Source organism: Typopeltis vanoorti, chromosome 5 (assembly GCF_054136105.1).
Source record: "Typopeltis vanoorti isolate ZY-2024b chromosome 5, IOZ_Tvanoo_1.0, whole genome shotgun sequence".
Lineage (NCBI taxonomy): Eukaryota > Metazoa > Arthropoda > Arachnida > Uropygi > Thelyphonidae > Typopeltis > Typopeltis vanoorti.
The window spans coordinates 141,702,711-141,774,799 of NC_143553.1; the positions used below are offsets into that span (position 1 = coordinate 141,702,711).

Genomic DNA, 72,089 nt, shown 5'->3' on the forward strand with positions numbered 1-72,089 from the left:
TATGGCATTTCCTGCAGGTTATATGACATCCATCGGACGGTAATTCTTTAAGGCACTTGTTGCACTTCATGACTCACCTTTCTTTCTTTGGAGAGCTGCAAGGATGGCGACGTCCTTTGTTCTATACTCGTTAGCAACCGCGGTATACGCTTCAATTTTTAGCACACTCAGATTTTGGATTCCACTTGGCCGATTTCGATGAATTATATGTCACTGTCTTCAGCGTGACAAGTAGAGTTATTTTGTGTCACTTTTAAATTGACAACAGGAGTTACAACCACATGAAAACTATAAAAAACGGGACCAGCGATACAACCATGCAATCGTTCGTATGCCTACACAGCGCCCTCTCTTATAATAATAATAATAAAAATCAGCTAACGCCTTTTTATTCCCGTATATACGGGAGTAGGCGAGGCCATTTAGCCCTATCTAACTTTTGGAGACTGAGTGGGCCATTCAATCTCCACTGGTACCCAATCAGAGACAGATGGCCCAAGGCTATCACTAATTAAGCGGTACGCAGTGAAGAGAGACGGCTCAAATGTGCCGCCATCTCGTGGTCTCTAACCCTAGCACAATATATTTAATGTCTGAAATAATGTGGGTTCTACGGTCGATTTTCTTGAGTTTACAGGACGAAAAACCCGAGTTTCCGGGAGGAAAAACCTGCTTGCCCGTGCCAGAGATCGACTAACTCGGGAACCGGTCGAAAAAAGGCTTAGAAAAATTTCCTCTAGTCGCCGACTAGACTCGAAACCAAGACTTCCTTTGTGCGGCCTAGCGCGGTGGTGTGCAAACGCCACATCCACTGAGCTACACAGGCTCTAATAATAATAATAATAATAATAATAATAATAATAATAATAATAATAATAATAATAATTATTATTATTATTATTATTATTATTATAATTAATAAATAATAATAATAATAATAATAATAATTATTATTATTATTATTATTATTATTATTATTATTATTATTATTATTATTATTATTATTGACATGATAAACAAACTGCCGTTCGACAACAGAAACCTAGGAACATACAGAGAGCTGAAACAGGCACTATATAAATATTATAGCGAGAATGAAAATTAGATTCCTGTTTCTCTCTCCCCGACCACACATACACACACACACACACACAAACCACGACAACCCCCCCCTCTCAATAAACTACCACTACAAGAACACAAAGAAACAAACACACCATGTCTAAATCCAACCCTATTTGCACAAAAAAAAAAAAAAAGTTAAACTGTAATAGCAGTCAAAGTCTTTCAAACACGTACCAACAAACAGTAAAATCAACACCTGGTTTGTGACCATATAGGAACACAACCAAGAAACCACCACCCTCTGTCATCTATTATCTTCCTCAGATAAGCTCTGCTAAGCTTCGAGGAAGAAAATTACTAACTTGCAAGTATCTGTTATACACACTTGTAATGCGTTATAAATATTATATACATATAATTACTACAGCAACTATGTATGCAATTCATCTGAGACAAAAAAAAAAAAATTCTATATAATCCTTATTGTAAATACAGTAAATATTATTATTGTATGTAACTTATACTGAGACATAATAAAATGTAAAAAAAAAAAAAATTATATTATTATTATTGAATTGTGTGTGTGTATGCTGCGTTACTGCATTGTATTGTGAATTGTGTGCACATTGGTGCCAATCCATATTTAGCTAGTTTAAAAAAATGTATATTCATATTTATAAAATGTACTCTGCATTTTGTATATCGAATTTTCGTACTGTACAGAAAAGATATGTTTTTCTTTGTGTGTGTGTGCAGATACTCTGTGTGATAGTAAACCTTATCATTTTCATTGTAAAAACAAATAAGTCGTTTATAAAAAAAAAAAAAAAAAAAAAAAAAAATTATTATTATTATTATTATTATATTCTAAATTCAAAAATTCTGTATAAACCTTATTGTAAATATTGTAAATATTATTATTGTATGTAATTTATACTGAGACATAAAAAAATATTATTATTATTATTATTATTATTATTATTATTATTATTATTGGTTTATTATTATTACTACTGCTTATTATTACTCCTTTCCAAATTCCAGGCTTCCAACAACATAGATCATGCCGCCAAACAAAAAGAGGGGGTGGAATACTAATATTTATGAAACAAAAATTAATAGCAAAAGAAATGGCCTATCAGTTTGAGCATGCTGAAACCCTCTGTCTCGAAATCATTAATACCACGAATACACAGCATCCCATAATACTAAATGCTATTTACAGGCCACCAAACTAAACATGATAAAATTCTTGCATGAACTCAATTGCTGGCTTTCAAGCCAAGAAATATGCTCAACCGAACACCTAATGATAATTGGAGACATAAACATAAATATTGCAAATGAAAACCAGAACAACACTGTACAATACCTAGACACACTATCCATGTACAATCTAATACCAACAATAACATCATGTACTAGGGAAGAAATATTCGGAAATACTATCACTGCCTCCTGTCTAGATCATATAAACGTCCGAGCACCACCAAACAGTTACACTGCATCAGTCATAAAGTGCAAAGTAGCAGACCATTACTTCACCGCTCTAAACCTGCACACCAAGACAATACCCATGCAATGTCCCACAGAAGAAAAACGACAGAAAACAATAATAGACGAAGAAATAGTCAACTACAAAATAAGAAAAACAGACTGGGAACACCTGGCATCAGATTCAGCAGATATCTTATACAACAACATTAAACTCACACTGGAGGAAATATATAGGAAAGCTACAAAAAAAGTCCGAATTCGATCAAAAACAACACAAAATCCTTGGATAACACAAAACGTAATCCTAGAAATACACAGAAAGGACGCTTTATGGAAAGAATTAAAGCGATATCCAAATAACACAACTTTAAAAACTGAATATAAGATAACAAGGAATCGCCTTACAACACAAATCAGAAATACAAAAAGAAGCTACTACAGAGACAAACTAACCTCTGCACAAAACAACATGAAACAAACCTGGCATCTGATTAATGAGATGCTAGATTCTGTTCCCAACACCACTGCCTCCGAAACTATAAAACACAGCTTCATGAAAGACGCAAAACCTATCCAACAACTAGCAAATGACGTTAACCAATACTTTGCAGACTCCATCCAAGAACTTCACAGAAATATTCCCCCAATCACGAGACACTCCACTTGGACCGCGATCAAAACAGACATTATGGTTCCCAACCATATAAGAAACAGAACTCCTCTCAGCAATATATGAAATCAAACCAAACAAAGGCCCAGGAATAGATGGTATCAGACCTAAAGATATTAAGCAACATGCAACTAGTTTAAGTCCTATCCTACTAAAACTAATAAATAAAATCTTTAAAACAGGATAGATACCAAGTATGCTAAAGACCGCCATAATTACACCCATATAAACAAGGAAAAAGAAATTTAATCAGCAATTACAGAACCATAGCAACATTACCAATTATCAATCAAATTATGGAGCGGATCATACTGAAGAAACTCACGTCATACACTGAGATCTTTAATATTATCCCCAAAACACAATATGGGTTTCAGAAAAATAAGGGAACAACATCTCTCTTGGAAGACTTTACAGACGTAATTAATACCGCCTTAGACAAAAACAAAATAGCCATGGTAGTCTTTATAGATCTAACCAAAGCATTCGATACACTTACACATCAAACGTTGTTCGAAAAGCTGAGGCATGTTGGAATCGACGGGTCTCTTCACAGGTGGTTTACAAACTACCTTCAAAATAGAAAGCATATCACACGTATCGGATCAAACCGAAGCAGAGAGCTACCAGTAACCTGTGGAGTGCAACAGGGAGCTGTACTCTCCCTAACTCTATTCAACATTTACACGCACGATATTAATCAGTTACCACTCAAAGGTAAGATATTCCAGTACGCAGACGATACAGCAATAATATCCATCCATAATAACGCAAGCATAGCCCACACAAATATGCAACATGATATAAATCTGATCATAGACTGGCTCACGAAAAACTCCATACACCTAAACTCAGAAAAGACGAAATTAATGATATTCAGAAATCCACTGACTCGACCAGTTGATAACAAATATATAACCATCCAACATCCACCTTCCAACACAAAAAACACACAGAACAGCAAAACCACTACAATCACTCAGGTTGAAACAATACGATACCTTGGAATTTACCTCGATGCAGATATGAACTGGAATAGCCATATAAAACATCTACACAACAAACTCCGAACAATAAGTGGCAAATTCTACAGATTAAAAGACATAGTTCCCATACGCCTAAAAACACTAATATACAAAACACTATGCTAAAATATACTAAGATACGCGATAACAACGTATGATTTCTGTGTACCCTACAAATTAAATAGATTAATGTCGCTACAGTACAAAATGATAAAACTGATCTTTTGGGAACAAAGAGAAAATCACGACCTTATAAACATTGCAATGGGAGAACACAAAACACTGACAGCAAAACATTTATGTCACTATGCAGCCTTGCTAAAACATTATTTCGATACCAACTACAGGACAGTTAGAAATACATACCGTATAACAAGACCTCAGACTACTAATTATATCACATATAAATACAATAATCACTACGGAAAGGCCACCATTCTGAATAATAATAATAATAATTATTATTATTCAGAATATCATCAGAATACACCAAAAGGACGTTAGAAATATTCTGGAAACAAAACTAAATGTATTAAACACAATTAGAGCAATGAATTCTTGGGCTATGCCAGTTATCCGATACACAGCTGGCATAATAGATTGGACAAATGAAGACCTGGACAAACTGGACCGAAAAACTAGAAAAGTAATGACTATGCATCATGTATTACATCCACGAAGTGATGTTGACCGGTTGCACCTACCTACCTAGGAGAATAGGTGGACGGGGTCTGCTGCAAGTGAGACAGACTGTGGAAGAAGAAATAGCTGAAAAAATTACATCAACAATAGCTCTGAGCAAATGCTTCAAGCAATTACACAAAAGGAGGGCCTTCTAAAAGCAACAGGAAACAAATCCGATTACAAAAAGGAACAACAAAATAACCGATATGTATGCTGGAAAAATAAACCTTTTCATGTCCAATTTCTTCGAGGTACTGTGGACAAAATTCACGTGAAAAAGACGCCAGCAGCTCAAGAACAGGCATCACGAACTAATGCAATTAAAGCAAAATATTTGAACATCAATAATAACAGCAAATGCAGATTATGCGATCAGATACCGCCATGATCAAGTGGCCAAAATAATTCATTGGCATGTATGCAAAAAAAAAATGGCTTTCATACTGCTGATAACTGGTGGCAGCATAAAACAGAGACAGTACTGGAAAACGAAACAGCAAAAATTCTCTGGGACTTTCCAATACATACTGATCAGCATTTGGAACACAATGGACCTGACAACACAATTATCGAGCATCGACAGATTTGGATTATTGATATCGCAATACCCAGTGATAACAACATTAACAACAAAGAACTGGAAAAAATTACTAAATATCGAGATCTGGCAATCGAAGTTGGCAGGCTGTGGCTTAAACACACCAAATTCACCCCAATAGTGATCGGTGCAATTGACGCAATTTCAAAGAAGCTATCCAACTATTTACAGCAATTAAACATCAACGAAGTGACCCCATATGACTTACAAAAAAAACAGCATTACTTTGAGTTTATAGTCCATATTTACGACGCTACCTGACAGACCATTCTTAGATTCTTGGGTGGAATCTGAATTGTTCTGTATCACCAGTCAAACTGTTGTTTAAATAATGTTGTTGAAATCTTGTTTTGACTGTGTATCAATTATGTGAATAAATAATAATAATAATAATAATAATAAATCGCTTTAGCTTCAATTTGTACAAACCTAGCTATCAAAAAGTGTTTAATTCTATCACACAAAATGGACGCCACACTCATCACAATAAATAAAATTATTATTATTATTATTATTATTATTATTATTATTATTATTATTATTATTATTATTATTATTATTATTATTATTATTATTATTATTATACGGATTTCCATGTTGTCAGTAGACTCATCACGGGATACCCAAACTGTTCACCCAATATCTATCATCAGGGGCCGCTCGTGCATATTCACTGCGGAATTGCAGCATCCCCAATTTTTCTCGATATACAAATATATTTATTAATTTATTTATATTTGCTTGTAATATTTAATTTTATCATCAACAATCCTATACAATTCTTTTATCTTGTATAAAAAATAATAGAAATCCATCTTGTAGCACTTAGGAGGGCGAAGGACGCTAGTAGCACTGTGTTTACCACAGTGTCATATTGCTACACGCCCAAGCATATGCACGTTACAGTGAGATGCGATCTATTAGCGTAATGCGGCACTGTCCGTCGTGCAGTTCCACTGTTGTTTATATGCAGTTTGCGCCAGTAGTAGAGTGTTCGTAGCTGCTAAATTAGTTAACAAGGAAAATTAGCTAATTTTAAGAATAATTTGCCTACAGAAGAAATAAAATTGACCACTGAAGCATATTCCATGATCAACAAAGAAAAACTTGATGCTAAACTTCGAATATTCTACAGTATACCGGACATGCATGATTATTGTAAATTAATTGACTTGTTAAATAAATAAATAAATCAGCTAACGCCTTTTATTCCCTTTTAGGGAGTAGGCGAGGCCTTTATACCCTATCTAGCTTTTGGAGATTGAGTCGGCAGTTCAATTTCCACCGGTAGCCAATCAGAGATAGCTGTCTCATGTCTATCACTAATTATAGCAACCATTTAAAATTTATAACAGAAAATAATTTAGATTGTGTTCTTAGTGAAATTACTGTATTGATAAAAATTCTCTTGACAATTCCTATGACTACATCAGAGCCTGAACGCTGTCTTTCAACATGAAAGAGAATAAAAACATTTCTGAGCAGCACTATGAATCAGGATAGGTTAAATGCACTTACGATGATTTCAACGGAAAAAATTCTTCAACAGTCACACAAACATCAAGGAAAAAGTTATTGACCTTTTCGCTCGAAACAAAACAAGAAGAATGGATTTTATTTTTAAGTAATTTTGAATAATACCAAACTGTATAATTTCATCGATAATAAACAATATTTTTTCGTGTTTAATTTTTTTAAATTTTATTTTGATATTTTATCCAAACACGTGTAAACTGTATTTACAGTGTGTATGTATACAGTATTTCGAAAGTTGCAGCACACCCACGATTTCAAGCAATGAGTCGTCACTGTCTGTCATATCTTTCTTGAACTCATTGACAGACGAAGAACTCACAACTGAGTCAGGCAACGCATTCCATTCATTCATCACTCTCCAAGCGAAAAATCTAGTCTCACACCCTTGTTAGCCACACTCTTACTTGATTTTCACGGATGACATCTTGTTTTCCAATACTATTCCACTGTTGAAATATTTTCTCTGCATCAATCTTACAAAAATCTTTTTGTAACTTAAATGTTTCTATCATATCTTCTCCGCCTATCAACAATCTTCTGTAACTCACGACTCTCCATCTATCAATGTAGGGAGTATTCTTTGCACCCGTCACTCGCCTCTGAATCTTTTCTACCACTTCCTCATCTCCAAGGAATCCAACCGACCAGACCTGAGCACAGTAATCCAGAGGTGCAAATATAAACGCCTTATAAAGAAGAATAACAGCTTCTTTATCTCTGCATGTTAGTGTGTTCTTCAATAGTCAAGTAATCCTACAGTACAGTTCCATCGATGTGGTGTGCACAGTTGTAATCTTTTTATCCCAAAAAATATAACTTTATACTTTTCCCACATTAAGCTGTTTTCTATTATGCTGATTTTTCCTATTCAAATGTTAATAAAATCATATTTGATATTAGATTTGTTGCATTTCCTTTCTCTTATTATATCTGGCAAGGGCATGTACTGTTGTTTATCTCTGTGTGCGTGTGTGCATATACTGAGGCTTGATGTGAAATGCATTTCATATTGCAGTGTGTTCAAAAAAGTTTGAAAAATATCGTCCTGAAGACCAGAATGCTAGTGCCATCTATGGACAAGAGGAGGAACTATATATATGTATATAGTTTATGGATACAATAAAGTGTGATATATGAGTTAACAAAACCGATTAAGTTGAAAATAAGAGTTGATTTTTTTAGGGTTTATAAAAACAGGAGGGGGAGAGACCTGTTATTATTCTTGTATAATGTATTTGATAAGGCAGAACTGTAAAAAAAAAAAAAGAAAAAAAAAGCGAGACCTAGATATAATGGTTTGAAACCAATTTTGTCAACTTAAAATTATGCAAAAATATGCGATAAAGATAAATCGATGCTAAAACTAATAACTGGTGAATACCAACCTTGTATTTTCGGAAAAAATAATTTAAATGATCTGATTGGAATCATTATGGACTGGAAGGAATCTTGCGAAAGATTGAACGAACTGACAGTCTATCCGTTTTGTAACCAAATACTGTACCGCGATTCAAATCCTCTGTGATATAGATGTCTGCAATGTGCTTCTACTATTTATTAATATGTAAGTGAATTAAAGAGGTTAGATGCCAGAAGTTAACTGATGGTGCAGGATATACTTAGAATGTAATTTGGATGCGTAATTTTCCTTTTCACATGATGTATATGAGCTCACATTTGTATTCCTTAGGTGTACGAATATACTTTTTTTATGTGAATATTTTAAAATATTCGTAATTTTAAAATGTTATAAACACACAATTTTAAATATTTTAAACATTTTATTTTTAAAAGATTCTCTCGTGAATATTTTAAAATATTCGTAATTTTAAAATGTTATAAACACACAATTTTAAATATTTTAAACATTTTATTTTTAAAAGATTCTCTCGTGAATATTTTAGAATTTTATTTTATGAACTACTCTAGTTCATGAATAGCATTTACTAGAATTTGGAGAATGTCTCTTTATTTGATTTTAATGCTTCAGATCGTTTTACAAAACAGAATAAATGAAATGATAAATGTAGTTGAAACTTTACTGACATTTTTATAGTGTAGCTATTTATATTTCGAAATGCATTTTATAGTATCGTCCAAGTAAGAGTTTTCCTCTTCGTTTTTTTTTTTTTTTTAAACGCAATGCATTCTTATGTTGTTGATAACCATAAACGTTCATTCACAATGCAGTTTGTTAAGAGCTACCTGTGTGGTGAAAGAAATATTACGATATTTATATCCGTAAGAAGAATATTTACCTACTTAATGTCAATGCATGACTAAATAACTGCAGACGATAGAAATGTGATATAAGTATTTTCCGAATGAAGTAATTCGTACAACAGTGCCGTATAGTGGCAGATATACGTGTAGAATAAACGAGTTAATTTGTAGTTTAAAAAGAGAGCGAGACCGATCTATATATTTTTGAATTACAATATAAATTAAATTTGAAACATTAGGTGTGAAAAAATTAAGCAAATTTATGTATTATCATAGAATAACTGTTTAAAAATCGGATAAGAATTTTCGAATGTCGTCCTCATTTTAGCTTAATTTTTATCAGTTAACCGTCTTTAACACGCCTAAACCGAATGCGCCTGTGACTTTTTTTCTCTTCTTTTTTTGTTTTTATTCTACTAGATTTTGTGGTTTAATAAATTTATTTAGTGATTTATACACTGAAACTTTTTCTGCGCTTATTACTTTCGTTATTTTCATACATTTTAAATAAATAATTAATCCATTATTTACTCTGAATTTATAGATTTCTAATAAACTTAGATATAAATATAAATATGTGATTACAGGTGAGAGAGGTATGCTGACTGAATAAATACTTGCCTGAATAACATAAAGGAAATCACTGAATTCTAAGTGGAAACCATAAGTATTTGTCCCTGACCTATGATTCATTCAATTGCCGATGAGCAAAGTACTGTAGCGAAGGTCACAATAACTCTATTATAAACAGAAACAAAGCACGCAAACAAACAATAATCATTATTGTTTTTGATCTTTTAGTTTATATTATTTTAGGTCCCGCTGATTTCATTATTTTATCAGAGTAAAGATTACTCACCGTGAACCTAACGCATTTATATAAGAAATAATATGGTCGAAGCAAGGTTATGCAAATTAAAATTTACGCAAGGAAAAAAAAAAAAAAGGAAAAAAAAAAGGAAAATCATTTTATTGTGCAAACACGCACATACAAAAAAGTGTCTATCAGAGGCACGATAAAAATATTAATTTTATTAATATTATTAATAATATAAACAATCGAGACCACTGCTTCCAAACAAAAGAGAGTAGTACTGGAAAGTGATTACGTTCACAAGGTTTGATTGATATCTTGTTATCAAAATGAGAGTTATCTAAACCATCAAAACTAAGTAACTTTTCACAAGTGTCAATGAACTAGAATGACGTCATAGCGGTATAAATTAGTGATGCCATTTGTTAGAATAACAGATGTACATGGAATAATAATAATAATAATAATAATAATGATTTTTCAAAAGATATATTTCCGTGATTACACCACATTTTTTTATTATTCAGTTATATAAAACACTGAAATAATAGTTCCCGACAAGTTTCGTAAATCGTAGGATTTACATCTTCAGGGGTTAAAGTTTAAACAAGAGAATTAATAAATACAAATCATAACCGTCTGGCTATTCATAAACTCAAATAACAGAATGCAGATATATAAAACGTTATTGACGTTGAACAATACTGGACGATGTCACGTGTTCATGTTCTCGTTCATACGGTCCGAGCTCAGATTGAGGTAGATTTTTTATTAGAGCTGACCACACTTGATGGAGAATTAAACCTTGAGTAAAGATTAAAGGTTGTTATTGTCCTGGCAATAACTTTTAAGAGGACCCTCTACTGAGTAACTGTTTGCTTGTCAATAATGAAGCGGAGCCGCCTGTCATGTAAAGGCCCTAAGCTATAGCTTGTCTAGCTTATGCGTGAAACGGCGCTGATGGCGGTAGTCAGAATTCACTGTTATATTCATTCATTTGAAAATGTAAGGAAAAATGCCCCTAATTATTGTTATTATTTTCCTTATTTACAACAATTCCTTCCCTTGGATATATAAAAATAATATTTAGAACTCTGTGAAGAAATCATTCGCAGTCTGAAAGCATGCTGGAAATTTTGTTTGTGATATAAGTGATCTGTTATTAAAGAGAGCTTCCATAGCTCATGTCCTTTGGCTCGGAAAAACCAGGGTTCTATTCCTATTTAGGACGTGAAGAATCTTTGTAAAGACATTTGAAATGTAGTTGTCATATAGTAACAAATGAGATGGCAGATTTTCCCTCCTGAAAAATTAGGATTTTCTTACTGGAAATGAACACACTCTGCTCCTCATAAATTTCACTTCACAAATAAGAATATATCTGATTGTAGCGTATCAGAATTGGTTTCGATTAGTTTAAGTTAGGAAGGAAGCATCTAAGGCTAAGGCCAGATATCTTGTCTGTTAAAAAACATATGTTCTTTCTGGTCAGTTAACTAGTTTTTGATATGAAAAATCTCGGAATGAAAAAAACCTCATCATCCTTATGAAACAGTAAACTCACTTTTATTTAAAGAGCCGTTGTAAATATTCTTCCTGCCTGGCAACCCATCAGGAGGGCTGTTCGTTAGGTAGCAAATAATCCAGCAACCAGTCACTCTGCCGGACCATACCAGGAGAGAGAGAGAGAGAGAGAGAGAGAGAGAGAGAGAGAGAGAGAGAGAGAGAGAGAGAGATCTGATATATTGGTCTGCAAGGATATGGAAATTGGGCTGTGGATAGAAAGCTGGTTTATCGCGGGTGACATAGGAGTATTCAAGACTCTTTTACCCCCGAGACAAGGAATTCCCGTTATTCTTTAATTAGTACTTCGACATTTCCAACTACAAAAGGAATAAAAACAATTACAGTAATAATAATAATATTATTATTATTAACAGAGCCCTTCAGAGAGGCCACATACTACACGCACTAGCTATCATACTTATCCTTGAATTCATTTACCCTGCTTGCACTCACAACTTCCAATGGCAATTCATTCCAATCACGCACCACCCTATGAGAGAAAAATCTAGCCCTAACCCCTTTCTTAGCGGCCTTCATTCTCAGCTTCCAAGGATGTCCTCTAGTTCTTTCCCCACTCTCCATAAATTGAAAAATTCCATCAAATGAAATCCTGTATGACCCCTTTCAGAAGTTTACGTCTCAATCATACCATCCATCTTTCTTCTGTTTGCTAGTATTTGCAGTCTACAAATTCTAAATCTGTCTTCATAATTAGTATTCCACAAATTGATACGATTTTAACACTCTTCTTTGAACTTTCTCCACTGTATTAGAATCACAACGTAAAAGAGACCAGACCTGTGCTCAGTAGTCCAAGTGAGGTCTTATCAAGGCCTTACAAAGAGACAAAATGACACATTAATTTAATGACTTATTTAATTTTATTTAATTTATTGACTAAATGTATTAACAATTACAATTATTACAGTTATTATAAACAATTAACAAAAAGACAAACAGAGATTAATAACAGCAGAAATGAAGTTTATGAGAAAAACTGCAAAGTATATTCTATTTGATCACAAAAGAAAAGAAGAAATTATGGAAGAATTAAACCAAGAATCAGTAATAGAAAAAATTAAAAAATATAACATAAATGGATGGAACAAGTTCAAAGAATGAAAACAGAAAGATTACCAAAACAAGCCTTAAAGTACAAGCCATTAGGAAAAAGAAAACCACGACGCCCTCTTAAAACGATTCAACGATGACTTCTAAGACCGGAACAGGCCACGTTAAGCCTAAATCCTTGATATGCATGATGACGATGATGATGATGATGACGACTAAATTTATTAATTTAATTTAAATAATTTATTAATGACAAAAGTCATAATAATTTAAGGCCCTCATGATCTCTGACATCAGATATCACGAAATGCTCAATTAAGAATTCATTCCCTTTTAATCTTCTCTTGTGCAAACTTTCCAAGGAGCCATTCTGATGTATTCATTTGATAACTTTATAGTCCCAAAAATTCTAATTATTATTATTATTATTATTATTACATTACACTTCGAAGGAGCGTAAGAATTCATTGTGGGAGGGCACTCTCCTCTACACATTTCACGTCTCCACTACTAAATTTTCTAACTGTACCAGTGGTGGCTGGTGAAATTTTAAGTGGTGTTGCTGCCTATACAGAATAAAAATAAAAAATTCCTTTTTTCCTAATTAGTAACCAATTTATTAATAAATAAATCTGTAGATTTATTTATTAAAAAATCGGTTACTGATTAGGAAAAAAAAATATAAATAAATATATATTTTTTTTTTGTATAGGCAGCACCTCAACTTAAAATTTCACCTGCCGCCACTGAACTGCACACAACACTACTACCATCAACACATAACGCCATATAAAGATTCCTCTCGTGACTGTGAAAATCGAACTCTGATCTTTTCCAGTCGAGGCGAGAAATATCCCATTGTTCTTCCAGTTGCGCTACGGAGGCTCTTGATTTCATGATTCATTTAAAATAAATATACAGTAGTGATCCAAAAGTGCTTCAACCTCTATCTAGTGTTAACTTTCATCAATCCAGATCTATCAAAGCAATACGTAATAAGTTTTAAAAAAGGTATACCGTAAGTAGACATATATATACAAAATTAATAACAAAAAAAAAAAACTCATGTACAAAGATTATTTAATAGTATAATTTTCGCCTGTGTCACAGGCATCTTCAGTACATTAAGCTCAAATTAAGCAATAATTGACAATTACAAAAAGCGCCACCTAAGTAGCTGGTGTAAGATAACTAAAAAGGTCGATAACTTTCCTAAAAATAAAAAAATAAATAATAAAAAAAAATTAATTAATTAATTAAAAAAAATCAATACAATAAAAAGTTAGGAAAGATTAGCAATCAATAATTTATTATTATTATTAAAAAATTATTATTACACCCAATTATAATTATTATCAGCTCATTATCATATAATAATTGTGTGTGTGTGTATGCTTTCGTGCGTGCGCGTCATTTGTCATTTACAGTAGGTGTTTCACAGAATATGATACATCTACTATACAGTATATGACATCACTAGTACACTAATTTTATGCTATTTCTAATGAAATAATAATATGATTTCACTAGTTAATATCAATGAAAATAATTATTATAAATTCCATGAAATATTGCTCATCGAATGGGAAACTTTTACAGGAATCTGCCGATATATACATTAATTTCATCCTTGCTTTCCGCATAAAATATATTGGATTTAAACCATCACATTTCAGAAATAGTTTTAATGAGCGTAATAGAGCTTGGTAATGATTCAATATAAATGACTCTTTAACGATTATTGACGGGGAAAAATATGACTATTTTTATATCTGTACACAATTTTTATCACAGAGTTGCATTCTTCGTTGTTTATATAATATTTGGAAGGTCATGTTGCTGCATATTTTTGCAAGAGTTTCCCTAGCGCCACCTACCTAACAAATAACTCTCGCTTTCATTCTGCTTCCTGAACAATTACTTTCACGTGAAAGTTGAGGTTGGAGGTGGCTTTTTGTATTCTTTGTTTACCTGGACGTTTGAATTAACAAGTTGCAATATTGTGCATTTAAGATGTTTTTATACATGTTCAACGTTTTCCTTATTATTGTTGAATTTTTACAACTCTTAGGAAAATCATTTTTAGCTGTATTTGAATCTTTTTTAAGAATTTTCATCCCACCGATAGAGAAAACAGTTGAGGGTGAAATTGTTTTAATCACTGGTGCTGGGAAAGGACTTGGACGAGTTTTATCCTTAATATTTGCAAAACTTGGAGCTCGTGTAGTGCTATTAGATATTGATCAGGTGAGTATTAAGTGCAGTACAACTTGTTTTCTCGGTTCAGGTGCCTTTCAGTACGCTTTACGGCAAACCGGGTCCATTTCATATGACCCGCGAAATGTTTTCTAAACACGCAAAAATATTTACAATTTCAGGCCATTTGATAATGGTTAGAGCTACCAGTGAATTTACCAATTGATTTTTATTAATGTTAATATTTTTGATAAATTCAATTTTTTCGCTTAATTGATTGGAAAATTCATTATATAAAGAGTTGATATTGAACTTTAAGCATATATTTTAATACATAAGCTCAATGTCATTCGGAGGGAACAAGTATTTTCATCCATAAAAAGGCAAACCGGCCAGAATACACAGTTACAGACATAATTGTACTGGCCTCATAGCCTTAGTTGCTTGGTCGATAAAAACTTGAAACTTTTTCGATTTTGACAGTTTGTAAAAGCCAAGCCCACTCCAGTTATAAATGGAAATAATCGAATTACAGATTAGTGGCACTATGACCAGCACTACTCGTCTCTTCAGAATAATAGACTTTTGAAAAAGTAAATATTTTTACTTGCAGATGAACACTTGTGCTTTATTATATATTTCTATATCTTCATCGGATTTATTTTCTAATTATAGAGATACAAGCTCTATTTTGAGGAGATTAATTTTGGAATAAGTATTAAACATTTAAAATAGGAAACTCACAGGGAACTTGGAATAAGTAAGATAAAGGGCTGACCTAGTTTTGATATTATTCCGTTTGGGGGAATAAAACAACTTGGTAGAGGATTTATGAGTCAAATAATGTTTAATAAATATTATATGCTTGTGCTCAATAAACTTACAAATGTGCCCACTCCTACAAACTAGTTTTTTCAGTCCTGTTACAAACTAAATGTAGAAATCCAATATGATAATCACCATCAGGCTTTCCAGTTTCATGTTGTAAAATATCTCGAAGTATGTCTTAAAACCAAATGAGACTAAAACAGTTTAATATTATATTAAATTCGTCAAATCCTTGCTATAGTTTATATAAATAGCATTTCTGAGTAATCTAACTGCAGACATACCAACCTAATAACAGCATAAGCTGGCTGTAATGGCAACTATATAGTGAATGATGTGTAAGATTGTTGCTTGCTCTGTGATTGTTTTTCTCACAAAGCTGACTTTGGATGTAAATCTAAACACTTTGAACATTTTAAGAGTTGTATAGATTCTAATGAAGCATTAAGGGTTTTATAGATTCCATGTAATGTTTATTAAATTTTATTAAGTACTGGTTTTATTTTTGAATATTAGCAGAATGAATGTTTCTATCATATAACGAACTAAAACATGATAAACATTGAGATTTTCATCTCCTCCTTCCCTCCATACTCCCTTAGAGAAGTATGGGGACAAATACTTACAGTATTTTTAAACAATAAATAGTATTAAAGAAATGTAGATTGCCTTTCTGCCTTGTCCATTATACTAACCATTATACTATATCTTGTATTTCAAGATACAGTATAGTATCATTTTCATCTGGAAAATTTGCTTAATATCTGTGCACTGTTTGAAGAGGACTTCATGCTATGTTGAAATGAGTTTTGGGACATTGATTTTTTGTTTGTTTGTTTAATATACTGATATGTATATTCCTTGTCATCATACCTTATCTAAGTGGCATCCTCACATTTCCGTTATTATCTGCTAATGTTACTTGGTTTGTAGGAACAGACAGGAAGATCCAGGAATACTAAGGAAACAAAGAGTGCTTAGAAAGATGGCATGGAAACTATCATCCAAGAGTGGAAAGTATACAGATCTTCAGGTTCATAATAAGATACTATGTGAAGAGTTGAACAATATCGGTTTTTGTAAGAGGTTTTTGCACATAAACCTGACATCAATTATGACAGTCATCCAATGTAAAGAACAACATGACAGGTTTTAGTGTTGGAAGTCTGATATAGTGATAAATCATGCTTAATAGTTGGAATAGGCAAGTGTGGGTGTGACATGCCTGGGAATGCCTTATGTTCACATCCTGGTTATGAAGTTTGTTGGTAGAAGTACAATGGCCTAGTGCTGTTTTTCTTAGTATGGCCATTACAACACTGCATCTTTTGGTTGTGGTCTGGTCCTAAATTTCCATCCAACTCCATACTATCACTGAAATATATTATTGTATTTTAATTATTTTTCTTTGTTTTGGCCATTTTGCATATTTAATAGGAGGAAAACCTGAGTTTTCAGTAGAAAAAAAGCCTGCTGTCTTTGTATTGGACTGGCTTCACACCCTCAGTTTTAGGGAAAAAAAAAAATTTTGAGTGTCCAGATGAGAATTGAACTCGGGTCTTTTCCAACTGAGGGATGTGTGTCTCTTTAACTATGCTAAGGAAGCATTGGCATGTGGAGAATTTGTAAATTTTAAATGAGGTATTATTGGATAATTGTGTGTGTGTGTGTGTGTGTGTAGTAAAAATCTCTACTACTTGGAATCAATTATAGTTACTCCATTCGAAAATGTGAGGATGGGATGGCAGATCAGTGTTTCCGTTAGTGATGCATGATAGTTGCACTGAACAAAGAGTAGTACAAATCTTATATTATTTTTTTTTCTTTTAAGGAGAAAAACTATGTAAATCCTTAATAAAGATGAGACTAAATCAATAGCGACATTTCCACATCTATTATGGAAATGACTCATCTGCTAAGCTTTTGTAATTTTGGTTTTTTGGTATTCATTGTTATAAATTTAATGTTAAACTGTTCTGTTCCTGATAGTGTGCTGGAAAATTATATTAGAAACTTTACTAAATTTGATCTTATATGATTAAAACAATTAAAAAAAAAAGTAACACTTCTGAGAGCAGTGTTTTTCATTCATCTGTTAGTATTTTTTTATTCAAGGCTTTGTGATATAATTTATACTGCATAATACTGCTAGTATTTTTGTTGGTATAATAAGCATTCCATTATGAACTCATTGGTAGAGGTGTGGACAGTCTGTGCCGATTGTAGCGTTTTTTTGCATGCCATCTGTCCCTGTCAGTCATTTTTGGTGGCCACCCTGGGTGTTTTCCTGCACTAGTGATGTCAGAACATCTCCATTTGTTGATCACAGTGCCAACTGTTGATTTTGGATGCTCCAGTTAAGTGGCAATGGCATGCATGGACATACCACCAGTCTGACAGCCCATGATGCCTCTCTCGAAGTCACCTGTATTCAACTGCTTTCTTATAACAGGGGTGTCCAGACAATTATTGGTATAGTGCGCACGCACGCACACACACACACACACACACAATAATATATATATATATGATGTAGAGTAGACAGAGTTGTAGAATAGGGCCCTCCCTCGATGAGTCCTTGGACTCCCTGGAGGTGTCATATAATAATATATTGATCAGCAAAAAGTCCATTTTATGCTGTCAGTAGAATGTGATCATGTGTGTTAGTAGAGACATTTTACTTTCTTATAACTAAAGCAGAAGAAAAATGCTTTTGCTCTATTTTAGAGCACTGTCAGAAAAACTGGTATTTATGAAACTGAGTATTGAAAAATGTCATTTACTCAAATGTTTTTATTCTTAGCCACTTTTTTACCCTCCAGAAAGTAACTCATTTCTAAAATATTTCATCATATGAAATATTGTGTTATAATTTTTGTTCCATCAAATATTCATACTATTCTTAATATTTTATATAAAATAGACTAGAAAACTAGAAATTTCTTTCAGTAAGAATCATTGCTGATTCTGTTATGTAGATAGTATGTAAAGCAGGATCTTATTTAATCATCTGAAATTGTGTGCCATATAATGTCTTATAAATGATCACTGGAAATTTCCTTTAATTATAGTGGAGAAATTCTACGAATCCATTTTTTTTACAATGAAATATTTCACTTCATTCTGAGTGAATTCTTGTGATAAATTCATATTTTTGTGGATGAAGTGTTTCTTTTGAAGTGATATTTCATTTCTTGGTAAATGCATAAATGTTTGTAGATGGCAGATCATCTAAAATAATAGCAGCTAATTTAAAAGCATTTTTTTTTTTTTTTTTACATACAGGAAGCTAATGAAGCAGTTCAGTATGAAATTTCTCGTCAAGGTGGTACAGGATATGCATACACATGTGATGTTAGTGATGAGAAAAGTATGGAAACTGTTGCATTGCAGATCCGTCGAGAAGTTGGAGATGTCTACGTCTTGATTAACAATGCAGGTATAATGCATTGCCAACCGTTGCTGTGCTTGAATGGTCAACAGATTAAGCGAAGTTTAGAAGTGAATACCTTGTCTCACTTTTGGGTAAGTTTTCCTCATTAAAGCTGTTATGTTGTAATGACCAATATTTCATGATTTGACAATTTTAAAGTAAGTTATTTTTATTTATTTATTTTTTGAACAAACATGGAATTTATTCTTATATTGTTTCATTTTTTATTATGATGTGATAAATAATTATCAGTTCTTTACCAAATTAAAACGCTTCTTTTTTCAAGAAAATATCTGAATTATTTATAGATACATAGAAAGGTTACAATGTTATTTTCCATTTGTGATGGTATTTTGTTTTGTATAGTGTTAACTCAATGCCATATTAGGACACAATAGCCTAAATTAAGTCAGCTTATTGAGCAGACTTAAATTTAGTTCATTAAGTTAAAACCTATATCCTTTGGATTCAAATCTGCATTCTTGAAACATAAAACACTTACCAGAAATGCTAGACACTACAAACCAAGTATATAATGTAATGTAAATTACATTACTCGGTGTAAATACAGCTGTGGGATTAGATGGGATATTGACTTTTGTGATATGGTTTTGTGAGAATGTGCAAGGGAACTGGCAATGCCTTTGACTAGGCTCTTTAATTTAAGTCTCAGCTCTGGTAGACTTTCAAGGGAGTGGAAAGACGGCAAAATAATTCCCTTGCATAAGGGAGGTTCTAAGACTTCAGTAGTAAATTATAGACCAATCAGTATCTCAGGTGTAGTGGTGAAAGTACTAGAAAAATTGGTAAAAAAAGAGAATTCAAGAATGGGTAGATAAAAATATTATTATGTGACACCTCTAGGGAGTCCAAGGGTTCATCGAGGGAGGGCACCTATTCTACAACTCCGTCTCCACCACTCAACCCACCAACTACAATTAACCGCAACTATACCAACATCATCTACTGCTCAGCTCACCTACCTTCAATAATACACAAATCATCAGACAAGGTCAGCTCTCTGCTTGGACTAACATGTATCTCCAGTCTCTCCTCGCATAACCACATCACATCAATAGCCTCCTCAGCATCCAAGAAACTTGGCATTCTCTTTTGTTCAAGAGCCTATTTTACACCACTGTTTCCACAGACAATCAAACATCCATGCCCACGTAGGAATCGAAACCCCAGCCTTTCTGCTGGAGAGCAAATATGCTAACCACCTGGCCTTGGTTGGCTACCCTGTGTAATTGGGTATCCAGATTTCTCTCTGGTCGTTCTCCACAAGTCATGGTGGAATGCTCCCTCTTTTCGAGCTTAACCACTAATGCTGGAGTGCCTCAAGGCTCTGTCGTATCATCACCTACTTTTTCTCCTGTATATAAATGACCTAGTCACAATAACTACTAATCCCATCCACAGCTTTTGCAGACAATAGTACTCTCCACTCAACCCATTCATTTGACAACCCATACAGTACTCTGACATCATAGGCTATAAGATCATTTACACCTAGTGTCTTAAACATTGAACATACCCGCAGTAATACACAAATACCAGTCAAGGTCAGCTCTCTGCTTGACTAACGTGTGCCTCCAGTCTCTTCTCGCATAAACACATCACATCAATAGCCTCCTCAGCATCCAAGAAACTTGGCATTCTCTTTTGTTCAAGAGCCTATTTTACACCCAACCAACTCTTCACTATATATAAATTCCAAATCTGTCCATGTTTAGAATACTGCTCACATGTTTGGGATGGTGCACTTAAAACTTCTCTTAAAATCCAGAGGCATGCAGTCAGCTCAGATGATCCCTCTTTTACATTCTCATTTCAACCTCTATCTCACAGGTGCAGTATTTCGGCACTGTGTCTGTTCTACAGGTACTTCTATGGTCACTGTTCCAGTGAATCAGCAACCATCATTCTTCCACTTTCTGTTGCACCTGTTAATATAAGAGCTGCAGCTGCCCAGCACCCCTTTACTCCACAACTGCAAAAAAAAAACATCGATAAACTTCAGTCTTCATCTGCACCCCACACACAACAATGATGTGCTTACAGGTGTCTCAGCCTCTTCTCAAAAAAGTACTTTTGAGAAGATAAAGTATAAATATAATATTATTATTATTACATGACACCTCCAGGGAGTCAGAGGACTCATCGTGGGAGAACACACTACTCTCTTTCACTAAATACATCTCATCCTCTCCACTACTAAATTCTCCAACTATGACACTATTATCATTAACACCTATCCTCACCAACAACAGTATTTTTTTGCCTGTAAATTGCATGTTCTGAACTGATTTGTATGTACATGGGATGAAAAGAAATCATTCTTTCCAGGAGGGGAAAACCCTCTACCACCATATGAGATCAGCTAATTCGCCTTCAACTGAAAAAGCCTATATAAAGACTCCCCTCATCATGACGAGAATCGAGCCTAGGTCTTTTCCAATCGAAGGGCACAATGTTCCGCTGTTCTTCCAATTGCACTACTGCAGCTATTCACATTGTTTTTAAACCATACAACAAACTAACATTCCTTATCTGTCAACTATGGACAGGTGCAATCACTTTCTCACAACTAGGAGGATAAAGTGACATCTGCCTGTAACTGATTGTAAAAAAGGACAGACAGAAATAAATAAAATGGTACTATCTTGAAGAACCTAACAAACACATTTACTGCCTGCATTAATGTAAGTCTGCTGTGGCAGACCTGCTTTGGATATCTTTTTCGTACACAGTCCAGTAGAAGTAACATGGCATAGAAACTGTTCTTATAAATCCAAAAATTATAACTGGGGTTGGCAGTATCAATGAAGCTCTGATCTCATTAAGTATGGTTTCTTTAATTTATCTAGAACTTCATCATCATCATCAAATTCATGCCATGTATCCTCAAGGGGTGTACAGGATATGATAGTACTACATGAAAAAATTACATCATTACTAACTTCCTATCTACAATTTTCCTCCGAATCAGTCTCTGTTACTTATCAAGACTCCAACATTATCAGATCTTGTATTTATATCATCTAAGATACTTTGTACCATATCAATCCACCTATATCTTGGTGTTCCTCTCGGTCGTTTTGCTGCCAACCTGGCAGAGAACATTTGTTTTGCTAATCTTTCCTCGCCCATTCTGTTTAAGTGACCATACCACCTGAGATTAGCTCTGCTAATGCATTCCTGGATGCTGACAATGTCAAGTTCTTTCCTAATAACCACGTTTTTAATATGATATTGCCATTGAATGATGCCATCTGTTCACGCTTATAATCTTTCTCAGGACTCTCATATCTGCTGTCTCTAGTCTTTGGTCAAGTGTTTTACTTCTGACCCAGCTCTCAGATCCATAACTTAAAACTGGTTTGAACACTGTCTTGTATACAGCTAATTTAGTGTTCCGACTAATTTCTCTCTTATTCCATATGAATTTATTCAATTGACTTCCCACCATACCAGCTTTGCTGATTCTGTTGTCTATTTCTATATTTAATTTACCATCTTCACTAAAATCGTGCCTAAGTAGCTGAAATGTTTTACTTGTTCCACAGGTTCTCCATTCACAACACAGTTGACATTTTCAATGATTCTGCCTATTTTCATTGTCTTTGTTTTTTTATTGCTGATCTTCATACCATATCTATTACAACAGTTATTCAATTTAGTCAGGGAATCTTGCAGACTTGTAGCGGATTTATTTAGAAGTATAATACTGCATAAAGCGAAGAGCTGACATTAACATCTGCAATTTTGATATCATGTTTAATACCACTTTCCTTCATAATGTGATCCATATAGATAACGAATAACAGAGGAGATAATGTACATCCTTGTCTCTCACACCAGATTTAACATTAAACCATCTTCCTGTACTTCAATTCTAACTGCCGACTTTCAACTCAAATAAAGACCAAGTATTGTTTGATATAATGCCCCATTGACACCATACAACTGTAGCGTATTGAATAGCTTCTCTCTTGGCACCTTGTCATATGCCTTTTCCAAATCGACAAAACTTAAATACATCATCATCAAATTCCTGCCATGTACCCTCAAGGGGTGTACAGGATATGACAGTACTACATGAAAAAATTACATCATTACTAACTTCCTATCTACAATTTTCCTCCAAATCAGTCTGTTACTTGTCAAGACTCCAACATTATCAGATCTTATATTTCTATCGTGTAAGGCACTTTGTACCGTATCAATCCACCTATATCTTGGTCTTCCTCTGGGTCGTTTTCCTGCCAACCTGGCAGAGAACACTTGTTTTGCTAATCTTTCCTCTCCCATTCTATTTAAGTGACCATACCATCTGAGATTAGCTCTGCTAACGCATTCCTGGATGCTGACAATGTCAAGTTCTTTCCTAATATCCTCATTTTTAATATGATATTGCCATTGATGCTATCTGTTCACGCCTCTAATCTTTCTCAGGACTCTCATATCTGCGGTCTCTAGTCTTTGGTCAAGTGTTTTACTTCTGACCCAGCTCTCAGATCCATAAGTTGAAATTGGTTTGAACACAGTCTTGTATACAGCTAATTTAGTGTTCCGACTAATTTCTTTCTTATTCCATATGAATTTATTCAATTGACTTTCCACGATACCAGCTTTGCTGATTCTGTTGTCTATTTCTATATTTAGTTTACCATCTTCAGTAAAAATTGTGCCTAAGTAGCTGAAATGTTTTACTTGTTCCACAGGTTCTCCATTCACAACACAGTTGACATTTTCAATGATTCTGCCTATTTTCATTGTCTTTGTCTTTTTATTGCTGACCTTCATACCATATCTATTACAACAGCTATTCAATTTAGTCAGAGAATCTTGCAGACTTGTAGCGGATTTATTTAGAAGTATAACATCATCCGCATAAAGCAAAGAGCTGACATTAACATCTCCAATTTTGATATTAGGTTTAATACCACATTCCTTCATAATGTGATCCATATAGATAATGAATAACAGAGGGGATAATGTACATCCTTGTCTCACACCAGATTTAACATTAAACCATCTTCCTGTACTTCCTTCAATTCTAACTGCTGACTCACAACTCAAATAAAGACTAAGTATTGCTTGATATAATGCCCCCCATTGACACCATATAACTGCAGCGTATTGAATAGCTTCTCTCTTGGCACCTTGTCATATGCCTTTTCCAAATCGACAAAACTTAAATACAGATCTTTGTTATATTCCCATGCTTTCTCGACTATTTGTCGTAAAGTGAAGATCTGATCCTGACAGCCTCTATTTGGCCTGAATCCAGCTTGTTCTTCACCAAGCTTTTCTTCCACAATTCTTCTCAACCGTTTCTCAAGTATACTTGCATAGATCTTGCCAGGAACACTCAGTAGGGAAATACCTCTGTAATTCTCACATTCAGTTTTATTTCCCTTTTTATATATGGGTACTATGAGAGCTCTACTCCAATCATCGGGAATTCGTCCCTCTGTCCAGGCTTTCTGAACTATGCAGTGCAGCCACTGTAAGACTCTTATACCACCATACTTCAGCATATCTGGTCGAATATCATCTACTCCTGCTGCCTTTCCACATTTCAAGCCTTTGATGGCTTTTTCTACTTCAAGTATGGGTATGTATTCCTGACTGCATGCCTGGTTAGTGTTTTTTATCACTGTGCTGTCATCACTGCTTGTTTCATTTAGCAATATTTCGAAGTAATTACTCCATACTTCAAGGATATCTTTTTCTCCTGTTTTCATTTCACCTTTATCATCTCTAATTCCTTTTACAGCACTCTTTCTCCATTTCTAAGCTTCTTCAACAACCTCCAGAATATTTTGCCACCTTCTTGATATTTATTTTCTATATTCTTGCCAAAGTCTTCCAATGACTTTTGTTTAGCTAGTTTTACACAGTGTTTAGCATTCTTGCATTTGTCTCTGTATTCTGTAAGAGTAAAAGCTGACTTATTTGCCAGGAACTTTTGATATGCTTTCTTCTTTTCCTTCACTGCCTCTTTAACTTCCTGTGTCCACCAGGGAGTTCTGATTTTTTTATTCTTGCACACAACCTCACCACATGCCTCTCTGGCAGAATCAATCAATGTTTCCTTCAGAGTTTGCCACTGAATCTCCAAGGTTTGATTCCTGTTCTCAAACTCTTTCATTTTCTTTTCAATAATATTTCTGTATTTTAGTCTACAGTTCACATCTGAGAGCTGCTCAACTTTTATTCGCTTTAAAACTTTCTTACATGTTATTCTTTTCAATATGAAATTCAATTTTATCCTGCTCAAGACTAAATAGTGATCACTTCCAATTTCAAATCCTCTGTACACTCTGGTGTCTTGCACCAGGGAGAAAACATCACTATCAACAATAACATAGGCAATGAGACTTTTCTTATTCCTAGCCTCTTCTCTCCATGTGAATTTGTGCACATTTTTATGTTGGAACATGGTGTTAGTAATAACCAGTCCATGTCCTGAGCAGAAATCCAACAGATATTTGCCATTATTATTATCTTTGCTCTTTTCTCCAAATTTTCCCAAAATATTTTTGTATGTCTCACAATCATTTCCTACTCTACTAATTAGATCCCCAAAAAGGACCAACTTTTCCTTTTTCATTGTGTCAGTTGCTTTTTCTAAAGCCTCAAAAAATTCCTCCACTTCTACCTTAGTAGAACCTTCTGTGGGACCATAGGCACAAATAAGTCTCATTGTCCAGTTCCCCATTCTCATATTTGCCCACATTACTCTACTTGAGACTGACTGCCATTCAAGAAGATTAGCCTCATATTTTGTGTTGAATACTAAGGCTACTCCCTCTTTTCCTTGATTGTCATTGCCTGAATATAACATTTTGTATTTATTGCTCAGAAAGATCTCACCAGTTTTGGTCTTTTTTGTTTCAGTCACCCCTATTATGTCAATCTGGTGCTTATCTAATTCCTCAGCTAGCTCCATTTCTTTGCCATTCAGGCTTCTTACGTTGATAGTACCGATCTTTAACTCTGGTGATGTTGAGTTGGGGTTTGTTTTCAGATTTGTTCCACTAGCTGCCTTTTCGCTGTTCGCCCTGGTTCCCTGGCGAAAACAACGGGGGCCTTGTTTAACCGGGCGACGCCCCAGCCGGCATGAAATTTTGTCATGTTGTACCATCATTTTTTTATTTTGGTTTAACCAGTAAGAATACAATTTGGTCGGCTAAATCCCAAATTGCCAGCCCATCCTCGTTCGTTCAGTATCAAAGTAGATACCCAACAGGGTGCACCACGAGAAGGTGAGGATTGGACATTAGGTCAGAAGCCCTGGTCGGTTCTCCGCATTCCTTTAAAGGCTATGTGGAGGTCTCCTCTCAGTTATACAGCTTTGACCCTTAAGCACCCCAACTTAAATACAGATCTTTGTTATATTCCCATGCTTTCTCGGCTATTTGTCGTAAAGTGAAGATCTGATCCTGACAGCCTCTATTTGACCTTAATCCAGCTTGTTCTTCACCAAACTTTTCTTCCACAATTCTTTTCAACCGTTTCTCAAGTATACTTGCATAGATCTTGCCAGGAACACTCAGTAGGGAAATACCTCTGTAATTCTCTCATTCAGTTTTATTTCCCTTTTTTATATATGGGTACTATGAGAGCTCTACTCCAATCATCGGGAATTCATCCCTCTGTCCAGGCTTTCTGAACTATGCAGTGCAGCCACTGTAAGACTCTTATACCACCATACTTCAGCATTTCTGGTCGAATATCATCTACTCCTACTGCCTTTCCACATTTCAAGCCTTTGATGGCTTTTTCTACTTCAAGTATGGATATGTATTCCTTACTGCATGCCTGAGCAGTGTATTTTACCACTGTGCTGTCATCATTGCTTATTTCATTTAGTAGTTTTTCAAAGTAATTACTCCATACTTCAAGGATATCTTTTTCTCCCATTTTCATGTCACCTTTATCATATCTAACTCCTTTTACAGCACTCTTTCCTCCATTCCTAAGCTTCTTCAACAACCTCTAGAATATTTTGTCACCTTCTTGATATTTATTTTCTATATTCTTGCCAAAGTCTTCCAATGACTTTTGTTTAGCTAGTTTTACAGTGTTTAGCATTCTTGCATTTGTCTCTGTATTCTGTAAGAGTAAAAGCTGACTTATTTGCCAGGAACTTTTGATATGCTTTCTTCTTTTCCCTCACTGCCTCTTTAACTTCCTGTGTCCACCATGGAGTTCTAATTTTTCTTTCCTTGGAGACAACTTCACCACCTGCCTCTCTAGCTGAATCAATCAGGGCTTTCTTCAAGGCTCGCCATTGAATCTCCAACGTTTGATTCCTGTTCTCAAACTCTTTCATTTTTACTTCAATAATCTTTGTGTATTTTAGTCTACAGTTCACATCTGAGAGCTGCTCAACTTTTATTCGCTTTAAAACCTTTTTTACATTTTATTCTTTTCAATATGAAATTCAATTTTATCCTACTCAAGACTTAATAGTGATCACTTCCGATTTCAAATCCTCTGTACACTCTGGTGTCCTGCACCAGGGAGAAACATCACTATCAACAATAACATAGTCAATGAGACTTTTCTTATTCCTTGCCTCTTCTCTCCATGTGAATTTGTGCACATTTTTATGTTGGAACATTGTGTTAGTAATAACCAGTCCATGTCCTGAGCAGAAATCCAACAGATATTTACCATTATTATTAGCTTTGCTCTTTTTCCAAATTTTCCCAAAATATTTTTGTGTGTCTTACAATCATTTCCTACTCTACTATTTAGATCCCCAAAAAGGACCAACTTTTCCTTTTTCATTGTGTCAGTTGCTTTTTCTAAAGCCTCAAAAAATTCCTCCACTTCTACCTTAGTAGAACCTTCTGTGGGACCATAGTCACAAATAAGTCTCATTGTCGAGTTCCCCATTCTCATATTTGCTCACATTACTCTACTTGAGACTGACTGCCATTCAAGAAGATTAGCCACTTGGGAGACTAATTTGAAAACCACCTTTTAACTAAGGTTTTTACTGTCTTTTATTCCAGAGGATGCTTGTGAGGCTTTAGTTGTTTTTTTTTTTCATATTTTTAGTGTGACTAGCTATGTTTTTGTAGTGCCTCATTGCTGATAAGTTTCATTCTCAACATTCTCAGAATGTTGGTTTAAATCCAGTGAGATATATCCAGACTTGATAAATTTAGAATTTATTCTATCTTAATAACACACCATGAATAATAATGAACAGGGCTCTACAAATATGCTTGTCTGTGAGAAGTAGATTTTGCAGCCTGGACAAAATAGAATATTTTTTATTTATTAAAAATAATTTTTACACAATTTTCTGTGTTTTACAGAAAAATATGCATAATATAAAGTTCCATTCTAGTAATAAAAATTAATGTAACAAATTATATTTTGAAAAAAATCAATGCAGAATGGTTCTCACTAATGAAAATGTTCTCCAAACAATGATACAGCTCCATTAATCACCTCAAGGAACTCCTATTGACTTACCAGGACATATCATTAAAAAAAAAAATAAAGATTGGGAATGTCTTGGGAAAGTATTTTTTTTTTGTGGTGAGTAGGATTTTGCATAATTTTTTGAACACTGATGATAAAAATCACATTGAATACTTTATGTTTAATGCCAGTTGTTGTTTTTTTATTATTGTTTAGAATAGTTAGCTAAAATCATCTAGTTTGAGAAAGTTTATTTTATAAGTTTGAACTGAATCTATTTCAGCGAAAGCAACCCAAAACATCTGCAGATGGCCAGAATGTGCTGTGAGAAAGAGCTGCATTTCAATTAAAGTTGAAGGTGTATAACATCTCTTGCTTACTCACCCAATCTTATTCTGGCCAGCTCTTCATATTTGATCTTTAGACACTGTAGAAGCTGATCTGGCCAAAAGTATTTAAATTATTGGTCAAATTCATTGTTGCAATTTCCTTTGGGAAAATTATGCAAATATTTTTACCAGCTAGGCCATGTCAATAGAAACTCAATTTCACACAAACTGACAACAGAACAAGCTCAGCACCATGCTGATATGACAAGTCTGAACAAATCATTGGCTGCTTTGCTCTGAGCACTTCCCATCTCAGATAGATGGATTGAAAAACATGGTCATGTGTTTTGGAATTGTGAGGACGTACTTAATATTGACCTAATTTCAAAAGAGTGGATATCAATGTTAACCTCTTGTTTTCAAATGGGTGATGTATTATACCAACACTATCCATCACTGCTTGTGTAGAAATGTGTAAAAGACAGTGGGTACTCCAAGAAAACACCATAATTTCTATGCAGCAGTTTGGGTGTAATGGGGGGGGGGGGAAGAGAAGCTGATTATAGTTTTCTCTCTCATTCAGTACATGGACCAGACCTAGCAGTTCAGTTATTACTATTGTGTTATTGATTGCTCATTTTTTATCTAGACAGTATTTTGTGCTGTCATGAGAAAATTGAATGGACTTGGTATCAGAGATTGAAATGTTTCCAGAAAGATGGAATTCAAGATAGACTACAATGGTTGATATTTTGTTAATGTTTTTCAAGTATAATTTTACAAGTGTTCAAATATGTAAAAATTCCAGAAACTTAGGTTGCTGTTGACCTGAGTGACCAAATGGATAGTATATCTATTCTCTAACAAACAACTATGGGTTTGAATTGTGAATGTCTAAGTTGGAGATGAATTTCATCATCCAGCATGACACTATTGCTTATTGGAGGCCTAAAGTGGTTTGAAAAACGTTCCATGTTCACTCTGGATTATTTAAAAAATAAATATAAAAAAAATTTAAAACTCCCATGGTATTAACATATTAAGTTTACAACCATTCTTCACATTTTTTTAAACCAAACATTTAAATCTGTTACTTTTGCTAGGTATAGTTTTGATATTTGGAATTTTCTATTTAGTCTTATCCATAAATGACTGGCTGGCATAAAAATTTCAATCTTTCTTTCTTGCCTGTACTAGATCCTGTAATGGGGGGGAGGACCCATAGCACTACCATTAATTTGTTTCTAGATTTTTTCTCCCCATGCAGAATAACTTATTAATAAACAGACTTGATTTGACAAAGTTTTCTATATATAAATTTTGTTAAATCAAGTCTGTTTAATAATAAGTGGTCTAAAAAAAACCACTTGCAACATCTAATTGCTAAAGCCCTTGAGATCACCACACAACTTATGCTCAACCCAACTACTTTGTATCCTCATTATCCTTTCAACTGAATCTGAGCTCTATCATCATCATCATCATCATCATGAACCATGGGCTCACTTGGTGTCTGATGTCTTCTTCACTATCTTCCACCTTTCTTTGTCCAGTTCAGTGTCACAGTTTCTGTACACCTATTCCACACCGGTCCTTTATATCATTATCCATTCTCTATATGGTCTACCTCTTCTATTTAAGCCGTCCAAAATACCAAACATAAATGTCTTTATCTTCCGGTCCTCACTCATTCTACAGATGTGTCCAAATAATTTCAGCTTCTGTTTTATAATCTTCTGCATTAGTTCTCTTTTGGTTGTATCTTCTGATGGAGCTCTACATTTGTGATTTTCTGTACCCATCCTATTCTTAGAATCTTCCTGTAACAAGTTCTTTCAAATGCCAAAATTCCTTTTCTTGATTCCTTATTTATTACCCATGTTTCAGATCCATACAGTACACTGCTAAATATGCATGTTTCCAGTACTTTTAGTTTTGTTTGCAGGCTGATCACTTTACTTTTCCAGATGCTATCCATGGCCTTCAGATTTGTTCTTCCCTTTGCAATCATGATCTTTATTTCTTTTTTTACAGTCCAAATCATACATCATTTTACTTCCCAAATATGTGAATTGGTCTACATTTTCTAAATCAATTCCATCCACTTGTATCTTTTGTTTAATGTTCTTCTCACCAAATACCATTGTCTTTGTTTTTTCCAAGTTCATAACGAGTCCAAATCTCTTCCCTTCCTCATTTAACAGTTTCAGTGTTTTTTTTTTTTTTTTTTTTTTTTTTTGTAGTTCTCTTTCTTCTTCAATAATAACATCATCTGCAAATCTCAGATTGTTAATTCTCATTCCGTGTACAGATATTCCTTTTGCATCTTCCTTCAGTTTGTCCATTGCTCTTTCTAAATGTGCAATGAAAATGCTTGGTGATATTGGGTCTCCCTGTCTAGTACCTCTGCTTATTCTAAACCATTTCCCCAAATCATCATTTATTCTAACTGCTGCAACTGCATTCTGATAAACATATTTTAATATAGCTATTAGTGTTTTATCAATTCCATAGGATTCCAGAACTGCTAATGTCACTTTCTGGTCAATACTGTCAAATGCTTTCTGAAAATCAACAAAGCAAGTATATATATATTTTTTTCTCCTAGCTTTCTTTGCTATTAACCTCATTGTCAAAATCTGTTGAATTTTAGTTCTGTCCTTCCTAAATCCTGCTTGTTCGTCTGCAAGGTATGCTTCCAATTGTGTTCTCAGTCTTTCCTTCAATATCATCATCACTTTACCAAGGTGACTTGTCAAGGCAATTGTTCTATAATGTCACTAATATTGATTTCACCCACTCCTCTGGCATTTTTCCTTCTTTCCATACCATATTACATAGTTGGTGCATTTCTGTAACTATACTTTCACCACCATATTTAATCATTTCTCCAGTGATGTTATTGACTGTTGCTTTTTCTACCTCTCCCCTTAAAATGTCCATATGCTCATTACCTGGTGGTGATATCTGCTTCAATTCAGTTTCCTATCATTACCTAAATCTAGTTTTTCTTCATAACTCACTACAGTATCTTGTCCACCTCAGTACAATTTTTTCTTTATTCATCAATACTTTGCCTTTTTCATCTTTAATTGTGGTCTGTTTGTTTTGGTTTCCACTTTCTATTAATGGTTCTGATCATTTTGTATTAATGGTTTTGATCATTTTTTATACCTCCTTTTGTTTTATGCTCTCCATAGTACTGTTTTATGTTGTTGCATTGGGCTTCTAACCATTTCTTTCATCTTAATCATTCTGACTGCTTTTTTCACCTCATTACATTTTCTTCTATATTGTTCCACTATTTGTTCTGATGTATCCTTTCTTATCTTCAGCATTCTTTTCTCCTGTACTAACTTCAGTGTTTCTTGTCTAATCCATTTCTTCTTGATCTTCTCTTCTGGTACTGTTTCTTCAACTGCATCTTCTATCGCCTTCATTACTCTTTTCACTCTTACTCTTTCTCTTCTAACACTGTTCTGTACATTCTTCCTATTTCTTCCTATAGTTACCATCTGTTACTTTTGCATTTTACCTAATTAAATTAAATTTAACTGTTAAATGTAGACATTATTTTTTAATTCTTCCAGTTGCTATTTCATTGTCACTTTAGAGGAGTCCTGTTTATAACAATGGCTTGTAGGTAGAATCTGAAAAACCAGAACTAACCATCCTCTAATGCAGCTGGTCAAATGGACAGATACACTCTGGATCAGTGGTGGCTGGTGAAATTTTAAGTGGGAGGGCTGCCTATACAAAATTTAAAAAAAATAATTTTTTTCTAATTAGACCAATTTATTAATAATTCATTAATAAATAAATTTATTAATTACCAATTTATTAATAAATAAATCTGTAGATTTATTTATTAATAAATTGGTTACAGATTAGGAAAAAATAAATAATTTTTTTTATTTTGTATAGGCAGCACCTCCACTTAAAATTTCACTGGCTGCCACTGTCTTGGTAAACATCTCAACCTATAATAGGCTACCTAAACAGAACTATACAGTAGATTCACTCTAGCAAACACCTTTATTAACACACTCACTCAGTCACTAAGACTATGGATTAGTCTCGACCAAAGCCCCATGGGTACAGTATTATGCCAAAAGGAAACACTTTTGTATATTCTTTCTTGCCCAAGTATATATTTGGGCAAGAGGATGTTCTGTAAGTTTTGACTTTCAGAGGTGGAAGTCACATTACAGAAAAAAGGAAAGAAAGCTCACCTCACTCATTGAAAGTGATCATAAACTAGGTTGCTTATGATGTGCAAGGTATTCTGACACACACACACACACACACACACACACACACACACACACACACTTTCAAAGTATACCACTGAAATTTTAGTTTTGGATGTGTGCTAATATCAAATTTTATCTTAATTTAGATTAGTGAAAGCACCATCCTAGGTAATAGATATTCATTGTTTTGAAGAGCAGTGATTAAGTTAATTATTAGCATTGCTATATACGTGTATACTACTCAGAAGTTTTAATGAAATGTGTACTAGACATATTGTTAAACACTTACATGGCAAACATTTAATTTCTATTTCATATTTTCTGCATATATTTCCATACCTTTTTTTTCCCTTGTGAACATTTTCATCACTTTTCTTATAAATATTTTAGAATGTGACAACTTTGTATTATCCATTCACTCATTCCATATTCAAAAAGTTACTCTTCCTCCTCTTCACTCTTACCTTTTTTTTCATTCCAGTAAGCTGTCTCAAAGATACAATAATGCCAGATCACTAGAAGAAAAAGAAAAACGATTTATAAGGTTGTGGTCTGAGTTTCCAAGAGGTGAACTGACAATTCAAGTAGATTTGATTAACTTTTTTCCAACAGGTTCCCAAATTAGTTAAATTTTGGTGCGGGCAAGTAAGGTTCTTCCCTCTTGGAAACATGGGTGTTTAAAGTACATATCTTTGAAAAATTGACTGTAGTTGTTTCAGACAACATAAATATTGAATTTATGATCATGAGATGGCAGCAATGATTGGAGTAGAGCTCTCATAGTACCCATATATAAAAAGGGAAATAAAACTGAATGTGAGAATTACAGAGGTATTTCCCTACTGAGTGTTCCTGGCAAGATCTATGCAAGTATACTTGAGAAACGGTTGAGAAGAATTGTGGAAGAAAAGCTTGGTGAAGAACAAGCTGGATTAAGGTCAAATAGAGGCTGTCAGGATCAGATCTTCACTTTACGACAAATAGTCGAGAAAGCATGGGAATATAACAAAGATCTGTATTTAAGTTTTGTCGATTTAGAAAAGGCATATGACAAGGTGCCAAGAGAGAAGCTATTCAATACGCTGCAGTTATATGGTGTCAATGGGGCATTATATCAAGCAATACTTAGTCTTTATTTGAGTTGTGAGTCAGCAGTTAGAATTGAAGGAAGTACAGGAAGATGGTTTAATGTTAAATCTGGTGTGAGACAAGGATGTACATTATCCCCTCTGTTATTCATTATCTATATGGATCACATTATGAAGGAATGTGGTATTAAACCTGATATCAAAATTGGAGATGTTAATGTCAGCTCTTTGCTTTATGCAGATGATGTTATACTTCTAAATAAATCCGCTACAAGTCTGCAAGATTCTCTGACTAAATTGAATAGCTGTTGTAATAGATATGGTATGAAGGTCGGCAATAAAAAGACAAAGACAATGAAAATAGGCAGAATCATTGAAAATGTCAACTGTGTTGTGAATGGAGAACCTGTGGAACAAGTAAAACATTTCAGCTACTTAGGCACAATTTTTACTGAAGATGGTAAACTAAATATAGAAATAGACAACAGAATCAGCAAAGCTGGTATCGTGGGAAGTCAATTGAATAAATTCATATGGAATAAGAAAGAAATTAGTCGGAACACTAAATTAGCTGTATACAAAACTGTGTTCAAACCAATTTTAACTTATGGATCTGAGAGCTGGGTCAGAAGTAAAACACTTGACCAAAGACTAGAGACCACAGATATGAGAGTCCTGAGAAAGATTAGAGGCGTGAACAGATGGCATCAATGGCAATATCATATTAAAAACGAGGATATTAGGAAAGAACTTGACATTGTCAGCATCCAGGAATGTGTTAGCAGAGCTAATCTCAGATGGTATGGTCACTTAAATAGAATGGGAGAGGAAAGATTAGCAAAACAAGTGTTCTCTGCCAGGTTGGCAGGAAAACGACCCAGAGGAAGACCAAGATATAGGTGGATTGATACGGTACAAAGTGCCTTAGACGATAGAAATATAAGATCTGATAATGTTGGAGTCTTGACAAGTAACAGACTGATTTGGAGGAAAATTGTAGATAGGAAGTTAGTAATGATGTAATTTTTTCATGTAGTACTGTCATATCCTGTACACCCCTTGAGGGTACATGGCAGGAATTTGATGATGATGATGATGAAAATCATAGATAGCCATGTGCTCAGTTTTTGGTGATAGGGGAGCAGTTAATCTCCTCAGCCATTTCCATTTGCTGCCTATTTCCTTGGGGGAATAAAGGCACATTAGAGGATTCATTTATTTCTATTCTAGATAAGTTTCTTTATGTTCATTTTTCCATTCAAGCTATTTGACTCACTATATCCAACTCATATTACCACAAGATTAGTTACAAATGCTTTTATTATAATAAGTCAGTTAATTCAGTTTTAAGGTGAAATATAAAACAATTGATAAAGCATCTTTATTCTGGTTGCTCTTTTTTTTTTTATCAGACTATTAGGCAGTTTTTACCTAGGATGATGGAACTAGGACATGGGCATATTGTAGCTATTTCTTCAGCATCAGGCTTGTTAGGAAGTGCAAATATGGCAGACTATTGGTAAATTTTTTTTTTTTTTTGAATGGTCATATCGAAGTTATTTTTTTTAATTGTAGAAATTTATATTAGCGTTTCTATGGGAATTTTTGATATTGAGACCATATTATAATATAAATAAGGAGTTTAATAAAAATAAGCAATTAAAACCCAACACATTTCGCATGTTCAATCATTGGGGCTAGTGGTACATAAGTTTTACACAATAAAAGCCTATTAACAATTAATTACGCATATTAGATGTTTTTGATAACTTCACAAGCATTAATTAAATATACTTGAAAAACCAGAATACAATTCGCTACCAGAGTAACAAATTTACCATTTGATTAACATCTAAATCACATTATGAAAGGAAGCGGTATTAATCCTGATATCAAAATTGGAGATGTTAATCTCAGCTGTTTATTTTATGCAGATGATGTTATACTTTTAAATAAATCCAGTACAAGTCTGCAAGGTTCCCTGACTAAATTGAATACAATTCATTACCAGAGTAATGAATTAACCATTTGTATTCTGGTTTATTGATTATATTTAACAATTGTGAAAAACATCTAATATGTGTAATTAATTGTTAATAGGCTTTTGTTGTGTAAAACGTTTATGTACCACTACATCACCCGTGATGATGTAAGTCTTACGATGTACGAAACTTGTCGGGTTTTAATTGCTTATTTTTGCTTATTCTGTGTATACTACTCAGAAGTTTTAATGAAATGTGTACTAGACATTGTTAAACACTTACATGATTAACATGTAGAAAAAATATAAAATTTATTAAATTCCAATATATACCATCAGATGTAACATGCACATTTGTTCTGTTCTCATCCTGAAGAATGTCAGTTGACTACATTCAAAACATGTATCATATGATATGTTATGAGGTATGTGCTTTCTGTCTTGTCTTTCACAGCTGAGTTAACAGGGGAATGCACTAAGAGTTCAAAGGAACACGTTGGATAATGTCTTTAACTAAAAATTAAATAACATCAATTTAAAAAAAATTATGAACAGTTAACTTCAGTCAATTCCCAGAATTTTTGAACTTGGCACATACAAGAAGGATGTAGTTCAGAGGGATTTGTGGTTTCATGTTTCAAGGAACAAATCTGTGGTAATGAAGAATCTTAGTCGCGTTTGAAAGAACTGTCTAGTGTCAATGGCATGGAAAGCAAAGCCAAACTTGTCAAATTCTAAAAATGCATTGTGGTTCCAATGTTCTTGGATTCTAATCTTAGTAGAGTGACCAGTGTTAACTAAGCCGACATGAACAGGACATTTGACATAATGCATAAAGAGAGGGGTAGTAATTTGTTCTTGGTAGATGATTGAAAAGGAGACAGCTTCTGAGCTGGTTTGAACGAAGTGTATAGATTGTTCTTGCAAAATGAATCTGTCAGACATTCCTTTAAGGTTGAGGATGGAAATTCTTTTCACATTCTGGCTTGAGATTGATAACTAAATTTTTTGGTGATAGTTTTGTTGTACCCATTAGTCACCAGAGTAATTATTATATTTAATTCATCTAAGAAAGGAATCAGAAGAGCAGATTGCATGCTATATACAAGACTTGATAATACCCATCTTCTGAGATTTTACATTAAGGTTTAAGCAAATAAGAATACAATTTGGTTCGCTAAATCCCAAATTGCCAGCCCATTCTTGTTCGTTCAATATCCAGGTAGATACCTAACAGAGTGCACCACAAGAAGGTGAGGATTGGACATTAGGTCAGAAGCCATGGTCGGTTCTCTGCATGCTTTTAAAGGCTATGTGGAGGTCTCCTCTCAGTTATATAGCTTTGACCCATAAGCACCCCCATCACGGTTTATTTCATTTATCAATTTTTCGAAGTAATTACTTGGTGTATGGAGTTTTTAGCACTGTGACAGCACAGTGCTAAAAACACTCAACAGGCTTGCAATCAGGAATACATACTCATACTTGAAGTAGTAAAAGCCATCAAAAGCCTGAAACATGGAAGGGCAGTAGGAGTAGATGATAATTGACCAGAAATTCTTGAGTACAGAGGTATAAAAGTCTTGCAGTGGCTGCACTGCATAGTTCAGAAGTCCTGGACAGAGGAACATATTCCAGATGATTGGAGTAGAGCTCTCATAGTACCTGTATATAAAAAGGGAAATAAAACTGAATTTGAGAATTAGAGATATTTTCCTACTAATTGTTCCTGGTAAGATTTATGCAAGTATACTTGAGAAACAGTTGCGAAGGATTGTGGAAAGGAATTTTGGTGAAGAACAAGCTGGATTCAGGCCAAATAGGGGCTGTCAGGATCAGATTTTTACTTTGAGTTTTTTAGTTTATTTAAGGTGCCAAGAGAAAAGCTATTCAAAATGCTACAGTTATTTGGTGTCATTTGGGCATTATATCAAGCAATACCTAGTCTTTATTTGAGTTGTAAGTCATCAGTTAGAATTGAAGGAAGTACCAGAAGATGTAGTTTAATGTTAAATCTGGTGTCAGACAAGGATGTACATTATCTCTCCCCTGTTATTCATTATCTATATGGATCACATTATGAAGGAAAGTGGTATTAAACCCGATATCAAAATTGGAGATGTTAATCTCATCTTTTTATTTTATGCAGATGTTATACTTTTAAATAAATCTAATACAAGTCCATGAGATTCCCCAACTACATTGAATAACTGTTGTAATAAATTTTTTATGAAAATCATATATGTTATCTTTTTTTTTTTTTTGTTATATTTTAATTTAATTCTATAACATGCTACTGCATGCATATTGAGATTCCATTGTAATCATGCACCCTAACTGTATGTTATTCCTAGTATTGTTTTGAAATACTGTACTGAGGATGTCTCAAGATACTTGGAATGAAATATTTACGTTTTAAAACTTATCACTGTGGTTAGTACGTGTGTTTTTTGGTGATGAATTCACCACAGGTTTCATTGTATAAAACAAAAACTTTTTTTATCTGACTTCTTTAGGTTCCAAGTCTCACATCCATAAGTCGCTGTTGGAAAAACAACTGCATCCAAAATCCTCAACTTTATTCCCATGGAGATAGATCCATCCTTCCTGATTTGTTTAAAATCTGGAAGGATGGATCTATCTCCATGGGAACAAATTCTGAACAGCAATTCTTCACATTAATAATGGATTCCAGGTGCTCAAACTTGCTGACTTCCTCAATTCTTTTTCCATTAAGCTAAACTTGGTTCTCAAGAGCTTCCCTGTTTGTATTTCCTTTTGAGAACCATAATCTTTGCCTTGGTGGGATTTAATTGAAGTCCTCTGTTATTACTGATCTTGTTAACTATGTCAAGAATTTGTCCTAGTTCTTCCATGTCATTACAAAGGAGTACTGTATCATCAGCATACCTCAGATTACTGATCAATCTACCTCCTATCCTAATTCCTGTCTTGAGCTTATCCACTGCTTTGTGCATGATGTCCTCCATATATATACTAAACAAGTGAGGAGAAAGTAAACATGCTTGCCTTACTCCTTTTCCAACCTGAAGCCAATCAGTCAATCCAACACCTGTTCTTACTGTGGCTTCTTGCTCTCTGTACGAGCTGGCTATCAACCAGATAGTGTGTTGAGGAAAACCCATTCTTTTCATTACTTCCCACAGTTTCACATACTGAACACAGTCAAAAGCTTTAGAGTAGTCTAAAGTATCTAAGAAACACATTACCAGAGGAAGTCTAAATTCTTTATATTTTTCTATGATTTGTCTAATGCTAAGGATCTGATCTCTGGTGCCCTTACCTTTCCTAAAACCTGCTTGTTCCTCGGGCATCTCTGCCTCAACTTTGGCCTCAATCCTATTTAGCATGATCTTCAATAAAATTTTGCTTGCATGAGATACTATAGTTGTTTGCTCACTTTCATATCTCCTTTCTTATGTTGTAGTAGTATGCAAACAGACTTCTTCCAGTCTCTATGCCACGATCCTGTCTCCTATATCCTTGTAATCAATCTATGAAACACTCTTATACCTCCATCCCTTGTGGCCTTAATTTTCTGCTAGGACTTAACTGCTCTTTCAACTTCATGTCTAAGTGAAGGAGGTCCCAAATCAAAATTTTCCTGATGAGAGGGCTCCTCCACATTTTCTTTATCCACTCTGTACTGTACAATTCCTCACAGTATTCTTTTCATCTGTTTTTGATTTCCATTTCTTCTGTTAGTAATTCTCCATTCCTGTCTTTGATGACATTCAATTTGGGCTTAAAATTGTGCTTTAAGTCATGAACTAAATAAAACATCCTTTTATAATTGAGCCTCCTCATCTGGAACTCTATCTCTTCACATTTATTAGTATAGAACTTTTCCTTGTCCTGCATGATGGCTCTTCTGACTTCTCTATGTAATCTCTTATATTCTTCAGTCCCTGTGTCTCTTTGTTTTTCCAACCGCCTTCTTTTGATTAGTTCTCATGTTGAATCTGATATCCATGGGTCTCTTTGTCTTCTTATTGGACCGAGATACTTCTTGGCTGTATCCTGTATTATCACCTTGATTCCTTCCCAAAGCATTTCTGGTTGTTCTCCTCATTTGTCTCCAGAAAATCATCCAACTGAGTTGGTGTTTCTTCTGTGAATTCACTAGGAACTCTAACATCCAGTCTAGTGGATTGTGCCTGACTTGGAAGTTTTTGGAGTCTGTCTTACTTTGGCTCTTACTAGCTGATGGTCTGTACCATAATCTGCTCCAGGACAAGTGTGCACATCAGAGATGCTTGTCTTCCACCGCTGGAAAGCCAGGATGATCAATCTGGTACTTTGACCCATCAATGTTAGATATCCAAGTATAGATCCATTGTGGGTGTTTCTGGAAGCAGGTATTGGTAATAACTAATCTGTTAGCATGGGCAAATCCAGTACCCTATTCATTATAATAAGAAATAAATTCTTAAGTTTACCATACAGATTCAAAGAATATAAGAAATAAACAATAATTAAGTTTTCTTAAAATCTTTATTAAACTGCAGTAAAATCGACTAGTGAGACCCTTAATTCTGTTTCTTATCCACAACTTTTATTCTTGGTACAGTTTTTGAAATAGATACCTGCATATCATGTTCAGGCTCCAGTTTGTTTCTTGTTTTGGACATGATTGAAAACAGAACTGAGAATCCTGATTCACATAGATAAGTTGTTATAAATGGAATTATAGCCATGTAAGCACATTTGGTGATAATGGGATATGCTTCTCCAAGTGTACGCTAAAAAATTTGTAACTTCATTGATTGGAATTCAATTCGGAGTTTCTTGTTATTGCAGAGATCAATTAGCTCGTCTTTCACTGGGTCATTGTCACTGATTTTTTTCGAAATCAATATGAATAGGGTTATGTATCCAGGCTTCATTCATTTGGTCAGGAGGAATTATTCTTGCAAGTGCCGCTTTCAAATTTTTTAAATGCAATATAATGCTATCACAAACTTCCTGTTTTAGTTCATATGCCAGATCTGAAGTGATTTCATCAAGAAATTTGAAATTAGCAAAGTTACCTAATGCCACCCTTCTTCTCCAGAGAGTCAGTTTTTCTTGAAATGATTGTGTCTTTTCTTTAGCCTCTGCGAGAATGACATCTGTACCTTGCAGTGAAATGTTCACAGAATTAAGAATTCCAAAATACATCAGGAAGATAAGCCAGAGAAATCTCAAAGTTTGGATCTTTGAAATATGAAGCAAAAGTAGATTCTTTTTCTAAAGGATACATTTTGATGAAAAGTTTGTGCTTGATTAGCAAAATTAGGATATGCAAGGTATATTACTGATATTGAAATATTTTGTGTTAATTGTTATGCTAGCAAATATTAAACTATTGATGATGTGAAGAAGTCTGCTGTTGTTCACATCATTAATAGTTTATGAATTACGGTTGAGAATTGGAGTTTTTGTCATTGTCCCATTTTTTTATTTTTTTTTATCAGGATCATAATATTCAGTTTTATTATTTAATGATTCTTTTAAGTCTTGTTCATTATTTTTAATAGGAGCTATAGAACTTCATTTCTATTCAATGAAACATTCTGCATTTCATATCTGTAGCTGAGTATTTGCTACTATGCATTAAACCCATTCGAACTTATATCTTATCACTGATGAGAGAAACTTTAGACATTCTTTGAGCAGAGACAAGGTCTTGTCTCAGATGATAATTGTTTGTTTTTTCCTTTCTGTAGACTGATTTTAGGAATGTTTGTAAGCAAGCAGCACATATTAGCTTCATCATGTATGATTCATCTGAACACTTAGCTGCATGAAACAATTCATGTACAGTTGAAACCGATTTTGATAAATCTTAATATTTAAGATTAAGAAAAAAAGTTGTCAAGTAGTTTTATTGGATGATAACTACCATTTTACATAAAGACCAAAATACATTTCCTCCCCCTTTACTAGTGATGCATCAAGTGGAGTTTTCTTTGATTGACAATAATTTTAATAGTGCTCTTGAGATATTAATTGTTCCTTGTGAATGTAATTTTATTCCTATTCCAGTCTTCTTACCTTTTGCTTATTATGTAATGTCTTTATGTTACAGCAGATATGCCAGCAACAATGTGCATATTATATTGCATTTGCTTACTGTTTTCCCTTTGCAAAACAAACTAGCCTGTGAATAAATGCATTCATCAGATAGAGGTTAGTTATGGGAACTATCCTTTCCTGGCTAAACTGCTCAGAAAACACAGCTGATAATACATTATATAAAATGTTTTTTATAGTCTTAGCTTGCTTTGGCTGTAATTCTAGTCAGAACAGTCTGCAATGAGTCAGTGATTTTTAGGAAAATTCTAGGGCACCACCCTAGATATGAGAGCAGTAAAATTTCAGAGATTTGTAATTTGTCTAGAAATAACAGTTCACAAGTAAAGCAGTGCCTATTTAGCCAACTAGTAGCCTGTGTGTTTGAATCCTGTTGTTGTATGTATGTCATAAAAATAGTGTTCAATTTCTGGAGAAACTTATCACATCCTTAACCTACCAACTTCTAAAATATACAATAGTTTTACAACCTTTCATGGATATATATATATATATATATATATATATATATATATATATATATATATATATATATATAGAGAGAGAGAGAGAGAGAGAGAGAGAAAATCTGATTTCTTTAGTGCTAAAGAGGTGAATACTTGTGATATATTGATGGCTAGTTATTGTTATAAGTATCAATGGAAAAGAAGAAATGGCAAAAGAATTAGAGGTACTACATTGGGTTTGTTTAAACAAAGAAGATAAAAACATGTAAGATATTTCTAAATAACAACTAAGGTTTTATGTTTGTGCAGTATTGATCAGGGAAAGAAAAGCATAACTTAAACAGAGATAATCTTGATTAGCAGGTAATTTCAAGTAAAATATGGGAGGGTGGACAAACATCAAAATGGGGACAATGAGACTTATTGTTCTACAGAAGGTTCTGAAGAAGTAAATACCAAGGAATATTTCAAGTCATTAGAGAAGGCAGCTGATACAAAGAAAAAGCTAGTCCTTAGAGATCTAAAAAGCAAAGGAATATATGATTACCAGATACAGAAATGTTTTGAGAAAACTTGGAGAAAAGAGCAAAACTAATAATAATGGCAAGCTCCTGCTGGATTTCTCTTCAGGACACGGACTAGTCATCATTAATGATATGTTCCATCATAAAGATATGCACAAATTCACATGAAGAGAAAATACAAGAAATAAACAGTCTTGTTGACTGTTATTGTTGATAGCAATATCTTCATGCTTGTTTAGGATATGAGTATGAAAGGAATTCACAATAGGATGTGATCATGATCATCATTTAGTATTGAGCAGGATATATTGAATTGAATGAAACAAATATTAAAAAAGAAACAGTTAACAAGTTTTAAAAAATGAATCAAAGTAGGGGAGTTTTCAGAGATGACATGTAGACTCAAATATACAAATATTATTGCAGAAAAAAATTAGTTTGAAAGAAATATTCCACTGTTTGAATTCACTGGCAGACTCACGAAAACATTGATTCAGATAGACATGCAGTTGTCTCCAAGGATAGAACAATCAGAACTCCATGGTGGACTCAGTGTTAAAGAGGCAGTCATAGAAAAGAAGAAAACTAAGTTCTTAGCAACTAAGTAGCTAAACAAGTCATCGAAAGACTGGTAATAAGAATATGTAGGATAAATATCACAAAGGTAGGAAAATGTTCAGAGCCCTATTGCTTGGAAATAGAAACTGAATATAAAGATATCCTAGATATTTGCGGTAATTACTTTGATTGTTAAATAAGAAGTGATAGAAGATATTCAAGAGGAATGCAATCAAGGGTACATATACTCAAGGTAGGGGAAAAAAAAAAGTGGAAAAGAGTATCCATTTATAATAAAAATGAAAACATCTGAATTATGTAGGAATTTCATTACTGAGTGCTCCAGGTAAGATTTATGCAAACATACTTGAAGAGGCCAAGAAACATTGTAGGAAAACTTAGAGAACAAGCTGGATTCAGACCAAATAGTGGTTGTTGGGATCATTTCACTTTAAAAGAAATAGTCGAAATCATGGGAATATAACACAGATTTGTATTTAAGTTTCTTAGATCTGAAAAAGGCATATGGCAAGATAAGATATTCAAAACACTACAATTATATGATGTAAAGTGGATATTATACAGAGCAATACATGGTCTATATTTAAATTGTATATCAACAAATGGATTGGATGACTTACTACAGGAAGATAGTTTATTGTAAAATCATGTATAAGACAATCTATGTAAATCTGGTGCACACTATCTCCATTGTTATTGATCATCTCTATGGATTATATGAAGGAAAGCAGCATTAGACCTGATATCAAAATTAGAAATATTCAACCCAACTCTTCACTTCATGCAGATGGTATTATACTCTTAAATAAATCCAGTATATCTTCGTGATTCCTTAACTAAATTTGACTGATAACATTTGGCAATCAAAAGAAAATATCAGTTGCATTCTAAATGGAGAGCCTGTAAAGCAATCAAAATATTTCAGCTATTTGGTCGCAATTGTTAGTGAAGATGGAAAATTAAGTATGGACATAGATGACAGAATAAGCAAAGTTGATATGCAAATATTTTCAACTGGAAAATCAGGTGAAAATCTTTGGTCACAGCTTTTCAATAGGTTTTTTTATTGTGGGTTGTATGTGGAATAAGAGAGAAATTTATGGAAAAAAGCCTTAAACTAGCTGTAGACAAGACATTGTTCAAATTAGTTCTAACTTGATCTGAGGGTTGGATTAAAAAAATAAAATCACTGATGAAGACTAGAATAATCCACTAAAATGAGTTCTGAAAAATTAGGAGTCAGATTGTATCAAATTAAAAATTAAGAGATTATTCCTAATTATTGGCATTTAAGAATGTGATTAGAGTTAATCTAAGGTGATCTAGTCACTTAGAATGGAAGAGGAAAGGTTTAGCAAAACAGATTTTGATGCTGGGATGGCAGGAAAAAGATCAGAGGAAGATCAAGATTTACATAGATCAGTGCACTCAGAAGCCTTAGTAAACTGAAATATGATCCAGCAACATTTGGAGACCTAACAGGAAAGACTAATTTGGGAAAACTTTTGATAAGAAGTTAATAATCAGTAATAATCCTAAATAGTTGATAGAGTATCAAATGACTGAAAATAATTAAAACATTCAAATTGTGTGTATAATTTTTTTAAATCTAAAGTTTTCTAAGTAGTGGCATATTTTTTATCTTTCAGTGCTTCCAAATTTGGAGTTATGGGTTTGATGAAGTCTTTGTCTGAAGAATTATATGCAGCTCGAAAAGAGGAGAGTATTAATCTAACAACTATATGTCCAATCAGTATAGATACAGGTTCACCAAACTGTCCCCAAACTAGGTAGCTGTTTTATTTTCTTTTGAATATTACAAATATAGTGCTGCTGCTTAATTTCTTGCTTAGTACAAAAAATGTACTATATATTTACAACCTTTTAATATATATATATGTAATTAATTTTTAACTTGGGGATACTGTATATTAGGGTTACCAAGTAATTTTATAAGCTTGGTTATTTAACTCCTAATCCCAAGTACCATCTTTAGACTTGAACTATGTTTCAGGTGCAAACTTAATTGTTTGCTTACTTTGGATTAGGAGTTAAATAACCAAGCTTATAAAATTACTTGGTAACCCTAATATACAGTATCTCCAAGTTAAAAAATTAATTACATCTATATCTCCTCCAGAGATTCTTATTAAAAATAAAAACACCTTGTAGCAACTTGTATAGGTAAAGTTGATAAGGCTCTGTATTACTACAACCTTGGTATTTAGAGTCTAGCTATTCACTGAGACCTCAAAAAAGGTTGAAACTGGTCTGGGTAGTGACCCCACCCATAATGTATTGCAGTATACATCTTCTAGTGAGATGTGCTTTACATTATGGGAAATACTAAGAATAGTGATCAGAGCTTTACCCACCTTTACAATGAGTTGCCATGGTGTTGTACTATCTTTAGACTTGAACTATGTTTCAGGTGCAAACTTAATTGTTTGCTTACTTGGGATTAGGAGTTAAATAACCAAGCTTATAAAATTACTTGGTAACCCTAATATATATATATATATATATATATAATTTTTTTTTTTTTTTTTTTTTTTTTTTTAAGTTGCATGTTTCTCTACATGCCTATCCTTTGTAAGAAATAAAAGAAACAAATTTCATTCTTTCTAATATCCTGTCTTAGTAATTCTGCATACTTTATAGTTGAATTCAAGAAAAAATGAGTTTGAAAACAAGACTTAAACCTTGGAGATTTAGTGGCAATCCCTGAAGAAAACATTCAGTTAGAGAGGCATGTGAGAGTTATCTGCAAGGATAGAAATATCTGAATTCCATGATGAACTCAGGAAACTTTTTTGGGATCTTTTTCCTCGACTGTGTTCCATGATGAATGCAGTCAAGAAAAAAAAAAAAGAAATGTATCGAAAATTCCTGGTGAGCAAGTCAGCTTGTGCTCTTAGAAAATACAGAGAAAAGGTGTAAGAAAGCAAAGCACTGTGTAAAATACTTAAACAAAAGTCATGGTGTGTGTGGTAGAGGTATTTATTTTTTACTTTCTCTCTTACACATTCCAAGTGGTTTAAACTCTTAAAATTTAAAACAAAAAGAAAAACCTGATACCAAGCTCGTAATCTAGCTTGCAAACAGATTTGTATCCTAGGATATCTCATATGTAACTTCATCATCAAATTCCTGCCATGTACCCTCAAGGGGTGTACAGGATATCATAGTACTACATGAAAAAAATTACATCATTACTAACTTCCTATTTACAATTTTCCTCCAAATCAGTCTGTTACTTGTCAAGACTCCAACATTATCAGAGCTTATATTTCTATCGTCTAAGGCACTTTGTACCTTATCAATCCACTATATCTTGGTCTTCCTCTGGGTCGTTTTGCTGCCAACCTGGCAAAGAGCACTTGTTTTGCTAATCTTTCTTTGCCCATTCTGTTTAAGTGACCATACCACCTGAGATTAGCTCTGCTAACGCATTCCTGGATGCTGACAATGTCAAGTTCTTTCCTAATATCCTCATTTTTAATATGATATTGCCATTGATGCCATCTCTTCATGCCTATAATCTTTCTCAGGACTCTCATATCTGTGGTCTCTAGTCTTTGGTCAAGTGGTTTACTTCTGACCCTGGGCAGTGTTTTTTACCACTGTGCCATCATCACTGCTTGTTTCATTTAGCAGTTTTTCAAAGTAATTACTCCATACTTCAAGGATATCTTTTTCTCCCGTTTTCATATCACCTTTATCATCTCTAACTCCTTTTATAGCACTCTTTCCTCCATTACTAAGCTTCTTCAACAACCTCCAGAATATTTTGCTACTTCTTGATATTTATTTTCTATATTCTTGCCAAAGCCTTCCCATGACTTTTGTTTAGCTAGTTTTACACAGTGTTTAGTATTCTTGCATTTTTCTCTGTATTCTCTAAGAGCACAAGCTGACTTATTTCCCAGGAACTTTTGATATGCTTTCTTCTTTTCCTTAATTGCCTCTTTAACTTCCTGTGTCCACCATTGAGTTCTGATTTTTTTATCCTTGCAGACAATCTCACCACATGCCTCTCTGGCAGAATCAATGTTTTCTTCAGAGTTTGCCACTGAATCTGCAAGGTTTGATTCCTGTTCTCAAAGAGGTTGTCTGCAAGGATAAAAAAAAATCAGCACTCTCTGGTGGACACAGGAAGTTAAAGAGGCAGTGAAGGAAAAGAAGGAAAGAATGCTAAACACTGTGTAAGACTAGCTAAACAAAAGTCATGGGAGGACTTTGGCAAGAGGGTATTAAGTGCAGCTCCATAATCCAGTTTAAATGCCGGTTTTATATTTTCTTCTTTCTTTACTATTTCATCTATAGGTTGATTCAGAACTCTTGAACCAAACTTTAAGGGGTGATAGAACACACCTAAACAAGTAACTTAACTCTTTTAATTAACCTATTAACTCATTAAACCCATTAAAAGATTTTCTTTAAAAACACTTTCTAATCAAAATAAAATTCTTAATTTACTTTAAAAAAAAAAAAAAAAATGTATAAAACAACCTCCATATCTCAGTCGGTATAGACAAAACCCTTTGGTTGGAAAGGCCTGGATTCAATTCCTGTCAATGACACAAGGAACTTTTATCTGGTCTCTTTCGACTAAAGGTGAGTTGGCCAGTCTCATATGGAGGTAAAGGGTTTTTACTCCCAGAAACTCAGGTTTTTTTTTTGTCCCTCAGGCTTGGTGACAGTTGGGATCGCTTAAAGTCTCATGTAAATAGCAGACCCTGCACTAAGTGGAATAATGTGAGTCAGGAGGAGGACATGTGTGTGTGTGTGTGTGTGTGTGTGTGTGTGTGTGTGTATATACATACATATACACACACACACATACAACATCAAATCTATATAACTTACCTATGTGAGTGCAAGTATTTTCTTCATTTCACAACATCAACAAACAAAACAACTCGGTATTCACGGATTCTCTTAAGCCAACAGTAATCATATATGTACAAAACCTGGAATTTGTCTCTTGCTTCTTCAAGAAACTTATTCCTTCTTGAATTCGCATAGGAGAAAGACCAACAAAATTAAGACTAAGACTGCAATTTATATGACAGCATAAGTCAAAGAAATTCTTCTTCCTAAAATCTCAGAACACCAAAAGAAGCATTGTTCATCCAGATTTCTGTAATTTCACTTCTGTATGAAAGTAACAACAAACTCCACTGAATAAACTACTAAAAACCATATCAACCATATCATTGTATTGGAATGAATTTACTTTGTCTATGGAAGTCTCCACATTATTCTTAAAACCTTAACAATTTTAACACTTCAGAACAACTCTTCCTTCTATATAAAAGCATTTGAAGAAATAACTAAAACCATAAGAACTGTTAGAAATCACTTATCGGACTGAGAATCCTAAATAAAAACTTTAGTAGGCTCATTCACTGGAAATTCTTTTTAGCTTTAACTGAAATAAATCCTATATGGATTAATGACTACAGTAAACTTCACATGCATCGCTTTTTACAAAGATATCCTCTGCCTTCCATCTTTAAGAGTTTTTTTTAGATTGGAATTTTCATTATAAATTGTGTGTGGTGAAGGCGTTAGGGGCATGTAAGGGTAATTACGCAGTATATAATGATCAGTTAGAACGAGCCCCAGTCACTCCCAACCCTTGGTGACACGAGGAAGCAACAATGTAAAACCAGAAAATGAGCAGAAGAAACGAAGGAAAAGCAATTACGTTAGGGGAAAAAAAATCAAATTATTACCAGTCATCAAGCCTGTAGCACTGATAAAATTATATGCTAGACGCAGAGCACCTGCATAAAGTTTCCAAAAAAACCATGAAAGGAGTATGGCATAAACTTTGTCCTCAGTTTAGTGATAATTTTGAAGGCTTTGAAGACCCAACAAAGATTGTGAATTCTGAACTCAAGCCATTTTAGGTATGGCTAACCAGTTGCAAATGGAAGTTTCGGACAGTGATGTTAATGAGCTGCTTCAATCTTACACTATGGAACTCTCACCTAATGATTTCCTTGAATTAGAGGAACAAGAAAGAAACGAAGAAGCTCAAGCAATCTTTGAATCACAAGATTCATATTTTGAATGATTAAGTAAATTTTCCTGCAAAATGAATAATGCTTCTGGTTGCTATCGAGCTGTTAAACGAAAAGAAGCGAAAGTCAACGAAGTAGATGACACTCAAGGTCGTCTTTGGGGAAAAAAAATGCACTGAAGCTTCCTAATATATCTCGACGGTTGCCAATTCACCCTGTGATATATAGAAATTACCTTTTCTTTTTTTTTTTTTCAAATAATCTTTTTTAATTTAAAATTTTTGTTATGTTATTTTTTAAATATGTGAATCTTTGGCTAGTAAAGTCTTATCATTTAATATTTATTTTATATTCCTTCTTACAAATGTAACTCTCACTTATATAGAATTATTTCTAAGGCAAATAAACTCCCGATTTACAAACGGTCGGGAACCAATTAATTCGTAAAGGTGGGAACTACTTGTACTTCTAAATAAATCCATTACAAGTCTGCAGCATTCTCTGACTAAATTGCATAGCTGCTGCAATAAATTTGTTATGAAAATCAGCAATAAAAAGACAGACAATGAAAACAGGTAGAGATATTGAATAGTGAATATGGGAAATTACATATGGAAATACAGTAGAACTAGCAAAGCTGGTATGGTAGGAAATAAGCTGAATAAATTTATATAGAATAAGAGAGAAATTAGTTAAAAACAGGAAGTTAGCTGCATGACAATTTTCAAACCAATTTTAACAATTCAAAGCAATTCAAATTTATTACAGCAGCACTTGATCAGAGACTGGAGACTATAAATATAAGAGTTCTGAGAAAATTTAGGAAAGTGAACCAATGGCAGAATCATATTAAAGATGAAGATATTAGAAAGGAACTTGACACTATTAGTATTCAAGAATGTGTAAGCAGAGCTAATTTAAAGTTGGTATGGCTATTTAAATAGAATGGGTGTGGCATAACTAAGTTACATATTGTCATATTGTCCAATATGACAATATTGGAATGCTTACAAGTAATAGATTAATTTGGAGGAAAATTGTTGATAGGAGATTAATAATAATGTAAGCTTCATCATGTAGTGTGCTGTCATAGTAACCTGAACACCCCTTGGTGGTACATATCAGGCAATTGATTATGCAACCATATTTATTTAAATCAGGCTGATTTTTAAGAGCAGTAGCAGATTTTAAAACAGTCTCTTCTAAATTTACTGTGATGGAGCATGATTGTCTTTTTCCAGTTGATTCTGTGAGCTGTATCCAAAGCATGGTCTGCAAGGCATTTGTAAATGCAATCTCTACAGATGATGTAGATGTACATGACTGTAGTTACCATCTAAATTGAAGAACATCCTGTTTGTCCATAGTAGGCCTACTTGCAGGAACAAGTGGATTGAGGGAACGATTTTTTTTTTTTACATTGTGAGAACTGGAGCCATTTGATAAAAAAAAAAAAAAGTGTGGTGTATATAATTGAGTTCTGTTTGTAAGAGTTGTCATTGGATGTTATAAGCTCTATGGGTTGGTGTTTTTATGACACCATATTGTTGAGAGGGTATGGGTGGTTCTTTATAGTCCAGAGATAAGGAATTGCTTGTCATGAAAATTTTTTTTAAATTTTCATTTGATTGATTTGTTCTGCATTACTATTCCAATGGCAACTGACACATCCTGGTCATTGTTTAGAATACATAAATGTTTATTTAATTTCAAAAAAAAAAACTGCATGATTACATTGAAAAGCATTGACTACTTTTATGAATGCTGTGACAGGCACTTCAGAATATTTTCCTGAATTGCAAAGAAACTTAAATGTGACTCTAGTGTTAGCATCATTGCTGAGAATGTGAAGCCCTTAGGTGATGTCCTCACTGGAGTCTAACAGAAAGGATTAATGATGTCTGAAATTTTTTAATCTCTTAATTTGTTTTATGTGGTTTTGTTCTGTGATTAATGGTTATGTATTTGCAATCTTCCCCACCATACAGTACATTATGTCATATATTAGCATGTAATGATTTTTATTACCACATAATAATTTTTTAAGCATTTTTATTATAAAATTTCTTAAAATAAATTGAAATAGCTTGTTGAATCTTGAATAAAAAAATGAGAGATACTATCATCAACCTCCCTAGCACAGTCAATAAAAATCTTTGAACTGAAAGAGCAGATTTCATGTCCTGTTTAGGATGTAAAAAATCTTTTTTTTTTTTTTTATCTGAAAGTTTGTTAACTGTTCTTGTGGAAATGATGAGGTTTTTCATCCTGTGAGGACAAACACACACTAACACAATGGGGTATGCATACAGGATTAATAACTCTACCATAGCATTAATTAGGTTTATATGAAGCAAAGTTACTTAGCTGTGCTAGGCCATTGAAAACACATTAAGGAAAGATATATCTTCACACTAACTGTTTGTTGACAATACTGTAAATAAATAAATAGTAAAAAAAAACAAAACAAAACTAATGTATTCTAACTTCTATTTTTAGGTTTCCTCGTTTGTTGCCAGTTCTTAAGTTGGAGGATGCAGCTGAACAAGTTGTAACAGCCATACTTCGAAATGACAGATTTGTTATCATTCCTGCAACGTTAGAGATAATTGTGCGCTTGCTGTAGTAAGTTATTCATTTTGGATAAATTGATTTTTTTTTTTATTCATATGGAAATGATTTTTATGTGCTTTATGATTCTTGTATTTTCCTTACCTCTTATGAATAATACATTATTCATTAGATTGTTTTCATCAGGTATGACATAGATCCATTTTCTAGTTGGCACTGTTAATTCTAGAGATAACTGACTTCGGAAGGTGCATGTGGTGTAAGGGTAGATAGAGTTGGAGCTTTGAGTTGTCTTGTGTTGCAAAGGATGGCACTAGAGATTCTGTCAACAAGTTCAATGTTAAGTAAGCAATAAAATGTATTTAAATTTTAATATTCATGCATAATGAGTCTATAGAAGTGGGAATGACAGTGAAGTAAGCCCAAAATGTGTGATTTTTTTTCTTTTTGGTATCTGGGGCAGTACCAGAATGTTTGTTTTTACCCATATGGGATTTCATCATCATCATCATCAACTTGACATGCACCCTCAAGGGATGTACAGGATATTATGATAATACAACATGAAAAACTTACATCATTACTAACTCCCTAACAAATCAATCTTTTATCTGTTAAGACTCCAACATTATCAAATGTTATATTTCTGTCTTCTAAAGCACTTTACTGTATGTTGACAGTTGTCTTGTCTTGCAAAGTATGGCACTAGAGATGCTGTCAACAAGTTCAATGTTAAGTAAGCAATGAAATGTATTTGCATTTTAATATCCATGCACAGTGAGTACATTACTTTATAATGTACACCTATATTATCTTGGTCTTCCTCTGGGTCTTTTTCCTGCCAACTTGGTAGAGAACTCTTGTTTTTCTAATCTTTCCTCTCCCATTCTGTTTAAGTGACCATACCACCTGAGATTAGCTCTGCTAACACACTCCCAGATACTAACAATGTCAAGTTCTTTCCTAATATCCTCATTTTTAATGATATTGCCATTGATGCCATCTGTTCACACCACTAATCTTTCTTAGGACTCTCATATCCACTGTCTTCTACTTTTAAGTCAAGTGTTTTATTTCTAACCCAGCTCTCAGATCCGTAAGTTAAAATTGGTTTGAACACTGTCTTGTATACAGCTAATTTAGTGTTTTGACTAATTTTCCTCTTAGCATAGAAAATCCTTATTCTATATACATTTATTCAGTTGACTTCCTACCATACCGGCTTTGTCAATTCTGTTTTCTATTTCCATATTCAATTTACCAACTTCACTAAAAACTGTGCCTAAGTAGCTGAAATGTTTTATTTGTTCTGTACAATACAGTTGATATTTTCAATGTTTCTGCCTATTTGCATTGTCTTTGTCTCGTTATTGCTAATTTTCATATCAAATTTATTACAACTGCTATTCAATTTAGTCAGGGAATCTTGTAGACTTGTACTAGATTTATTTAAAAGTATAACATCATCTGCATAAAATAAAAGCTCAGATTAACATCTCCAATTTTGATATCAGGTTTAATACCACTTTCCCTCATAATGTGATCCATATAATAATGTACATCCTTTTCTAATACCAGATTTAACATCAAACCATCTTCCTGTACTTCATTTCTAGCTGCTGACTTACAATTGAAGTAAAGACTATGTATTGCTTGATATAATGCTCCATCGACACTATATAACTGTAGTGTTTTGAATCGCTTTTATCTCGCACCTTGTCGCATGCTTTTTGCAGGTCTACAAAACTTTTACAGATCTTTATATTCCCACGATTTCTGAACTATTTGTCATAAAGTGAAAATCTGATCCATACAGCCTCTATTTGGCCTGAATCCAACTTGTTCTTCACTAAGCTTCCCTTCCACTATCCTTCTCAACAGTGATTTTGTTTACCTTTCTAATTGGATGCAACATGTAATTTTTTATAAATGTGAGACCTACTTAAAAATGTCATTTTAGAAATTTTAAAGGAATAGTTATTTTTAATGAAAGAAGTTGAGAAAAATTTTGCATATTTCTTGACTTAAAGACTCACCACTTTAATAGTAGCTCACATTTATTCATTAAAAAAGAATAAACTGTCATGTGTAATGAATTTGTAATAGAAATGTAATTTGCAGTAATCTGTATTTAATGTCATCCCAGACTATATCCTGACACAGAAGAGAACTGTAGTTTCTTGAAGAGCTTTTGTCTTTGTACAGTTGACTTTTGCTATAGCAACCACAAGAATAGTTTGTTATAGTGTTACAAGCATAAAAAAGTAGTGAAATTACCTTTACAATAAGTTTGTACATGTGGGGATTTGGTTGGAAGAACATTTCAATGTATATTATTGTAAGTTTGTTATAGTGGTTTTGTATAATTACAATATCTTCCCATTTCATCCTTTGTTAATGTTGTGGAAACAGCATTAGAATAAAAGTTTAAATTGAACAACTATATTTAAAGCCATCATTCAACCAGATATGCAATGACTGGTTCAACCAGATGTCCTATGACTTAATCCACTTCATTCACAGTAATTCATTATCAAATTCCTGATATGTACCCTCAGGGGGAGTGTACAAAATAATTATGATAGTACTACATGAAAAAGTTACATCATTACTAATTTCCAGTACAATTTTCCTCCAAATTAATTTTATCTGTCAAGATTCCAACATTATCTAATCTTATATTTCTATCTTCTAATGCACTTTTTACTGTATCAATCCATCTATATCTTGAGCTTCCTCTTGGTCTTTTTCCTGAGATACCATCTCAAATTAGCTCTGCTAACACATTCCTGAATGCTAACAATGGCAAGGTCTATTCTAATATCCTCATTTTTATGTGATACTGCCATTGATGCCATCTGTCCATTCTGCTAATTTTTCTCAGAACTGTCATATCATAGGTCTCCAGTCTTTGATCAAGTGTTTTATTTCTAACCCAGCTCTCAGATCCATAAGTTAAAATTATGAGTTCAGAATAATTTAAAGTTAAAAATCTATAATTTTATGGATGTCTTGCATCCCCAACTGAGATTTAATGTGGTTTTTTACCTACTTTGAGTCTTTGTTTATAATGAATTGAGAAGTGTGATAAGAATCCCATGCCATCTTTCCTTTCTTGTTAGGCTCAATGGCTTATCATAGCCAAGGAACTTGATTTCTTATAAACCTGCTTACTGTTTATGATAGGGAAACTAATCCTATCCACATTGTCTGTAAATTGTGTGTTCTTTTGCTTGTTTGCCTATTTTGTGGGATAAAAAAAAGTCAATGTTTTTTGTGAGGTAAATTCCTACCTCCTTTGCATGAGACTGGCTAATTTATCTTCAATTGAAAAGTCCTGATAAAGGTTTTTTTGCATCCTAGATGGGATTTGAACCTAGATCTTTCCATTCAGGGATTGTCAGTATGGACTGAGCTACAGAGACTATGCTAAAATTTTAAAAAAGATTGGAGCTAAATAACTGGGTCATGAACTCCATAAAGAATAGAGAACTGACTGTGTGGTTGAATACTTGGATACTAAATAGTAAGAATGAGTTCTCATTTGGGAACTTAGACAAATTTTAGTCTATACTAGCTAAAGCCAAAGCATGCACTATAATGTAACATAATGAAAAATCATGCTTTTTCTGGGGCATCATCTGTGTAGACAAACAGCTACTGTTTCCCATCATGAAACACATTTTTAAAAAAAAAAAAAGAGGAAAACCAAATAATGACAACCCTCAACAGAACTGAAAATAGGAACCACCATTATATGAAACAAACATCTATAGAGAAGAGGTGGGTGGTACTGGCAGAGAAAATCAGTTTCAAGTATCATAGGCAAATGTTGCATAATGTAACTTATTTGTGCTTATGCTCACTTTGAAGATTTAAGTACTGAATTCAAAGATATACTTTGTTTTTAAAAGGAGCAACTGACATTAACAAAAAATAAATTGGCTCCTGACCTAAACAAATGTTTGTTGAAGAGTTAGGGCTAATGGTAATATTGTAATTAGTTCACTCAATAGGAATGTTATGCTGAACACAAGAATTAAGTTGAAATAGTCTGAGAAAAGAAAAAATTGACATAAGAATTGCAGTACAATGTGCCTTTAAAGAAAAAGGTTTAATAAAGCATTATGTATATAAAAGTTGCTTAAAAAAAAAAAAAAGTCATCACCAGAAGAGTATTTTTTGCATAAAGTGAAGAATATCTTGATTTTATACAAATCTTCACTGTAATTTTTGCATATTAATTTAGCCTAGCATTTTAATCAATTACCTATGTAGTAGATAAAGTTAATATATTCATTTATCATTTTTTTTTTTTTTTTAGTTTGCTTCCAGAAAAAGTTTCACAGCTGATTCAGCATTTTTTAGATTATGCTGCATATCCACATGAACCACGACATTAATCGAATAACTTTATGCAGTTGGAGTGACCATAGTCTTTCTGTCAATTTTACAGCAATGGAGATCTTGCTGAAAAGATGGCCTTTAAATTATGAGTACAAAACTATTTCATAGTGAGATTTTTACCCACCAAGTTATGCTGTGATTTTAAACGGATGACTATTTATCTTGCCTGCCAAAAGATACTGAAGAATATAGTGACATTCTTTCTAATGCACTGATGCATTTGCATTATGTGAGCGGTCAAACATAATGTCAGAATTCTTCTCAGAAGAAATAATGAAAATGTATCTTTATGGCTGTTAATTATAACTATTATTTTTAATATTTATACTTTTTTAATTAGCAATAAAGAATATTTTTATGAAATGTGTGTGAACTCCTTGAAAACAATGTCATATTTTGCAATATTGTACTTGCTTAAAAATTATATTCCATGGGGTGGATTATTGGTATAAAGTTGCATTTTTTGTATACGTCTTTATGTGCACTCAGTTTTATATTAAAACGTATGCAGAATATAACTTGTTTATTAAAAATTATTAAATGCTTAATGTGGGTTAATGATCACAAAAAACTTTGCTGCAGTATTGCATCTTGATGGAATCATCATCATCATCAAATTCCTGCCATGTACCGTCAAGGGGTGTACAGGATATGATAGTACTATATGAAAAATTTACATCATTACTAACTTCCTGTCTACAATTTTCCTCCAAATCAGCCTGTTACTTGTCAAAACTCCAACATTATCAGATCTTATATTTCTATCATCTAAGGCACCTTGTACTGTATCAATCCACCTATATCTTGGTCTTCCACCACTTAAGGTTAGCTCTGCTAATGCATTCCTGGATGCTGACAATGTCAAGTTTTTTCCTAATATCCTCGTTTTTAATATGATATTGCCATTGATGCCATCTGTTCACGCCTCTAATCTTTCTCAGGACTCTCATATCTGCAGTCTCTAGTCTTTGGTCAAGTGTTTTACTTCTGACCCAGCTCTCAGATCCATAATTTAAAACTGGTTTGAACACTGTCATATATAGCTAATTTAGTGTTCCGACTAATTTCTCTCTTATTCCATCTGAATTTATTCAATTGACTTCCTACCATACTAGCTTTGTTGATTCTGTTGTCTATTTCCCTATTTAATTTACCATCTTCACTAAAAATCGTGTCTGAGTAGCTGAAATGTTTTACTTGTTCCACAGGTTCTCCATTGACAACGCAGTTGACATTTTCAACGATTCTGCCTATTTTCATTGTCTTTGTCTTGTTATTGCTCACCTTCATACCATATCTATTATAACAGTTATTCAATTTAGTCAGGGAATCTTGCAGACTTGTAGCAGATTTATTTAGAAGTATAACATCATCTTCTTAAAGCAAAGAACAAACATTAACATCTCCAATTTTGATATCATGTTTAATGCCACTTTCCTTCATAATGTGATCCATATAGATAATGAATAACAGAGGGAATAATGTACATCCTTCTCTGACACCAGATTTAACATTTAACCATCTTCCTGTACTTTCTTCAATTCTGACTGCTGACTTACAACTCAAATAAACACTAAGTATTGATTGATATAATGCTCCATTGACACCATATAACTGTAGCATATTGAATAGCTTCTCTCTTGGCACCTTGTCATATGCCTTTTCTAGATTGACAAAACTTAAATACAAATCTTTGTTATATTCCCATAATTTTTCAACTATTTGTCGGAAAGCGAAGATCTGATCCTGACAGCCTCTATTTTGCCTGAATCCAGCTTTTTCTTCCACAGTTCTTCTCAACCGTTTCTCAAGTATGCTTGCATAAATCTTTCCAGGCACACTCATTAGGGAAATGCCCCTGTAATTCTCACATTCAGTTTTATTTCCCTTTTTATATATGGGTACTGTGAGAGCTCTACTCCAATCATCGGGAATTCGTCTCTCTGTTCAGGACTTCTGAACTATGCAGTGCAGCCACTATAAGACTTTTATACCACCATACTTCAGCATTTCTGGTCGAATATCATCTACTCCTGCTGCCTTTCCACATTTCAAGATTTGATAGCTTTTTCTACTTCAAGTATGGATATGTATTCCTGCCTGTTGAGTGTTTTTTACCACTGGGCTATCACTGCTTGTTTCATTTAGCAATTTTTCGAAGTAATTACTCCATACTTTAAGGATATCTTTTTCTCCCGTTTTCATGTCACCTTTATTATCTCTAAGTCCTTTTACAGCACTCTTTCCTCCATTCCTAAGCTTCTTCAACAACCTCCGGAATATTTTGCCACCTTCTTGATCTTTATTTTCTATGTTCTGTTCTTGCCAAAGTCTTAAGGGTCAAAGCTACATAACTGAGAGGAGACCTCCACATAGCCTTTAAAGGAATGCGGAGAATCGATCCAATCTTCACCTTCTCATGATGCACCCTGTTGGGTATCTACCTGGATAGTGAGCGAACAAGGATGGGCTGGCAATTTGAGATTTAGCTGACCAAATTGTATTCTTATTGGTTAAACCAAAATACAAATGATCTTGATGGAATGCATTTATTATTATTATACAGGCACATCCATGGAGTTAGAAGATTCATCGCTGGCGACTCAATTTATCCACACAATCTATCATACTTCACCTTGAGCCCATTAACAGAAAAAGCATTCGCAACTGACTCTGACAACCCATTCCACTCTCCAAGCAAAAAATGTAGTCCTCACACACCTACTGATTAGACCTTTATTCAACTTCGAGGGATGACTCCTAGTTCTAGTCCCTCTAGTGAAGTGCTGAAATATTTTCCTCTGCATCTGTCCTATAAAATCCTTTAAGTGACTTAAATGTTTCTATCTTATCCCCTCTTTTTTGTCCTATCAACCAACTTCTGCAATCCACGTTGCAGAAGTTGGTTGATAGGATCTATCCTCATAGGAAACATTCTGAAGGTCACTTGCCTCTGAATCCTCTCTACCACTTCCTCATCTCCAAGAAACCCAGGGGCCCAAACTTGACCACAGTAATCCAGATTTGGACATATCAAGCCCTTATAAAGAGGAATAACAACATGTTTATCTCTACTTGTTAATGTATTCTTCAGCGGCCAAGTAATCCTATGGGCTACCTTAGTAGTATGTCTAAACTTTAACTCTCTGTCTACCACCACTTTAAATCTCTAGCTTCATCTATTTCTTGGAGTACAGTGTCATCAATGTGATACCCAGCTTGTAATCTATTTATCCCAAAATGCATAACTTTACATTAAACTGACACCCATTAACTTTTGCCCATACTTGACAGCCTATTTAAATCTTCCTGCAAGCTCTCTACATCGCCTTGATTAACTATTACTCTACCTAATTTTGCATCATCAGCAAACAACTGAGTATTTCTTTTCAGGTCATTTCATATAACATTTATGTACAAATTAAACAGCAAATGGGCCTGCCACTGAACCTTGTGGCACACCACTAGTCACCTGTTTTACTCGATTCTGCCCCTCCATATATCATTTTTTGATATTTGTCCAGCAGCCACCCTCTTATCAACTTAACCAGTGTCATATCCATCCCCATTTGTTCTAATTTGTGTAACAATGTTCCATTTGGTATTCTGTGAAATGCCTTTGCAAAATCATCGTGTAGCCATTTCCTTTACCCAATTCAGCTATTACTCTATTATAAAAAGTTAATAAATTACTAAAGCATGACCGACCCTTCACAAAGCCATGTTGACTCTCATACAGTATCATATTTTTATTTACCCATTCTTGAATTCTCTTTTTTACCAATTTTTCTAGTACTTTTATTACCATGCCTGAGATACTGATTTATCTATAATTTGCTACTGTAGTCTTAGAACCTCTCTTATGCAGGGGAATAATTTTGCCCTATTTCCACTTCCTTGGAACACTACCAGAGCTGAGACTTAAATTAAACAGCTTAGTCAAAGGCATTCTTGCAAAACCCTAGCTGATATCCCATCCAATCCCACAGCTGTATTTACATTGAGATTCTGCAATATCTTATGCACCTCCAATTCATCCATTTCTGTTTCCACATTAGTGTCTGTCACATAGGTTAAAGCAGTAACCTCACTAGGAAGTTATATGCTTGCAAAGTGGTCACTCAGTAACTCATCTGCTTCAGTCTGCTTGTGACATCATCACTCATTAAGGTTATTCTTCCTCTTACTTTCCACATAACAAAAGAACTCTTTGGGATTTCCTTTGGCCTGCTCAGCTAAATTCTTCTCATAATCTGATTTTGCCTTTCTTGCTTGAGCCTTGTACTGTTCATGAGTTTGCTGGTCACCTTTCTGTTTATATCCCTCCACAGTATTTCCTTCTTCTGCAGCTCATGCTTTATGATATTACTCACCCATCTAACCTCTACCAATTAACCCTCCTTACCCCTAGGTACATAATTTAATGCTGCTTCCAATAGAAGACCCTCAACTATATCCCATGCACTACTGACATCCTTACCTTGCAGTTTTTTATGCCATGGTACAGATTTAAGCTTTTCCTAAACATGTCATAATCACCTGCCTTGTAGTTCCACAAATACCTCTTCTTGATAGAATATTCCTCATGTTTTACAATCTCCCAAGTCAAGACTGCATGGTCACTTTCACAATTGGAGATGAAATAGCTCTTCTGATCTTATGACCAGGTCCAATGCTCTCCCACCCCTAGTCCCCTCCATCACATGCTACCTTAAATAATTATCCCTCAGCAAGTGTATAAATTCTGTTTTCTTTTTGCCATGTGATCTTACTTTCTTGCAGTCGATATCTCCATAGTTGAAGCACCCACCCCCATAATAATCATTCGCCCTATACTCGTATTAATTTGGTAATGCCTTCTTCCAGATCATCTGTAGAGCTCCCTGGCTTATAGCAACAACTAACCATGTATATTTTGTCTTATTGATCATAATTTCACACCAAACTGCTTCAAATGAACTGCCACCCTCCCACCTGTTTCCTATTTGTTTTGGTTGCAGTTCATCTGCTATCGTCAGCAGTACTCCCCCATCCTATCTTCCCTGCTACATACCTTTTTACTTTTTGAATTGACTACCCTATTCAGTATTTTTGCTTGAGAGACTAGATTCCTCACTTGCTTCATGGGTGCTTTCATACACACTCACTTGCTTCCACCCTAATTGCTTAAGTTTCCCTGAATTTGTATGTCAGCAGACTTGGTGAACAAAGCTCTCTCCAGACACCTGATACCAAAATCATTCAGATGCAGTCCACCTGCATTGTACAAATTCTTCTTTCCATCAGAGACCACATCCACAAATTCTACATCATTCCTTTTGCATTCAATTTATTATATATTATAATTTATAATATATCCTCCTCCTCATAATATATCTCTTCTAACAACTCCTTTATATCCTCCCTCATAGAATACTTCTAGCCTTTCAAATCATTGGTACCAACCAAGACAATCATTTCCTTGGACTTACCTTTTTGTATCCGGATGGCGTGGCTAATACGTGAATTTTTGCTCCCAGGAAACACTATTTTGTCATACTGTTAAGCACTCTCATGATTATTGAGTCTCCATAATTTTCTCCTTAACTTGTTTTTCTTGTTTCTTCCGTCGGTCTTTATTATTATTTCCAGTCACCTGCTTCTTTCTTTTTTCAGCCCTGCTTAACTCTCTGCTTCTTCAGTTTTTCAATTTCGTGCTTAGTCCTATGAAGGATAACATTTAAATGTGCTATTTCTCTATTGATATCCATTTCGTTCTCCTCTTTCTGTGGCTGCACATTCGACATTATTAACAGCATTTTTCATCTTATTGTCAATATTTGTTGCATTCTCGTCACCTAAGGAAATTGAAACTGAAGAGAGAGAGAGTATGTATTAAAACACTTAATACATACATTTTCTCCAGTTTCAATTTCCTTCCACATATTCTTTAATTTTCTCAATGCATACACTGCACTGAATAACATCCCGCAAATTCAAATCGCTGGACAACGTGGTCTTTGCTGCCGCCGTTTGTTGTGTTGATGTCATGCCAACAATATCACAAAAATGTTATATACTGATATTTATAAAACATGAAAATCTACACTAATACACTATAATACTCTAATTTTCTGATGAAAAACACACACAAAAAAAAAAACAGATAAAAATCACTAATTTCGCACAAGTGCTAAGTGTTACATGACCACTCGCAATATGAAACCAAAACCAAAATTTAGTTTTTAAACCCATTAAGAAGCTTCTTTCATGTTTAAGATCTGTATATAAACCAGATTATATTTAAAAACTAGCTGGTATTTTATGAATAAGAATCTCCACATCCTAAGGTAATCTTTATCTTTTATGACCAGTTCCATAAAAATAAACTCTTCAGTTTGATAATAGTAATATGGAAGAAAATAAAAGGCAAATCTCATGAATGGGGACAAATGTTCTGAAACTAAGAAATGGAGTAAAGAATAATGTATAGAGAATGATAGACATAAAAACTGAAGATATTGTGAACTAAATTCTTTGAAAGATCATTAAATGCAGATAAACAGTAACAGAATAGTGGTAGATGTTGAAAGTTTTTCAACTTTGTATGCTTACACTTAGATAAAGGATTAAACCAAGAATATAATTTCTTGGCATCTTTAATAAATAGTGATAGAGAATAGTCAAGGGGAGTGCAGTTAGGAGTACATTATCAATATATGAAGTATGAAAAAGCTACCAAAAGCCAACTGGAGTAAATATCTGACCAAAAATATAGAAGTTTTCTAGTGGCTACACTGTATAATTCAGAAGAGCTGACCAGAAAACTTCTAGATTGGAGTTGAGCTCTTCATAAAATATCATATTTGGCAGGATCAACTAGCATTTAACAAAACTGCTGTGTGCTGCTCAGTGAATGACCTATTAAGGATGTGTTGAATATAGTACCTAATTATTATACTTCATTTATATACTCATCTACTATTTAAGATAAAAACTTGAATAACACTTTGCTGGCATTAAAAGTCACCAGGTTATGATCTCCCTTCTGTTTTTAAGTGGAGTGAGGATAACCTGGTGAATTTTAATGCCAGCAAAGCATAGTCCTGTCTCATAATCTAGAAAGAAAGACCATTCTGTTCTATCCTTCACTTTTGACAGTACTTTCATGCCAACCAGGACCAATATTCTCTCACATCCAGTCTATTCTGGCATGAAACAAAGTCCATAGCTTCTTCACTTTCCAAGAAACTTGTGTTATTTTCCATTCCAAGCAGTACTTCTCTCCTGCTCAACTTCTGATACTATATACTTCATTTATATACTCATCTACTATTTGAGATAAAAACTTGAATGACACTTTGCTGGCATTAAAAGTCACCAGGTTATGATCTCCCTTCTGTTTTTAAGTGGAGTGAGGATAACCTGGTGAATTTTAATGCCAGTAAAGCATAGTCCTGTCTCATAATCTAGAAAGAAAGACCATTCTGTTCTATCCTTCACTTTTGACAATACTTTCATGCCAACCAGGACCAATATTCTCTCACATCCAGTCTATTCTGGCATGAAACAAAGTCCATAGCTTCTTCACTTTCCAAGAAACTTGTGTTATTTTCCATTCCAAGCAGTACTTCTCTCCTGCTCAACTTCTGATACTATAAAGCTCAAATCCACCCAAACTTAGAATACTGTTCCCACATTTGGGTAGTTCACCTAAAACTTCTCCCAAATGCTTGATTGTAAATATATATATATATATATAGATAGATAGAAGCGAGTAGTTTGCTTAATTGATGATCCCCTCCCTCCACTTTCTTGTGCTCACATGAGTAGTCAACACCCATTTATAGTTGAACTCCTAACTCATCAAACTAACTTCTCACTTCTGCCTTAATTTCCTGCACTTGCAGTCATCCCCATATTGTCTACCTCCCAATGACTACAGCCTTCAAAAAAGTACATCAACACATTCCTCTCTTCTCTCCTTTACCCACACATACCATTGTTGTGTAATAGATCTTGGCATCTCTTGTGTATGGGGCTGATATATAAAAAGGAGGGTAATCTGATAATATGAGTCAATAATGGCTGTTTTTACATATTCCCTGCATTATTGTAGTGCCCCTTGGCTTTAAACTAAATCTACACAGAAAAACCGTGAAGTCAACATGTGCTTGATTTAATAAAGTAGGGAATACGCGTCACCCAGGTGGAAGCTGTTTGACGCAATAAAATATTTTAGTATTTTTTCTTCAAAGCAATAGAGGAAATTCAGAATAGTAGAGAATGGCAAAATTGTGTTGTATGTATTTTTAAAGTTTAATACCAAGTTTCCTGTTGGAAGGTATTGGAAATGATATTACAGCATCTGTTCTCATTATTGAAATGTATTTCATTCTATAGATTTTTCTTTGAAGACAGGATTGAAGAGGTGCTTAAGGGTCAAAGCTGTATAACTGAGAGGAGACCTCCACATAGCCTTTAAAGGAATGCAGAGAACCGATCAGGGCGTCTGACCTAATGTCCAATCCTCACCTCGTGGTGCACCGATAGGTATCTGCCTGGATACTGAACGAACGAGGATGGGCTGGCAATTTGGGATTTAGCCAACCAAATTGTGTTCTTATTGGCTTAAACCAAAATAAAAAAAATGATGGTACAACATGACAGAATTTCATGTCAGCTGGGACGTTGCCTGGTTAAACAAGGCCCTTGTTTTCGCCAGAGAACCAAGGCAAACAGTGAAAAGTCAGCTACTGGAGCAAATCCTAAAGCCCACCCCAACTCAACTTCACAAAAGTTCAAGATCGGTTCTATCAACATAAGAAGCCTGAATGGCAAAGAAATGGAGCTAGCTGAAGAATTCGATAAGTACCAGATTGACATAATAGGGGTGACTTAAACAAAAAAGGCAAAAACTGGCGAGATCTTTCTGAGCAATAAATACAAAATGTTATATTCAGGCAATGACAATCAAGGAAAAGGAGTTGCCATAGTATTCAACACTAAATACGAGGCTAATCTTGAATGGCAGGCAATTTCAAGTAGAGTGATGTGGGCAAATATCAGAATGGGGAACTGGATAATGCCTATGGTCCCACAGAAGGGTCTACAATGAAAAAGGAAAAGTTGGTCCTTGTTGGGGATCTAAATACAGAGTAGGAAATGATTGTCAGACATACAAAAATATATTGGGAAAATTTGGAGAAATAGAGCAAAGCTAATAATAATGGCAAATACCTGTTGGATTTCTGCTCAGGACATGGACTGGTTATTACTAACACAATGTTCCAACATAAAAATGTGCACAAATTCACATGGAGAAAAGAGGCAAGAAATAAGGAAAGTCTCATTGACTTTCCTTATTTCTTGTTACTGTTATTGTTGATAGTGATGTTTTCTCCCTGGTGCAGGATACCAGAGTGTACAGAGGATTTGAAATTGGAAGTGATCACCATTCAGTCTTGAGCAGGATAAAATTGAATTGCATATTGAAAAGAAGAACATATAAGAAAGTTTTTAAGCGAATGCAGCTCTCAGATGTGAACTGTAGTCTAAAATACACAAACATAATTGAATAAAAAAAATGAGAGTTTGAGAACAGGAACCAAACCTTGGTGATTCAGTAGCAAACCCTGAAGAAAACACTGATTGATTCAGCCAGAGAGGCATGTGGTGAGGTTGTGTGCAAGGATAGAAAAATTAGAACTCGATGGTGGACACAGGAAGTTAAAGAGGCAATTAAGGAAAAGAAGAAAGCATATCAAAAGTTCCTGGGAAATAAGTCAGCTTGTGCTCTTAGAGAATACAGAGACAAATGTAAGAAAGCTAAACACTGTGTAAAATACTCTTCATGACTTATTTTTCACGGTATTAACAACACCACAAACACTTTTATCCACAAGGATGTTTTATTAATGCTAATATTTCGCTGGTTTTTAACTCAGCATCATCAGAGCACAACACACATGTAAACGCGACAGTGAGTGAGTGAAACAATAAAATTGCGAAAGACAAAAGATCTAAAGTCCTATTTTTGGCGCCCTCTAACGGGGAAAAAAAAAAAAAAAAAAAAAAAAAGGCAGCAGTTATCCAGGAGTTTTTCTTAGGATAACCGTCTCCCAAATTTTTGGCAAATTAATGCAACCATATTTGTTAAGGTTGGGAGAATTCTTCAAAGCCATTGCTGACTCAAAAAATAATCTTTCAGATCTATAACGACTCCTAAATAGCACATTCGTTTTCCTCCATCTAATCCTGTGTGAAGGAGTGTCCAAAGCGTGGTCTGCCAGTCCCGACTTGCCATAGTAATAGTAGCGAATGTATCTTTCATGTTCTTCCAGGCGGATGTTCACTGATCTATCTGTTTGCCCATAATAGGCCAAGTCACAGTCACATGGAACTTCATACACTCCTGGGTGTACTAAAGGGTGAAGTTTATCCTTTGGCGAGCGGATCAGAGTTGCCAGCTTGACATGAGGCTTGAAGGTGGTGCGAAGGCCATGTTTCAATAATACTTTGGCTATCTTTTCCGATGTACCTCTGATATAGGGAATGGAAATGGTCATGTTGTATTCTTGTGTATTGTGGGGGGGCAGAGTAATGGGCCTATGTAGTATTTTTTCTATTTTGTAGGGATTGTAGCCGTTGGCTAAGAACGTATGGCGTAGGTACTGGAGTTCAGTGGTCAGAGCTGTATCGTTAGAACAAATGGCTCTGGCTCTGTGTGTAAGTGTTGTTTCACTCACTCACTGTCGCGTTTACATGTGTGTTGTGCTCTGATGATGCTGAATTAAAAACCAGCGAAATATTAGCATTAATAAAACATCCTTGTGGATAAAAGTGTTTGTGGTGTTGTTAATACCGTGAAAAATAAGTCATGAATAACTGTGTAAAATAGCTAAACAAAAGTCATGGGAGGACTTTGGTAAGAACATAGAAAATAAATATCAGGAAGGTGACAAGATATTCTAGAGGTTCTTGAAGAAGCTCAGAAATGGAGGAGAGTGTTGTAAAAGGAATTAGAGATGATAAAGGTGACATGAAAAGAGGAGAAAAAGATATCCTTGAAGTATTGCTAAATGGAACAAGCAGTGATGACAGCACAGTGTTAAAAAAACACTGACCAGGCATGCAGTCAGGATTACATATCCATACTTGAAGTAGAAAAAAAAAGCCATCAAAACCTGAAATGTGAGAAGGCAGCAGGAGTAGATGATATTTGACCAGAAATGCTCATGTATTGAGGTATAAAAGTCTTACAGTGGTTGTATTGCATAGTTCAGAAAGCCTGGACAGAGGGACAAATTCCAGATGATTGGAGTAGAACTCTCACAGTACCCATATATAAAAAGGGAAATAAAACTAAATGTGAGAATTACAAAAGTATTTCTCTACTGAGTGTTCCTGGTAAGATATATTCAAGTATACTTGAGAAACATGAGAAGGAGTGTAGAAGAGAAGCTTGGTGAAGAACAAGCTGGATTCAGGCCAAATAGAGGCTGTCAGGATCAGATCTTCACTTTATGCCAGAATAGGAGAGGAAAGATTATTATTGTTGTTCTTCCGGGAAACTCCAAGGAGTCGACAGACTCATCGAGGGAGGCCCTAACATCATGTCTGGAACAACTATATTGAAGTGTATTTCAAGATGATTAGCAAAACAAGTGTTCTCTGCCAGGTTGGTAGGAAAAAGACGAGGGAGACCAGATATAGGTGGATTGATACAGTACAAAGTGCTTTAGAAGAAAGAAATATAAGATCTGATAATGTTGGATTCTTGACAGGTAACAGATTGAGAAATCATGAGAATATAACAAAGATCTGTATTTAAGTTTTGTCGATTTGGAAAAGGCATATGACAAGGTGCCAAGAGAGAGAAGCTGTTCAATATGCTACAGTTATATGTTGTCAATGGGGCATTAAATCAAGCAATACTTAGTCTTTATTTGAGTTGTAAGTCAGCAGTTAGAATTGAAGGAAGTACAGGAAGATGGTTTAATGTTAAATCTGGTGTGAGACAAGGATGTACATTATCCCCTATGTTATTCATTAACTATATAGATCACATTATGAAAGAAAGTGGTATTAAACTTGATATCAAAATTGGAGATGTTAATATCAGCTCTTTACTTCATGCAGATGATGTTATACTTCTAAATAAATCCAGTTCAAATCTGCAAGATTCCCTGACTAAATTGAATAACTGTTGTGATAGATTTGGTATGAAGGTGAGCAATAACAAGACAAAGACAATGAAAATAGGCAGAAGCATTGAAAAATATCAACTGCATTATGAATGGAGAACCGAAAAAAAAAAACATTTTAGCTACTTAGGCATGATTTTTAGTGAAGATGGTAAATTAAATATGGAAATAGACAACAGAATCAACAAAGCTGGTATGGTAGGAAGTCAACTGAATCAATGTATATGGAATAAGAGAGAAATTAGCCAAAACACTAAATTAGCTGTATATAAGACAGTGTTCAAGCCAATTTTAACTTACGGATCTGAGAGTTGGGTCAGAAGTAGAACACTTCACCAAAGACTAGAGACCACAGATATGAGAGTCCTGAGAAAGCTTAAGGGTATGAAGAGATGGCAATAGCATATTAAAAACAAAGATATTAGGAAAGATCTTGATATTGTCAGCATCTAGGAATGCGTTAGCAGAGCTAATTTCAGGTGGTATGGTCACTTAAATAGAATGGGAGAGAAAAGATATTAGCAAAACAAGTGTTCTCAGCAGGAAAAACACCCAGAAGATCAAGATATAGGTGGATTGATACAGTAAAAAGTGCCTTAGATGATAGAAATATAAGATCTGATAATGTTGGAGTCTTGACAAGTAACAGAATGATTTGGAGGAAAATTGTAGATTGGAAGTTAGTAATGATGTAAATTTTTCATGTAGTACTATCATATCCTGTACACCCCTTGAGGGTATATATATATCAGGAATTTGATGATGATGAGACAATTGAAGAAAGTTGGTTGACTGGCAACCAACCACTAACATGAAGTTTCCTAATAAAATTCTGGATGTATATTTGCATGAATAGAACCATATGAAAAATTAAGATATTAGACAATTTTTATCAGGCCTCCAGTGCTGATTGAGGGAGGCCATACATCACCCATACCAGGTCTCTATCACTAGATGCACTCACCACTTTAAGAGATAATCTGTTCCACTCACTCGCTGCTTTTGTGAGAAATCTAGCTCATCCATACACAAACTTAATCTGTCGTGCCCTCTTTCTCCTGTTTATTACTGTCTGCAGTCCATTATTTTATGTGGTTTCCACCTACCAGTTTTTTGCAAACCTATAGTACAAGCGTCTCATGGGTGGGCTAAAGATCTATTTTTATAATATATATATATATATATATAGTCATCCCTCGACTTACATCGGGGTTCCGTTCCAGCAGGAAGTACATAAGTTGATATATTAAATCAACAGAGTAATAGGGGTTAGGGACTTAACAGTATTAAGTATACTGTCATTTTAATTTTTAAACTTTATTATAAAACTGTACTGTGCGTTACTGCGACTATAAAACAGGAGAATAATCACACAAATCTTTCTCCATAATCACATCTTCATCACCTCCCCAATGTGAAGGACCAGGCTGCAGCTCTTCTAGTGTAACCTTTGTTTTTTTTTATGAAAAATGTGATTTTTCTTGTTTCTCTTCTTTTCATCATATATTTGTTTATAGCAAGCAAACGCATCATGTGCTTTCCCTTCTACTAATAACTAGTGTTCAACATTGGGATCCATGTCTTCAGCCATTTTGAGAACATCGCTAACTGAAAAGAACATTTCTGCAAGATCATTCACTGTGAATTGTTTAACTACCTCTCCTTGATTCTCTTTTTCCCCTCTTCCTTTTCTCGTTCTTCCTCTTCTTCCAGTTCGACCAATTCTTCGTTGATCAACTCTTCAGGGGCACTTCCTATGAGTTGAACTATGTCGTCATCATTAACTTCCAGATTCAGGTTGTTTGCTAAACACTATTTCTTCTCAATTTATAAAGGTCTTCATTATTTCAAAACTTCCAAAATCGTGCACAAACCTTTTTAATGTCTTTTTCCATACGCCACTCATACATTAAGAGATGACTCCTTCCCAAGGCACAGAAATATTTTTAATAGTATGATAAATATTGAATGCTTTCCAGAATTGCATGAGAATCTTGTCGTTTCCTTCATTAGCAGAAATGGCTTGTGAAAAAGTTCTCCGTAGATAATAAATTTAGACACTACTAGAACTCTGATCCGTCGGTTATATCAATGAAGTAGTGTTTGGAGGGAGAAACATGACCTTGAACTTGGAAGATCACCGATATGAGACGGATGACCTGGAGCATTATCTAGAATTAATAAAATTTTAAATTCTACATTTTCTTTCATATTATACCTTCCCATGTCATTCGCATACCAGCTGATTAAGGCATCCGCAAACAATTTTTGAGTCATCCACGACTTCTTATATCTCTGCTAATGAACTGGAAGAGTATGATTCCTAATGTTTTTGAAGGCTGGTGGATTCTCACTCATAACGGAATCGTAACACGGTCTTTAAGAGCTTTGAAACTAGGCATAGATTTTAGCTTTTTGTGAATGAATTCTCCGCTCAGCATTTTTTTCCGAAACAAGGTCTCATCCATATTAAATATTTCCTGTGGCAAATAATTTTATCCAATTTCTCCACAAGCTCCTTGGCAGCCTTCTCATCGGAACTTGCGGATTCACCATATATTTTCACATTATGCAGTACAAAATTCTGCTTGAATCTCATGAACCAACCGGAAGAAGCATTGAATCCATAGTCGCAATCGTGGTCCTGCTTTCTTCTTCAACATGTTGAAGAGAAAAACTTAGTGCCTTAGCGATTATGGTCATATTGCTAAGAAGGTATGCACTTTTAGTTCAGGTCCTTTACCATGATGCGAGTAGCTTTTCCATATCACTGATAGGACCTTGTTGATTCATAACTAACATCGATTTAATGGAAGCAGATCCTTTCGCAGCCTCTATTATTTTATCCTTATTTTCAAAATGGTCGTCACTGTAGAATGAGACCATCCAAAGTCACGTGTGATCACGCTGACTGGCTCACCAGCTTCATGTTGCTTTAT

At 34.2% G+C, this 72,089-nt stretch overlaps 1 protein-coding gene across 1 annotated transcript; it reads left to right on the forward strand.

Annotated features, from left to right (window-relative positions):
- Positions 1-14,671: 14,671 nt before the first annotated feature.
- Positions 14,672-57,255, forward strand: Ldsdh1 (Lipid droplet subset dehydrogenase 1). Its single transcript, XM_090392792.1, has 6 exons — positions 14,672-14,996; positions 19,059-19,298; positions 35,742-35,848; positions 45,605-45,745; positions 52,487-52,612; positions 56,883-57,255. The coding sequence occupies exons 1-6, from the start codon at positions 14,763-14,765 to the stop codon at positions 56,959-56,961; spliced, it is 927 nt and encodes a 308-aa protein (XP_090248918.1). The 5' UTR covers positions 14,672-14,762; the 3' UTR covers positions 56,962-57,255.
- The last annotated feature ends 14,834 nt before the right edge of the window (positions 57,256-72,089 follow it).

What these genes read in the sequence shown, in the direction of transcription:
- Ldsdh1 (XM_090392792.1), top strand. Translation starts at nt 14,763, where the DNA reads ATGTTTTTATACATGTTCAACGTTTTCCTTATTATTGTTGAATTTTTA. An exon ending in ATACCTTGTCTCACTTTTGG is followed by an intron (nt 19,299 to 35,741) that starts GTAAGTTTTCCT and finishes TTTTTTTATCAG; the next exon opens with ACTATTAGGCAGTTTTTACC. An exon ending in CCAAACTGTCCCCAAACTAG is followed by an intron (nt 45,746 to 52,486) that starts GTAGCTGTTTTA and finishes TTCTATTTTTAG; the next exon opens with GTTTCCTCGTTTGTTGCCAG.